The sequence below is a fragment of the Euleptes europaea genome, chromosome 11 (genome assembly GCF_029931775.1).
Source record: "Euleptes europaea isolate rEulEur1 chromosome 11, rEulEur1.hap1, whole genome shotgun sequence".
Classification (NCBI taxonomy): Eukaryota; Metazoa; Chordata; class Lepidosauria; order Squamata; family Sphaerodactylidae; genus Euleptes; species Euleptes europaea.
In genome coordinates this window covers 64,378,700-64,450,788 of record NC_079322.1, presented here as the reverse complement: position 1 = coordinate 64,450,788, position 72,089 = coordinate 64,378,700, and the positions used below count along the sequence as shown (strand labels likewise).

Genomic DNA, 72,089 nt, shown 5'->3' with positions numbered 1-72,089 from the left:
ATATAGAAGGTCTGTTCCAACTCTTATTGACATATATGCCTCATACAAATGTCTATGGATAATTTTTAACAGCATGGGGTAGCAGAGCATTGCACGAAGCGCTGGACTAGCGGCATCGTAGTGATTGTTTATTGTATACTTCTGACGGGGATGCTGGCTGTGTTGGAACAGGGTGGAGGTGAAAATTCTTTAATGAATAAACCGGGGACATATTGTGCTTTTAGCATAAAAATAATTAGCAATATTTTAGGTGCCGGCATGGCCTATTATTGTGTTCTGCGATGGAAGACAGGCAAGTTTTGAATCAGGCTTCCTACAGCAAAGTCAGACGCGATCAAATAGATCTCAGTTCAGTCATTTATTTTTCTCGTCGACATACTTGCTGCAGAAGGTTAAAGACAGGATTCTTTAAAATCATGGAGAGAGAAAATAAGAATAAGGCCTCTTTCCCCCTTTAATGAATACACGGTTGCGGGCTAAATAAAAACCCTGTGAGAAGCCCCATGGTTTCCTCTTATAACTTGAAATTCTAGGTCCAGCAATAGATCCTGGAGCATCCCAGTCGGTGTGACAAGAGCTAACCAAACCCTGGAAGCTTTAGGTGTGTCACCTGAACATTGCCTACTTCATTTTTTGTTGTTGTATACACTTAAATACAAAACAAATGGTACAGACGGCAGCTGAAATTTCACATATGCTGGTAGAGTCACACATAGGCCTAATTTATGGGATATGACAGCTGGGTCAGCAGGCAGCTTCCAGACCAGACTGGAGTCATGATCAGCCTCTCCACAAACCTCCAAGACCTCAGACAACAAAAACCAGACCTGTCAGTCAACAGTCCTTCCCTGCTCTTCTCGCTGTGAACATCCAGCAAGCGGTAGAAAGATCTGCAAAAGTAATGATGGCAGGCAGGTCAGCAGGAAGCTTGGAAGTAGGCTTTGGTCATCATCGTCCTGCAAACCCTTCTTGCGGATGCCAGCAAGGAAAAGTGCCCATAAAGAAACAGCCAGTCAACATTAGTGCCTTTAACGAAACAGTCAATCAACTTTGTTGAATGAACATTGTTATTGTGTTGAATTACAAGCTGCTGTGGGAATCTATTTGGCTGAAAAAATAGATGTGGACAGTACTTTGGATAGGTCTGCATAACAGCTGGTGGGAAAGCTGGATGGTATAGCCCAATCTCTACAGATCTTGGATGGGAGGCCACCAAGGAAGACTCTGCAAAGGAAGGCAATGGCAAACCACCTCTGCTTCTCACTTGCCTTGAAAGCCCCTTGCTGGGGTTACCATAAGTCGGTTGTGATTTGACTGCATGTCTACAGGCTGCTGAAGGGGTGAGAACTCCACTGACCTTCTTCCATGGTAGAACGCCCATCAGATCAACCCCAGGTCTGATTTTTCTGGCTGGTTTTGTCCGTACTAGGCTGTGTAAGGCAAACTCAGTGTTGCCAATGAGCTCTGCTTGAAGTGCCACCACTTCAGAAGAGACTGACTATCACAGGCCCAAAAAGTGCCTTAGCTGAAAGGTTATGGGATATCTTTCAGGAGCCAATTTATCCATGCTATTTCATCAATATCTGAAAAGGACCTGTTTCTGGTACCATGCTGGAAAGCCCTTTATCTGTAGGGTAACCAACCTCCAGGTACTAGAGATCACCAGCAGTTTTTCTTAATTAAGTTTTTATTTTCAAACAACATAAAACAAAACATACAACATACACACCTTATACATAATCAATGCTCCATAACCGCAACAAGACCTTCATCAACTACTATTTGGAGCAGATCTAAGTCATTCTGTACCTTCTTGCACTATTCTATTAACTCATCCATAGATCTTAAGAACAATTAAGACTTTTTAAAAAGTGGGAGATACCTGATCATATTCTCTAAAAAAAAAATCAGTTTTTGATCGTCAACCTTAAAGTTGTGAGATTCCTCAGTGGTCATTACTTTCGTCTCCTTGATGTTCAGCTGTAAACCTGCTTTGGCACTTTCTACTTTAACCTTCATCAGCAGTCATTTCTAGTCTTCACTATTTTCTGCCAGTAAGATGCAAAGATGCTAGTTATTATATTCTGAAATGTCACTAGGGTTTAAAAAAACAAACATTTTCAATATTTGTTAAATAAATCCTAGTAATCTTGCCACATAGAAACTATTTATAAGACTGCTTCAGCAATATAACACTCTAGAAATGTTGGAATCAGGTCTTAGTTTAAACAGGTAAGATTAAAAAATAGCCTACCTAATAAGAGACAATGTCTTCATTTTAGAAGCCAGTGCTATGCAATATAATGCTTACCTGTTATTTAAGTGCAAAATATTTTCAGCTTTCACATCTCTATATTTATTTGGCAAACAGCAGCATCTCCGAAGGAATCAAATGCCTCCCTGACAAGAGAGTAGTTCATTTCTGCTGGGAAACTGTCAGGCATCCTTCTCAGTCAATAAATAAACTGACTGCCGGCTTCATTTCCCAAGAGGGATGAGCTGCCCGGGCAGGCAGGCAGGTAGGCAGGTGGGGAAGGAGTAGGGAGGAAAAAGGAATCTGCTCCTAGAAAATTTTAATTTGAGAACTGAGAGAGAGAGAGAGAGAGAGAGAGAGAGAGAGAGAGAGAGAGAGAGAGAGAGAGAGAGAGAGAGAGAGAGAGAGAGAGAGAGAGAGGTATCATCGAGCATTTACTATATGAAAACACAGATGCCAAAGCAGAGGAGCTCTCTGTCAAAAGCATCTATGTAACTAGCCTGTCTTCAGATGAATATATCTTGACTAGCTTCATCATCTGGCTTTTAGACAACTGCCTAAATCAATCAGTTACATTGAAATAAAGGTACATACTGCCATTATAAGCTTCGGCAGAAGCACAGAGGACACAAACCTCGTAATTTGCATTTGGTTAATTTTATTTCTTAATTATTGTGTTTCCCCTTCTATCATATCAGCCTTGTTCACATTCATTAATCTTTATCCATTTCCATTGGCTTCAACTTGAAACTTATTTTATCGCTGTAACATATAATTAATTATATTCCATAGCACTGTTGTGGTACTTATCTTAAAATAAAAAATAGAAATTATCAGTTGCATTTTTTCAAGAAACTAATCTGTTTAAAATTGTGCCCCTCGGGCCAGTTCTGTGCCCCTCTGAGGTCTGCACCCTAGGCGACCGCCTAGTTTGCCTAACGGTAGCACCAGCCCTGTGCACACCCCTAAGCAGAAAGTGGGTAATGGAGAAAGTCGAGGGCATCTCTGGGCGGCAGTGGTTCCCAACAGCCAAAGGAGTTTTCAAAGCCAATTCAAAGGATGAGTTTCAGATGATGTTGGCTCTATTTGGGATTTGCCTTTATCCGAAGCCATATCCCAGTGGCCGTGTTTAATATTTCAAGAGTGGGGCTGTTCTTACCGACTCCCTGTCTGCAAAATGAAGGGGAAAAGTGCTGTAATTGTAACATGCAACTCTACATCATTCTCGTCTTCATCACTGCACCATCTATCATGATAATGATAGGGGTAGAAATGTCCAGCACTGTCAAAGGATGAAATACTCCAAACCACAGTCTTGTTTAGACAAGATTATACTACCAGTGCTGTTACTCTTTGGGGGAGGAGGGATTCCTCCTGTGCCACCGACCTGTGTTTAGGAATGAAATCGCAAAGTCGTTTATCAACGGTGGAGCTTGAAGCCTTAAAGCGAAGCTTCACATCTGCTTGCTGACCACTGATAGCAGCCGAAAGCCTTAACTGATAGTGCTGTCATAAACACTCCGGTCATAGGTGGTTCAGGACATTTTCAGACCACTACAGCAGCTTGCCAGAGCTATTGACACACATCATCCAGCCATCTGGTCTAAATAAATGAATAGGTTGTATACTGGGTTGGACCTTATGGATCTATTCCACTACAGTGGGGCATCCCAACTCATTGCCCTGATATTACCACTAGTTTGGAGCAGCATATTCTACTTATTGTTTTATGGCTTTCCTAGTCTACGTTTCTTCCAGCATGGAACTTGAGGCAGTATATGCAGGGGTGCCAGGAGATCTACAGGCAGACCTTCTTTTATTGTGTTTTGCATTATTGCGCTTCACAGATATTGTGTTTTTGAGCGAGTCTGTTGGCGCCATTTTTCCAACCAGCATATGAACACATGAAGCTGCCTTATACTGAATCAGACCCTTGGTCCATCAAAGTCAGTATTGTCTACTCAGACTGTCAGAAGCTCTCCAGGGTGTCAGGCAGAGGCTGTGGCTCACTGGTAGAGCATCTGCTTGGCATGCAGAATGCCCGTCTGAGTAGACAGTACTGACTGATGGACGAAGGTTCTGATTCAGTATAAGGCAGCTTCATGTGTTCATGTGTTCATATGCTCACTTCATGTCTCTGTGTCATATTTTGGTAATTCTCACAATATTTCAAACCTTTTCAGTATTATAACAGTACATTGGTTTTTTTAGACATAATACTGTTGCACACTTAATAGACTACAGTACAGTGTGAACACCGCTTTTATATGCACGGGGAAACCAAAATATTCATGGGACTCACTTAATTGCAATATTCATTTTATTGGAGTGGTCTGGAACCGAACCTGCAATAACTCCGAGGCATGCTTGTACTATCTAGGCACTGATCAGACCTGCATAGCAAAAGCAAGGTTATCATATTATGTGTCTTCTCACCATGTCCTCAGATGATATGTTAAAAAAGAGCTTCAGATAAGACACTGAAAACATGAAACACATATTTGTGCACATTAGTATGATATAGTTCAATGGTGACGTTTGGGTAGGGTTTCTAGGTCCCCCCGGCCACCGGCGGGGGATGGGGGGTAGGGTTGCCAGATCCAGGTTGGGAAACTCCTGGAGATTTGGGGATGGAGCCTGGGGAGTGGGGTATAATGCCTCAGTGGGGTACAACGCCACAGACTCCATGTTCCAAATCGGCCATTTTCTCCAGGGGAGCTGATCTCTGTAGTCTGGAGATGAGCAGTAATTCTGAGGGATCCCCAGGTCCCACCTGGTGGCTGCCATCCCTACATTTGAGACATGGAAGTTGGGTATCCATATCACACATCTATTTACTGTACCATCTGTTGAACATGCACTGATATGTTGCTCATTCTATCACAAAGTTAGATCAAAGCTTATTTCCCCCCAGCTTGGTAAATTCCCTGAAGAGTCAGTTGAGCTTTTGGCAAAGACGCAACTATTAGGAGAAGATCCTCAGCTTACGCTCCAAACTACCAAGTTCTGTGATGTTGCTATTAAAATACGCAGAACTTTATTAGAGAATGATCGTTAGAATATTTAACAATTTTATCAAATTTAAAGTGATAATTTTAATCAGGGGTTGTTTTTATTGATCTTACACCTTTATTTGTATGGGCAGTCTGTAATTCTGCAGTGCAAAACTATTGAGTCTGGAAATTTTGATGTGTTGGCATGTGATTAGTCAGTTGACCATATTAATAAATTTGATTTGATTTGATTTACTGTACTTCTCATGTTAAAGGTGAAGAGTTGCCTGAGTTACATTTGATCACAAAAAAAAGAAAAGAAAGATACCATTACGGTATCTTATTTTTTTGCTAGGTTGGCAAAGCAGAGAAGGAGCTATTGTCTGTACATCCATTTCTAATATTACCTCCAAAACTCCTGCAAGATTCAAGGGAAACTTGTGTTGGCAGCTGGGGCAGCATTCAGCTTGTTATATGAAGCTATCCAGCTATTGTTGCCTGGGGAAGACTGCACTAAGGTTTGCCCTTAGTGTGGGGATGGTGCATATATTCACACTGAATTCTACTGGAGTCCTTGCCTCATTGTAGAGAATGACTAGGCAGCCTGCCACATTGTTCCACGTGAAAAAAAAAATCTTTTAAAATATAATGTGCATTCTTCAAAAAAAATAAAAAAGAAAGAAAGGTGATGCAGAGGTCAGATAAATGTAAAACATTTCCACTGGGCAAAGCAGCAGCAGGAACAAAATCGGTATGAATTAATTTTCTTAGAGAGTTAATATAATTCAGAACAAAAAAAATTGTTCAGAGTCTCTCTTGCACATTTTAAATGTTGGAGTTCTTTCGAGCTGAAGATGGGAAAAATATATGTGTCTCTGTGTGTACAAGTTTGTTGTTTCTCTAGCTGTCAAGGGCATCCATATGTCAGTTTTCATTAAGAATAATTTCCCCAAGGATGCCTGGCTAAGGTTAACCTTCAGACCTTCTCTGACCCTCACCAAGCTCTCTTGCTTTCCATGTGTATGTGTGTCACTCCATTCATAAGGATACCTGTCAAGTCCCTAGAAAGATGTAGGATGAACATGTGATCACCACTCCAATCTACCTTTTCCCCCAATTTGTTCTCTTACGGAAACCTGGAGGCAATTTATATAGACATTCTATATGATTGTTAGTTCTAGGGGTTTTTTCTTCTCACCTTAGTGGGTGCTTCTATGGATGCTCTCACAGTTTTCTGGTATGGCTGAAGCGCATGCCAAGGAGGAAGTTATTGCTCAATGAAAAGTCCCATTCTTTGCCTGCAGAAGGTTCCAGATTCATTCCCTGACATTGCCAATTAAAGGATGTTAGTAGGTATGGGAAGACCCCTTTTTTGCAGACAATGCTAGAGAGCTGTTGCCAGTGAGAGTGGACAATGCTAAGCTAGATGCAGAAGGTGTACCCACCCATCCACATATGCCCATACAAATGTGCCTTAGCTAGTCTGTGCTCTCATCCATTCATTGTGGTTGGCTTCCAGCACAGGCCATAAATTGTTCAATTTATGCCAAAGTGGAATTTTGGATATGTTGGTCCTATCACATCCACCAGTGTGGGCTCGAAAGCATCTATTGTGAGTTGCCATTCCTGGAACAGCTGTCCCCTACACACAAATCCCTCACCACACATGCATACCAACTGGAGGATCAATGCAAGTATTCTTAAGACAACTAAACAAGAGATCTTTCCAAGAGATCTTAGCCTCCAACATGTCTTCAATACCAGGATACAGAATATGAGAACTACTAGTAATTAGATCAAGAGCCAGCATGGTGTAGCGGTTAAAAGTGACAGATTCTAATCTGGAGAACCGGGTTCAATTCCCCATTCCTCTACTCGAAGCCTGATGGGTGGCCTTGGGCCAGTCACAGTTCTCTCAGAACTCTCTCAGCCCATGTGTAAACAGGTAGTGGCAAACCACCTCTGAATGTCTCTTGCCTTGGAAACACTACGGGGGTCACCATAAATCAGCCGTGACTTGATGGCACTTTCCACCACCAGTAATTAGATCGCATATTCTGTAAGTACAAAGTCTCAGGTTCATCCCTGGCATTTCCAATTAAAAGGAGCTCAGGTTGCAGGTGTTAGGGAGGACTCCAGCTTATCTTTTTTAACTATACATTTTAATAATTTTAATGGAAGATATTATTATTTTATTTTATTTTCATTATTTTCATTGTTGTTAGCCTCCTTGCAGTTGCCCGCCAATCCAAGTGACCGGGCAACCCTATACTGTAGCTATAGATTTTAAAATAAAAGTCAATGCAATAAAAATGCCATACATCCACGGGGAAGCAGCCCAGATAAGCTCTGCCCCTGAACTTTCTCACTGCTTAGAGGATTGCCAATGTCCAGGTACTACAGAAATAAACAGCACCCAACTCAATATAATTCACAAAAAACCTACTTTATAGTAGGTTTTTTGTGAATTATATTGAGTTGGGTGCTGTTTATTTCTGTATTACCAATATTACAGCATCAGGGTGTATTTTGAATGTCCAGGTACTGGCAGAAGATTTCCAGCTATTACAACTAGGGTTGCCAACCTCCAAGTACTAGCTGGAGAACTCCTGCTATTACAACTGCTCTTCAGGCGACAGAGATCAGCCTACCTGGAGAAAATGGCCGCTTTGGCAATTGGACTCTATGGCATTGAAGTCCCTTCCCTCTCCAAACCCTGTCCTCTTTAGGCTCCATGACAAAAATGTCCAGGTATTTCCCAACCCAGAGCTGGCAACCCTAAGTGGGAACCTCTTTGTATTATATTTAGAGGGTTTTGCCAGTGTTAGACACTGCCTGAAGTTATTTTGTTTATTTGCAAGAAGCGCGCCAATTGCCCTATGAATTGCAATCCCCAGAGCCTTTTGCATTGCAAAGACGAGAAGACAGGCATTTGCACAGTCTGTTTGCTACTGAAGATGGTATTTAGATGGTGCACACTGTTTATTCACAAGCAGTCGTTCCAGAGGCCAAGCTAAGCTTATTCCTCCCCGCTGACTTGTCTGTGTTTTTCTTTGCTGGAAGTTGCTGTCGTATATAATTTAAAACATCACCAACTGGCCTGTTTTGTCATCACACCAAATCCAATGCAAATCCAGAAAGTCCTGCGTCCTAATTGTATGAGCTTCTACTCTGAATCAGCAATCCAAAGGGTCCAGGCTTAGGTCTGAATGCTGGTGGAGAAGCCCAGCCAACTGGAATAACATTCTTGGGGCAATTTGAATATTTTAATATTATTATTAAAATAAATTATCTTTATTTTAATGTTATTTACATTATTTATAGTCTGCCTTTCTCACTGGGACTTGAAGCAGATTACACAAAAGGAGTCAATGCAATCAAAAGGTTGGGACATTCAGTAAACAATACAATACCTTTAGGGTTGTAGAACCCATCCGATATCTGAAAACAGAATTGAAGCAAAGCATACGTCTTAAGATGACCTATTAAATGAGGCAAAAATGACATAGTGGTATCCTAGTTTCAGCAAGCTAAACACATCAGTATAGACCAGTTCCTTATTCAAGTAACTTTGCAAAACATTTATTACACTGCAACTCTATTGCTTTGTAGAAAAGCCCTCTTGAATAATTCAATTTTGCATAGTTTCATAGGGTTGCCAACCTTCAGGTACAGTACTTGCTGAAGATCTCCTGCTATTACAACTGATCTCCAGCCAATAGAGATCAGTTCACCTGGAGAAAATGGCCGTTTTGGCAACTGGACTCTATGGCATTGAAATCCCTCCCTCCTCAAACATTGGCCTCCCTAGGCTCCACCCAAAATACCTCCCGCCAGTAGCGAAGAGGGACCTGGCAACCCTATCATTTGGGGGGAAACCAGGAGAGTGAATTCCTTTCTGACCTCTTCATCCCATAAGGTGGGGGCACTTGTTGATTTTGCCCATTTGCAGGTTAGTACCTGCAGAAGACTTTGCTCAGATGAGTGAAGCTATCATCACGGTGCATAGGAGGAGAGGTGGTCTTGCAGATATGAGGGTCCATGGCCATCATCGTAAATGATAGCTAATACCTTAAATTAAACCTGGTAAATGATGAGCAGCCAGTGTAGAATGGGAGAAATATGCATGTTCTGACTAGCCCCCAATAATGGCTGAACCACGGTGTGTGCACCAATTATAGATCATTTGCAGTACAATTCTAAGTAGAGTTATGCCTTTCCAAGCCCATTGTCTCTGATGAACTCGGAAGGTATAACTCTGCTTAGGATTGCACTGTCCAACAGCAAATGGAGTTTGATTTCTGGACCAGAAAGGATTTTTGTTTTTTAGGGCAAAACCGCATGGTCGCTTTAGCCTCCTTTATTCCCTGTTTCAGTCAGGATTCAGCCAGGATCGAACGCGCATTCCGCGAAACACATGCGTTCGATCCTGGCTGCGTCCTTTATTCTCTGTTTCAGCCAGGATCGAACGCACATTCGGCGAAACACATGCGTTCGATCCTGGATGAATCCTGGCTGAAACAGGGAATAAAAGAGGCTAAAGTGACCATGTGTTTTTGCCCTTAATGAGATAGTGGATATATGTGGGAAGGAAGGTGGCATGGTGTATAGCTCAATCTCATCAGGTCTCAGAAACTAAGCAGGGTTGGTACTTGGAAGGGAGACCACTGAGGAAGACTCTGCAGAGGAAAGCAATGGCAAACCACCTCTGCTTCTCACTTGCCTTATTGCTGGTGTCCCAATAAGTCAGCTGCAACTTGATGGCACTTTACACACATGCAGTGAATATATCTGAGAGCTATGTCTCATTTGGGTCTGATGGTTGCCAGGTCCCTCTTCGCCACTGGTGGGAGGTTTTGGGGGCGGAGCCTGAGGAGGGCGTGGTTTGGGGAGGGGAGGGACTTCAATTCCATAGAGTCCAATTGCCAAAGCGGCCATTTTCTCCATGTGAACTGATCTCTATGGGCTGGAGATCAGTTGTAATAGCAATAGATCTCCAGCTAGTACCTGGATGTTGGCAACCCTATTGGAGAAGCAAAACGGGTCTAATGTTCAGCATACATAAACCTTAGAAGCTTGGTTACATTTAATTTACCTCAGTGGTTTTCATTCTCTCTTTCAGAGAGGGAATGAAGAGGGATTCCTTTGACTCCTTGGAAGTGTATAGGGGCTAGGGTTTATTTATTATTAATTGGTTTAAAAGATTTATACCCTGTCTCTCAACCAAAGATTTCTGAAGCAGCTTCTATATAAAAGAAACAGAAGTTAAAATCAATCAATAAATAATACCAATAAAGATAATAAACAGAAGTAAAAAAAAACACAATTGATTTCTAAAACCAACCACAGTATATCCACAGAAAACGCAATCTTCATGCACAATCAAAACCAGCTCCCAACCTGAATGAATAAAAAGGTTGTGACTTGGTAGTTAAAAACAAAAGACTAGATACCCAGTGGGCGGGTATAGGAGAAAAAGTGCCACATGAGAAAATGCCACTGAAGAAAAAACCCTGTTTTTGGTAGTTACCCAAAGCAACTCTGAAGATGGAGGTTCCCAGATGTCAGATAGGGTTCCTGACAACACTGGCTAAACAATATGATCCTTCCGTGCACTCCCCCCTCCCTCCTCGCTCACAATGCCAGGAACTCCACCAGCCCCACCTCTGATTGCCCTTAAGTACCCGGTACTTGATCTACTGAAGTCGTTACCAGGAGAAAGAAATCTTATTGTTTCCTTTGTATTGCTGTAACTCAACCCCATCCATTGTATCCGTTCTATAAATGTAGTAATTCCCAATGATTTGCATTCTAACCTTCTTCGTCTTACTGAAACCACTGATTCCCAGAATAAATCTCTGAATCACTGCTCTGTCTGGGTTCAAGTTCTATTGCCTGCAACACCGTGAGTTTGCTGAAACGCTGACACCAGATAAGGGAACAGGCTCCTATAGGAGCATGCAGACCTTAAAGCAAGAAGTCCTGCTATGAGGAAGTGATTAATGGCAGAGAAGCTTCCTTGAAAACAACTTGCCCAGCACCATTAATCTTCTCCTGAAGTATGCAGCCACAGGATATTTTAGTGTGTTCCTGGTCAAAGGCTGACCAAAAGTAGATTGTGATATTCTGCTAGAGCCTGGACTAGGCCACGGTAGATCTCCTAGAGCTACTGACTTAGAAGCTACTGGGAGTTTTCATTGCCCATTGTGCCATAACTTTAATATAGCTCTTGGGAGTGAAACTAATCTTCACCGCCCATCCTGATTTTCTGAAAGTTCCCAACTATGTGGGTGTTGCTGACACTGAAATAGCAACTAGTTTACTGGCTGTCCTAGTAAAGTAATAAAGAAGAATGCTGACTGTTTGTGTCTCTGTGTGTGTAAAGTGTCATCAAGTCACAGCTGACTTACAGCAACCCAATCAGGTTTTCAAGGCAAGAGACTAACAGAGGTGGTTTGCCATTGCCTGCCTCCATGTCACAACCCTGGTATTCCTTGGTGGTTTCCTGTTCAAGCACAGCCAGGACCAACCCTGCTTAGTTTCTGAGATCTGACATGATCAGTCTAGCCTGGACCATCAAGGTCAGGGAGAATGCTGACTAGGAATGCTCTAACATCCGCCAGTTTGGCTCTTATCTCATTCACTGGTCATGAACATAGAGCTGATGTGTCAGTGGTAAGTTTCATTGTCCATTGACCTTGTGGCTGTTGAAGCAGATTGCTTCATTGTATTCCATCCTCACCTTAAGCACAGTGCAATTGGTTTTTTGTGCATGTAGGTTCTCACACAGAAGAAGAAGAAGAAGAAGAAGAAGAAGAAGAAGAAGAAGAAGAAGAAGAAGAAGAAGAAGAAGAAGAAGAAGGAAGAGGAGGAGGAGGGGGGAGGGGGGGGAGGGGAGGGGGAGGAGGGGTTGGTTTTTATATGCCGACTTTCTCTACCACGTAAGACAGAATCAAACTGGCTTAAAATCACCTTCCCTTCCCCTCCCCACAACAGACACCCTGTGAGGTAAGTGAGGCTGAGAGACCTGTGACTAGCCCAAGGTCACCCAGCTGGCTTCGTGTGGAGGAGTGGGGAAACAAATCCAGTTCACCAGATTAGCCTCCGCTGCTCATGTGGAGGAGTGGGGAATCAAACCTGGTTCTTCAGATCAGACTCCACCGCTCCAAACCACCGCTCTTAACCACTACACCACGCTGGCTCTACATCAGCCTGGCTGAGTTTTAATACCTCCCACCCTTGCTCTGGAACTGCTCCACTCAGCCAGCAATTGTTTAAATAGACATGACTGTCAAAAATAAATGTTGTGTTTTAGTAAAACCCTACCCTTTGATGTTCATCTAAGTAGTCCTTAGGGATGCTCAAGACTGTCTTCGGTTTGAATTTGCAGTGTCTTTGTGCACGCGCAGCTTGGCAAAAAAAGAACTCACACAAACCTATTGGGCGGGCATTCGCCGCCATTTAACAAGAACCGAACAGTTCAGTTTGACTGTTGAACACTTTGTGGCAAAGGTCACAGCATCCCTAATGCTGACACAAATTACTCACAAAAAAGTAAGGATAATCACTTCTAAGTGATACCTATAAATTAGTTGGCTGTCTATGAACCAAGCTAGTAAAAGGTGTTTTTTTTTTTTAAATGAGTCAGGTTGGGGTTTCCCCAAACGGACTCACTTTTCCTGCAGACACACAGCAGCTATGGGGAATTTATTTTCCCAAGTGCTTCAAGGTCTGATTGGGATCCTAGCACCAGGCCCGGGGGGGGGGGGGGACATCCTGTCCATGCCATTTTCCTCAGCCAAAATGGTGCTGGGGGCATCTTTGCCCCTTTTGGGGGGGTTGCACATGCACAGAATACTTTACATGCAGTCTAGGTACTAGCTGGAGATCTTCTGCTATTACAATTGATCTCCAGGCAATAGCGATCAATTCACCTACGTGCCCAGGTCATTTGGCTTCCAGTTTGGATCATTCCTGAAACATAATTAAATTTCTGGAGTTAAGTGTACTCTGACTTATCAAAGCTTATGCTGGACCAATTTCGGCAGTTCTCAAAAGCTAAGCAGGGTTGACCCTGGTTAGCAACTGGATGGGAGACCACCAAAGAATGCCAGGGAAAGGCAATGGCAAACCACCTCTGTTAGTCTCTTGCCTTGAAAACCCTACTGGGTAGCCATAAGTCGGTTCTCACTGGACAGCACTTTACACATACACATGAGATCCAGTGTGGTGCAGTGGTTATCTGCCATGGAAATTTGCCGGGTGACCTTGGGCCAGTAACAACCTCTCAAGAGAACCTACCTCGAGGTTAAAGTAGAGGAGAGAAGAATGACGTAAGCCGCTTTGGCCCCCATTGAGGACAAAAGCAGGGTATAAATAAAGTCAATAACTATCCAACTCCCTAATAATTCTGGACATTTGCCATGCATGTATGGGAAAGTCAGCAGCCTCTGATTTCAAACCTATACCGCAAAAGACAAACACTATCCCGAAAATGGGCTGCAGCTCGGGTGTCCTTTTGTTGTCTGGAAGGGTGCTGAAGAAATGTAACAAGTTCCCTTCTTTCACAAGTCTCTGCCATAATGGGGTAGCGGCTGATTCGATGGGCCAGCTCTGGGACTGCGTTTGCAAGACTGTTTACAGATAGGATATCGATTACTCCACTCCACTTGGCGAGCTGTTCCAGGCTAGCCCAGCTTTGCAATAAACAGCCCTGCAAGAGCCGGCGTGGCAGTGAAGAAGGAATACATTATTTAACAGGGGCTAATCAATATAAAACGAGCATTCCCTTTGTTACAAGAGGTGCAATTGACGGAATGCTTCTTCCTTTTAATTTTTTATTATTTAGCATTGATTTCTGGGACTCGGTTCCCGGTGCTGCTTTCCTCCCATCAGCTGCTGTAAGGTGAGCCGGACCTGACCAGAAACCTAACTTATCCCAGGATCACAAACTGCTTCTTCTCAAAAAGGGAATAATTGGGATCAGGGCCCAACAATCCTGCTGGCTTTAAAATTAATAGGATGTTGGCCATTGACCTCTAACAGAAACAGAGGGCCCAGTTTACTCAGACTTTAAAAGGGAAGATTGTTTAAAATATAATTGAACGATTAGATCAATATGCTCTTTGGCTGTTGTTGAAATGAATTTGCCCATTACTTAAGTTTAGTAGCAGTGAGTTCTTTGATCTACTATTTCTATTTATGTATCACTGAGTATATAAATCATAAGAGGCAGCAGCATATACTTGTAGAGTTTCACTTTTTCTCATAGGAGGTGCTGGCAAAACTGTGAAATATGTAAGTAAATATAAAAAATGAAATGCTACAGATTGACATCCAGGTATACTCCATTTATTTCTCTTTATGCAAACCACTATGCATTTACACATGTAAACAGAGAAAATCTTAAAAAAAAAAAAAACAAAAAAAAACGCCCCTTGGTTATTTAGTATAGAGTGCCAGTGTAGATACTTTGGCACAAGTCCAAGCCTCAGAGGATCAAATGTGTTACCACTTTACCATTTTCCTGGGGCACTTTTAAGGTTGCCAACCTCCAGGTACTAGCTGGAGATCTCCTGCTATTGCAACTGATCTCCAGCTGATAGAGATCAGTTCACCTGGAGAAAATGGCCTCTTTGGCAATAGGACTCTATGGCATTGAAGGCCCTCCCCGAACCCCGCCCTCCTTAGACTCCGCCCCCAAAACCTCCCACAGGTGGTGAAGAGGGACCTGGCAACCCTAGGCACTTTGGAAGCACTGGATGGAGCTGGCGTGGATAGCCTCTAACACACTAGGCCCCAATGTAGTGCCCACTGATGTCTTTCCTGGCACCCACATGCACCTTTCTCAACACTCCTCTTTCCCATAGCAAAGGACCAACCTTGACTTTCCTCCACCTCATTGAAGCAGGAACTGCTTCAGAAGACTTCAGGAGGCATCAACTTTGGGTCCTCAGGGAACACCAGATTGAAAACAGCCACTCCCACCATAGAAGGACATTTGCTTGGAACCTTCCAGCATTTTGTGATTGCCCCCTCCCCATGGCGGCAAAATGCCAAAAGTACCCACAGGCTCACCAAGTTTGGCGAGCCCTGCTCTGAAGAAGCTTTCAACATTGTAGGCATATGATTCTGCGATTATATGTACGTCAGCATAAACCCCCTCTCTCTCGTCAAAGAACTGTTAAATAGGACAGAGGGAAACACTCACTATGTCTTGTGAACGTTTCCAACAGTGCCAAAAAAAAAAAAAAAAAAACAATCACTTTTGACGGGTTTTCAGTAATTATCTCAAAATTGTTTGCCTTGCTGGATAGCATTGCCCTGATTATGAATTAACTTTATTCATCATCAGTGACATATTAAGAACACTGCCAAATCCGATTTCCCGTGAAGCACTGTGATATCGTAGGGTTGATCCAGGCAGTTTTTTCAGTCAGTCTTTGCCATTCCCACTTTTTATTACAGCTCATGGGCAACATGGTTTTTGTTCGTATAGGTGGTAAAAGGAAATTCCCTTCTTCCTTCTCTACAAGTGGAAAAGCTAGTTCTTTCCAACCATGGGTTTGTATCAATTTTGTATCTGTGCATAAGTACCTTAACTATTTAACACCCTGTTCAGTCAATGTCTGAGGACAGAACACTATATACAGAGACAAAATCTCTACTATAGCCTTTCTACACTCACAGCCCATTCTTGAGCCTTTCGGCAGCCGGGGACGGTGTGGCTGAGGCACTGCCGCAGAGCCTCCAAAGAGGTTCCCCAGCCCCCAAAAGTCTGCAAAAAGCCTTTTTAAATTTAAAAAAGAAAAAATGGGGCATTTTTCCCCATTGCGAACAGCGAGGCTGTGCCAGGAAAAACCTGGTGCAGCACCACTGTTCCTGGAGGGGGCGTTCCTGGGCTGGAGGGGCTGTGAAAGATGACTAAAGTCATCTCTGCCCCCGGGAACACCCTGGGAATGCCCCTCCCCATGCTGACGTCACATGTCTCTTCCGGGATTTATGTTCTGGAGAGACTGTGCCACCAGGGGAGCAGCGTGCAGCTCTGCGGGCGCTCAGGCACCGATGGAACTGCCCCTGCTGCCAGAGTAAGTGCCTCTTATCATGGAACAAGAGGCACTTATCATGGAATAAGAGGCACTTATCATGGAATAAGAGGCACTTATCATGGAATAAGAGGCACTTATGCTGGCAGCGCCCTGACCTGGATGGCCCAGGCTAGCCTGATCTCGTCAGATCTCAGAAGCTAAGCAGGGTCAGCCCTGGTTAGTATTTGGATGGGAGACCACTAAGGCATACCAGGGTTGCTGTGCAGAGGAAGGCACTGGCAAACCACCTCTGTTAGTCTCTTGCATTGAAAACCCCAAAAGGGGTCGCCATAAGTCAGCTGCGACTTGAAGGCACTTTACACACACACACATGCTGGCAGCAGGGTTATGCCACCTCCTAAGCCCAATCCCCTCCAACTCAGGAATGAGCCCTAAACATTTAACTACTTTAACTCTTCCATCTCTCATGGCTTTCCCTCAAAGAATCCTGGGAAATGCAGTACCGTGAAGAGACAGACGACCTTTAACGGAGCATTCTTCACACAAAGTTACTGTTCCAAAAATTATATGATATGAGATCAGGTTCTTGTAATACAGGGATGGGGAACCTCAGGCCCGGGGGCCGTATGCGGCCCCCGAGGACATTTTCCGTGGCCCTCGGGAGCTCCGGGGCCATGTGTGTGTGTGTGTGTGTGGGAGGTGTGGAGGCTGGAACCTGGTTGCGTGGGGCCGGCATGCGCGCATGTGTGTGGGGGGGGGGAGAAAGGCTTTTCTTTCTTCCTCTTTTTCTGTCACTCTCCTTTCTCTACCTCTTTTTCTGTCTCTTTGTCTGTCTCCCTCCGTCCTTTTCTTTCTTTCTCCCCCTCCCTCCATTTCTTTCTCCCTTTCTCTTTTCCCCTCCCTCCCTTTTCCTCTTTCTCCTTTCCTCCCTCCCCTGCGGATCGGCTGCAGGCTGCGCCCCCCTGGCGCCTCATTTGCTCGGGCCCACTGCTTGCTGCCCTCCCGCCTGGGGGGGGAGGAGGAAGGGGGGAGCAGGGGTGCCCTCCAGGCCTTCTCTGCGTGGCCTCCCCTGAGGTTGCCAACCTCCAGGTGGTGGCTGGAGACCTGGCAACCCTAGCCTCCCCCCCCCCCGCTGGGAGATCTACACCTGGTTATGGCCCTCGAATGATGTTATAAATGTGCAAATGGCCCTTGGCAGGGAAAAGGTTCCCCACCCCTGTTGTAATACATGGTATGGTGCTCATAGAAGAGTGTGCATTGGAAACAATGTGCATGCATGGCTTGTTGTGCAACTTTTTTGTGTAATGGTATATATGAACAATATTTATGTGTCAGGTTTTGCTTTCCCATAGACTTCGGAATCTATCCGTGAGCACAAATTTACTGCCAACGATATCTTTTTGGTGCGCGAGGAAATAACATACATTATGCCATTAAATTGTAAACTAACCACGGAGAAAATTACATTATTCATCACACTCTTTGCTTATACAGAAGCTGGGGGGAAATAACAGACTTGAATTGACAATACTTACCCTGCCCTTATTTTTAAAAAAATGTAGAACACACATAGACAACACAAGCATAACATCACTCTCACATAATGATTTCCCAGCTATAATTTCTCTCCTCGAGCTGCTTTCATTTGGCAGGGCCAGGACTTTGGAAGCAAACCAGCATTAATCATAGGACAAAGCAGAGACTTTCCTTCTGCTTTTAAAACCCCAGACAGGAGCTGGCCATCCATCCTATTATAAATTTTCAACAGATTGTTTACTTCTGGAACAGCAGAAGGAAGCCGGACGATGGCTCTCTTTCTGTGAAAAGAAGAACCACAACTACTGCAAGGGAGAGGGGCTGTGGTTCAATAGTAGAATGCAGGCTTTGCCTTACAGTTGCCAGGTCCCTCCTCGCCACCGGTGGGAGGTTCTTGGGGCAGAGCCTGAGGAGGGCGAGGTTTGGGGAGGGGAGGGTCTGTGAAGAGCACCAGGAAGATCTCCACAAATTAGGTGAGTGGGCCACAATGTGGTAAATGAAATTCAGTGTTGGCAAGTATAAGGTGAAGCACATTGTAAAAAAATAATAATAATAATCCCAACTTCAAGTATAGGCTAATGGGGTCTGAACTTGCTGGGCCTGACCTCCACATCTCAGACGTGGAGTATCAGTTTCCAGGAAGTAAAGCTCTATTTTGGACTAATCTTATCTTCTTTTTTGAAAAAGTTACTACCTTGCTGGATCAGGGGAATGCAGTAGACATAGTTTATCTTGATTTCAGTAAGGTTTTGATAAGGTTCCTCATAATATTCTTGTTGACAAACTGGGAAAATGTGATTTAGATCCTGTTACTGCTAGGTGGATTTGTAATTGGTTGACAGATCACACCCCAAGAGTGCTTGTTAATGGTTCCTCATCAACTTGGAGAGGAGAGACTAGTGGAGTGCCTCAGGGATCATCTGTCCTGGGCCCTGTGTTGTTCAATATCTTTATAAATGATTTGGATGACGGAATAGAGGGGATGCTTATTAAATTTGCAGATGATACTAAATTGGGAGGGGTAGCAAATATGGTAGAAGACAGAGCCAAGATACAGAATGATCTTGGCAGGCTGGAGAATTGGGCTAAAACCAATAAAATGCATTTCAACAGAGATAAATGTAAAGTTCTGCATTTTGGTAGGAAAAATCAAATGCATAATTATAGGATGGAGGAGACTTGTCTTAGCAGTAGTGTGTGTGAAAAATAGACCAAACTCTAAAACTAGGAAAAGTAGACCAAACACTAAACATGAGTCAGCAGTGTGATGTGGTAGCTAAAAAGGCAAATGGGATCCTGGGCTGCCTGTATCAACAGACGTATAGTGTCCAGATCATGCGAAGTGATCGTATGGCTTTACTCTGCTCTGGTGAGACCTCACCTAGAGTATTGTGTTCAGTTTTGGGCACCACAATTTAAGAAGGATGTAGACACAAGCTGGAACATGTCCAGAGGAGGGCAACAAAGATGGTGAGGGGTCTGCAGACCAAGTCCTATGAGGAAAGGTTGAAGGAGCTGGGCATATTTAGCCTAAAGATGAGAAGACTGGGATATGATAACCATCTTCAAGTACTTGAAGGGCTGTAATATAGAAGAGGGTGCCGAGTTGTTTTCTGTTGCCCAGGAAGGCTGGACCAGAACCAACGTGTTGAAATTAAATCAAAAGAGTTTCCGTCTAGACATTAGGAAGAATTTTCTAACAGAGCGGTTCCTCAGTGGAACCGGCTTCCTCGGGAGGTGGTAAGTGCTCCTTCCCTGGAAGCAGAGGCTAGATGGCCATCTGTCAGCAATGCTGGTTCTATGACCTTAGGTTCTATGACCTTAGGCAGTTCATGAGAGGGAGGGCACCTTGGCCATCTTCTGGTTATGGAGTAGGGGTCACTGGTGGTGTGTGTGTGGGGTAGTTGTGAGTTTCCTGCATTGTGCAGGGGGCTGGACTAGATGACCATGGTGGTCCCTTCCAATTCTATGATTCCATGATTCTCTTATTCCTGTCCTCCATTTTATCCTCACAACAACCATATGAGGTAGGTTAGGCTGAGAGTGTGTGACAGGCCCAAGGTCACCCAGCAAGTGTCCATGGCAGAATGGGGATTTTAGCCTAGGTCTCTGAGAGCCTATAACTGCAAAAACTATACCACACTGGCTCCCAGTGGCTCTCACATATCCAATACACTTGTACATACATACACATTTAGGATGAAGACACCCATAGTAGTCTTATTGTGGCCACAGGGAGTTCTTTGCCCATTGTGTGAACTCGTGGAAGGGGAAGCAGAGGAATCAGCCAACAGAAGACAAGGGACAATCATGAGACCTATCTCTGTCCTTGAATTCACAAGTTCTTGGCCAAGCTTCTTTGAAAGGTTTCTGTGCCAATGCATCCTCTTGCCACTTCTGCTCTTCATCAAATTCTAGGCAGCCCAAGCCATCCAGTCTTTTGAGATCTATCCAGCCTTTCCAAATAACACTCCATTAAGAATCACAGGTGCTTTTAAGTAGACCTTGCCTCTCTTTCAAAGCAAACATATTGCCGGGTTGGTAGCTGCTGCTGCTCCACCTGCCAGCTGGCTGGTGGGGGGAAACCTGGAAAGACAGATGGGTCCCTGTTGACACGAAAGCTCTCTCAGACTGCCCATCCCTGCAGGCATTCTGAAACCTGGCCTGCCTTTCTTCATGCAGTCTGTTCTTGAAACCAGTACATTTAAGCTCACAGTCTTGGCTCAGCTTCTTCAAGAACTCGTTCTCAAACTTGCTGCAGTGGTCCAGGACAACCCAAGGTATGGTGAAGCAGAGGCAGCCAGCCAGCCAGCCAGTGGGTGGGCAAGCAGACCAAGAACCACTGGGACTGAGCAAGAAAAGTGAGAAAGGGAAAGTGGTGACCAATCAGCTGACTCCTTTTTACTTCACTACCCTCAGCTGGGCTCAGGCTCTACCTCCTCCTCCTCGAAATTTGTGGCCTCTCTGTTCCAGTATGTGATTTGCATATGTGTTATTTGTTAAGAGCTCCACTAAGGTAAAGGTAAAGGTCCCCTGTGCAAGCACCTGGTCATTCCTGACCCATGGGGTGATCTCACATCCTGATGTTTATTAGGCAGACTTTGTTTACGGGGCGGTTTGCCAGTGCCTTCCCCAGTCATCTTCCCTTTACCCCTAGCAAGCTGGGTCCTCATTTGACCGACCTCAGAAGGATGGAAGGCTGAGTCAACCTTGAGCCAGCTATTTGAAACCAACTTCCGTCGGGATCGAACTCAGGTCGTGAGCAGAGCTTGGACTGCAGTACTGCAGCTTACCACTCTGTGCCACGGGGCTCTTAGTAAGAGCTCCACTAGAACCCTTTATTTACATCTTTTTGACTCCTTCAGACATTCAGATTTCCCAAAACACTCCTGGTAACACCTAATCAATCAAACCAAATGCTATATCATCAATACCCTCTCATGCAAATTTGCTGGTGAAGACCCACCTATCCCTTTAGAGAGTGGTGAAGTGTGCTGTAGGGGTGGACTTTAATCTGAAGAACCTTGTTTCATTCCCCATTCCTCCACACGAACAGCAGACGCTAATCTGGTGAACTTGGTTGGTTTCCCCACTCCTCCACAGCTGGGTGACCTTGGGCTAGTCACAGTTCTCTCAGGACTCTCTCAGCCCCACCTACCTCACATGGTGTCTGTTGTGGGGAGAGAAAGGGAAAGAGAGTGTAAGCCAGTTTGATTCTCCTTTTTTTAAAAAAGGTAGAAGAAGTCGGTTTATAAAAACCAACTCTTCTTCCAGAAAATATTTCAGTATCACACAGTGAGGAAGGCTGACTATAGGCCAGGTCCCTCTTTGCAACCGGTGGGAGGTTTTGGGGGTGGAGCTTAAGAAGGGCAGGGTTTGGGTAGGGGAGGGACTTCAATGTCATAGAGTCCAATTGCCAAAGTGGCCATTTTCTCCAGGTGAACTGATCTCTATCGGCTGGAGATCAGATGTAATACCAGGAGATCTCCAGCTAGTACCTGGTGGTTGGCAACCCTACTATAGGCCTGTTAGTGGCTAACACAATGCCCGCTTAAAAATGGGTTAATATTAATTGTTTTTACCCTGTGTGTGCATTGAAAAAAGGGACTAAAAAAAAAAATCTACCAGGAAGTGACCGTGAAAAAATGAACAGGCCATTTCACCGTTGCAACAGCCCATAGCCAGGAATGTTGAGATTGATAGTTTCTCCAAAAATTAAAAGTATTTTAAGAGCTATTTGGTTAACAAAATAGATCAGGTTACCCACCCAGCCTCAAGCCCTTGGCTTCTGCTTCCTAACCACGGCTGGTAAATTATATGTTGTACGCGGCACTTATGACGGACTTGCTTCTAGTAGCCAATCCGTTATAGAGGACAAAAACAGATCTCCCCAACCAGGCTTATTAAATTCAAGACATTCCTATAAGAGACAGAAGTTTGACCGCATAAGGACATTTCTTGGCTTTTTAGACTATGGAGCACTAGCAGCGTTTTTGAAGGGAAAGATGGTCCAGAAAGTTACAGAAATATAGTTTTCAAAATATGCTCCCCATCATATCCAAGCTTGACCTGAACCAAAATAGGCAGTTAAGCCATGCAAACCAGTTGGTCTGCCTGACACATGGCTGCATACCAAATGTCTTTGGGACGTCTTGCAGATTTCAGTGTCTCTGCTTTTGCAGTGGAAAAAGAAAACAGGAGGAGGAAAGGAAAGTGTTTCAAGAGAAGGAAGGCTACTGTCACACAACACAAACATATTTTCACAGCATCTGGGTGATTCCTGGATCGGTTTTCACAGAGCCGTCTTAAGGGAGGGGGGTCTGCAGGAAAGCGGTAGGATGTTATCAGGCAGTCAGAGAATGAGTAACTTTATTTCAGACTTCAGAATACTCCGGCCCACAATTCTGTCTTTGCTGCTTTTACTTCCTGTTCACTAGGGTTGCCAGGTCCCTCTGTGACACTGTGACACTGATTTTGGGGTGGAGCCTGAGGAGGGCGGGGTTTGGGAAGGGGAGGGACTTCGATGCCATAGAGTCCAATTGGCAAAGTGGCCATTTTCTCCAGGTGAACTGATCTCTATCAGCTGGAAATCAGCTGTAATAGCAGGAGATCTCCAGCTACTGGTAGAGGTTGACAACCCTAACTCCAGATGATATTAAAAATGTTCACCAAATGAGCAGTGAGCAGAAGTGAGCTGAATCAGTGGGTCATTGAGCATGACTAATAAACACAGCTCCCCTTTATGACTTTTGTTCTACATCCCTTCTTATGTTCAGCCTGTCCTGGTTTTTGTTAGCATCCCATTTCCCCACTGCCTGTCCAGTTCTCTCTTATGGGAGAAAACAGGAGATAGGTCAGTGGCTCTGCTCCTGTGAAATCTATTTCAGGTTTTGGGAACAGGATGTGGAGCAAAATTCAGGAAGCCCCAAGAGATTTATTCCAGATTACACATATTTATAGAGAACCTTTTGTGGCTCCCCCCCCCTCCTCATAATATATATAGTAATGTTACCAATGCAGGACATCACATCTGTCCTTGTTTGTTTGCTTGTTTGTAGGCAAAGAAATCTGAGTTTATTTTGGTGCGGCAATTAACTGCATTGCAATGGGAAAATATCTGCATATTTATAAAAAAGATTAAGGCTGCAATCCTGGGGGAGGGGGCAAAGCTCTTTAGGAGCTGGCGTGACCCTGTGCCAGCATAAGTGCCCATCTAACCCAGCTGGGATAAGGGGCAGTGAAGTGCAGCGGCATGCGGTGCCATCGCTGCCTCCTGGCAGTGTTCCAGTGGTGCAAGTCCCTGCACTGGGGTGCTGGGAAATGTTCCTGGGGGCGGAGCTGCCTTTAGGCAGTTTCCTAACCCAGTGCACCCCAGGAATGCCCCTTCTCGCAGTGGCGTGGCTATGCCACCTTTTTTGGTGGCGTATCCCCGTTGATTACAATGGGGGATTTTGAGTAAGTGTTATTTTTATTTTTATTTTTTTAGTTTTATTTTGTGGCCAGGAATCCTCTGTGGCTGAGGTGTGGCTGCACCTCTCCTGACCGCCATCGAACTACCCCCCTTTGGATAGCGCTACACGTATTCTATAGAATTTTCAGTGTTCAAAGGGCTTCACGTATGTTATCAAAATAATCCTTACAACAGCCTAGTAAAGTATGCCTCTGTATTGTAGATGGGACACTGAGCCTGAGATAGAATGGCTTGCTGCTCAGAGTGGTAGCAGGAGAAAAATGAAATAATAGCCATTGGGCCAACAATTTGAAATCACTTCTAGGGACATCCCAGAACTGACATCCCCCCATTCTAGGAATCACCAGAAATTCTATGGTTTTACCATAAAGTTTCCATTGATTCCTAGAGAGGCGTGACAACACTTCCAGGAAGTTGTGCCATGCTGTTTTCAACAGTCACCCCCCCCCCACCCCATGTCCCTGTTCTCCAGGTTGCTGATGGTTGCCAGGCCATGCCTGGCAATCCTAGTAAACGGGGATGTATAGTGATAAGCAATGTGAAATCTCCGGCTTGGAAAGGACGTAAAAATAATACAAGCCTTGTGCCCTTGCCTTGTCCAACAGAACAGTGTCTTCTGTCTGCTTTCCAACATATCTGGACCAAACTCCCAGAAGCTGCTCTGGCTCCAGCCATTGAAATCAGGGATCCAGAAAAGAACGACTGTTCCGAGCCTCAGCTTATCCCTAACCGAACATGCACCAAGGAAACTGCTGAGAAGATGTAGTTGGTGATCTTTTTGTTTTACTGGACCAGCTAACCTTGGTGGTTAATATAATTATGGGTTTCTACAGGGCCACCAAAAGAAGGGGCTAGGGGGATAAACATCTAGGGGTCCTGGATCATATGGTTGACTTTCCTATGATGTTTTGGGTGGGGTTCCATTGTACTTGCTTGACTCTACAGATTGTATGAATTGGGGTACATATTTGTATTCCATCTCAAAAAAACCATCATCGGTAGCATATATTTTCTTGCTAATTTAGCGATAGGAGAGACCAATCTGGATTTACTCACCAAACCAAAAAATAACAGCCCACCAACTGTGTCCCGAAAATTGAAAAATCTGTGTTTAACTTTTCGGCAGCAGTACAATGGTTTCCCCAGCCATCAATAACGATAAATTAGGAGGCTTTTTTTTAAAAATGTGTAGGACTGTGGGTTGGAATCTTTTCTTACCAGCACAGAGCAGCTTTCCCCTTCCCACTTGGACGGCTGTGGCAAAGACGATTGATGCGAACGTCTAACTCGTGTAATCACTCTGTGTGAGGTCTGGAAATAGAAGAGGGGAAAGATTTTCTGAACATTCCCCCAATGTGAGAAGCACTGGTTTATAGCCAGAGCAGACAGTTGAAAAATTGTTTTTCTGTAAATACTTTGAAAACGGTCAATTAAAACACTATCAGGCTTCGGACTCTTTATTGCATAACAAGCCACCTGGGTGATGTTACAGTATCTTGGCCATAGATTTATTTTTTAAAAAAATTATCAGGACCAATATGTTATTAAAGCCTATTTCCCAGATTTTAAATTCAAAATCAGATAGTACAATAGGATTTTTTTTAGCCATACTGATTTACTTATTGCTTATATTTTTATCCCATCTTTCTTGAGTGGACTTGGGTCTCCTAGCACCACCAGACTACATATTGGCTGCATTTCAATGCTTATTTTTCAGTTAAATGTTCTTCTAAATCAGTGGAGCCTTTGGAAAGTCACAGACATATATTTCTTTTTATTTTAATTTATTTTGTATGGTATATCTCATCTGATCTGGTGACTCGAGGCAAGTTATGAAGCACAGAATTATATATGTTTTGATTTCTTTGTGTGAGTTTGGCCTTTCCCCCTCCCCCCTGCTCGCTCAGGCTGAAAAGGCTCTCATAGCTTGCAAAATTAAGCCAGTAAACAAATAGTTAATTGCCCTTGGCTAATGAGAAATGGAGTTCTCCAAGACTCGGCCTTGCTTTTGGCACTGGGCATGCCTTCATTCATTTCCAACTTGTTCAGAAACTATCATCCCTTCTAGTCTAATTTGACTGACAGAGCAATCCTGAGTTGGGGGGGGGGGTAGTCGTGGCATGCCCAAGGACAGCACAGCCAGGCTACCTCCTGATCAGTTTGCTGCTGGGCGCAGCAAGTTGAAAAAGTTAGTTTAGTGAAACCCCCATGAAACTCCTCCATAAAGTTGCAAAGGGCTATGCCCCCCTTTTACCAGCAAAAGGTAGCACTCCTGGGCCCAAACAGCCCCCAACCCCAGGAACACCTGTTTTGGCACTGCTTAGGATTGCCAGGTCCCTCTTCGCCATTGGCATGAGATTTTGGGGGTGGAGCCTAAGGAGGGCAGGGTTTAGGTAGGGGAGGGACTTCAATCCCATAGAGTTCAATTGCCAAAGCGGCCATTTTCTCCAGGTGAACTGATCTCTATCGGCTGGAGTTCAGGTGTAATAGCAGCTAGTACCTGGAGGTTGGCAACCCTAGCGCTGCTCCCCGGAACCAGTGTAAGTGTCCCTGCAGTGACATAAGTGCCAGTTTAGCTGGTGCAAGTGGCACTTATTATGCTGCCGCAGTGGTCACGCTGGCTCCTAAGAGCTTTCCCCCTGCCCCTTCAGGATTGCTCAGTGAGCCATATTTCTTTAATCTTCCAGGGTGGATTATGCTCTGTGTGATGCCACTATGGAAGGCAAATTGAAAGCCAGCGTAGAGCAGTAGTTAGAGTCTCAGAACTAGAGTTGCTGTTCTAGTTCTGGCTGGTGAGCTCTTGGCAATGCTCCCCATCCCCTGCCCTTGGTCATTGGAGCAGCAGAGAGTAAATGAGGGGGGCAGTGTCAGGATGTCACTTCCTATATCAGGTATTTATAGGGTTGTCAGGTCCCTCTTCGCCACCAACGGGAGATTTTTGGGGTGGAGCCTGAGGAGGGCAGGGTTTGGGGAGGGGAGGGACTTCAACGCCATAGAGTTCAATTGCCAAAGCGGCCATTTTTCTCCAGGTGATCTGATCTCTATCGGCTGGAGATCAGTTGAATTAGCAGGAGATCCCCTGCTACTACCTCGCAGTTGGCAACCCTAGGTATTTACCACAGAGATTTGAAAATTGCTAGAGTGTAGTGATGGCACTTCCTCTTCCAAAAAAGGAAGTGACATCTAGCTGTAGGGTTGCCATGTGCCTTGCACTCCAGTAGCTGGCAAGAGAAAGGAAAAAAAATAAAAATCGGCATCAGCTATGGTGTGAAGTTACTTTCAGGAAACCCCAGAAGTGATGTCATACTGCTCTAGGAATCACTGGAAACTCTGTGGTAAAACCACAGAATTTTCAGCAGATCCTAGAGAATACTGATGTCACTTGTGAGTTTTCCCCAGAAGTGATGTCACAGTATCACTGATGGCTGCCTCCTAACATCCCCTTCCCACCTGGCCAACCCTATTCACACCTCATACTTGGCCATATAGCACCTAAGTCTTGGCCCTCCCCAGTAAAGCCCCAGAACAAGTGTGGTGGCAGCCAGTTAAGGCCCTTGTCTGTTCCAGGGTTAAAGGGGGAAGGACAGGGTGGGGGAGCTGGATGGCTCCTTGGGAGAGATTCCCTGTCCACAGCAAAACAAGAGTTCAGAACACATAGTACTTCTCCATTTTTATACTGATGATGATAAGAGTAAATGTTCTACCACATGCAGAACTGGCCCATGTATAGGAAAGAACCCTCGGAAGGGGCTGTTGTGATTTACATCCTTAAGCATAATGTAAGCTTTTTCTTTTCTTTCCAAAATACACAACGTGCACATATATCTCCTGAGAACTATTTTGAATCCTTGCCCCGTATGCACACAATACACATTGCTTCGCTACAGTCAGGCAGACAGTCATTGTTCGAAAAATTTGTAACCTGTGAGAACAGTGTGCTCAGATTCTATTTCTTCATGTTGGATTATTATTTTCAGTTTTGGCAGAGATCTTTCACTTTCCAATGCTTTTCTTACGACAGTTAAATCAAGGGATTGGAACCCCATCTTTACATGTAAGGCCAAATCTCTTGCTTTTTTTTTAAATTTAGCAAAGTGCAGACTAAGGAAAAACACGATAGACATTTACAAAAAGATATACAGTATTGCGAGAACATATGAACAGAGTATTCTTCCCTCTCTCACACAATACTAGAACTCCGGGTCACCTAATGGAGTTGATAGCCAGTAGATTCATCACAGACCAAAAGAAGTACTTCTTCACACTGCAAAATTTGCATCTGGAATTAACCTTCACAAGATGGAATGATGGCCAAACCAAATGTGATGGTGGAATGGATTTGTGAACAGAGCTTCCCAGCTTTTAAACAGGAAATTTTTTTTTGTTTGGGATCTAAATTGAAATTGGGGCTGTGATGAGTGGGGAGGAAGAAGTTAACCCCCTTTCTCCAAGGTAGTACTGGGATTGTGTTCTTCTTTTGGGGGTTTTACTTTTGGAGCAACATGGCTATAAACAATTTCTTTCCCATTAAGTAAAGGTAAAGGTCCCCTGTGCAAGCACTGGGTCATTCCTGACCCGTGGGGTGACGTCACATCCCAACGTTTACTAGGCAGACTTTGTTTATGGGGTGGTTTGCCAGTGCCTTCCCCAGTCATCTTCCCTTTACCCTCAGCAAGCTGGGTACTCATTTTACCGACCTCAAAAGGATGGAAGGCTGAGTCAACCTCGAGCCGGCTACCTGAAACCGACTTCCGTTGGGATCGAACTCATGAGCAGAGCTTTTGACGGCAGTACTGCAGCTTACCACTCTGCTCCATGGGGCTCTTCCATTCTTTCCCACTACATGTATAATAACACCCCAAGTTGTGGCTTTCATTGGCAAAATAATAAAATGCTGTATTTTATGCCCCCCCCCATTGTACCCATGTAGGGTTATCAGCTGCAGGTTGGGAAATACCTGGAGATTTTGGGGGTGTAGCCTGAGGAGGGCTGGGTTTGGGGAGGGACTTTACTGGGGTATAATGCCGTAGAATCCACCTTCCAAAGTGGCCATTTTCTCAATTTTCTCTTTTGCCTGGAGATCAGTTGTAATAGCAGGAGGTCTCCATCTGCCACCTGAAGGTTGGCAACCCTAGCTCCATGTGTAGAGTTGCCAGGTCCCCCCTCCCAACCAACGGGAGGTTTTAGGGGGGGCTGGGGGGCCCGCAGGTGCAAGTGGGTGTGCGCACACGATGACAGCGCTTCTGGTTTTACTTCCGGAAGCACCACATCACCGTGGCTGCTTTAATACTCAAACCCCCCAAATCACATAAGCACGGCCACGCGCGCACGCGACTGCCAATCCAGAGCAGCTGGGTGAATTGGCGGGCAATTGGCAACCCTATCCATGTGTCCACTATTGCACTTTTTAAAATGCTGGGGAGATGTGTGTGTTTTTCCATTTTGTTTTTTTAAATAAAGTTTTATTGAGATATGCAGAACACTACAGAATATGTCAAAGCGCATAAAGCATACTAAAACACAATATACAAAAAGAAAAAAGTGGGGGGGAAAGAAAAAGTAAGACACAAAACATTACAAAAATTGATCAACCCTCCTCACACAGAACAGACCACCATATACCTTATTTCTCTTGCAAATAATTTTGATTTAATCTAGTTTTACTTTAATTATCATTTAACTATTTTCATCTTAGTCCACCATTTAATAAATTTAGGTTCTAAAACCTAAGGTCCTTTTTTTTATCCCTAAAATATTGATTTATATATACTGACCATACCTTTCAGTTTATATCAAAGTCGGAAACCCAACTATCTTCAATATATTTACTTAACTTGGCTATCTTGGCCAACTCCATAACTTTCTGATGCCATTCATGCAGTGTGGGTACTTCTTTTCTCCATTTTCTTGTCCATACAATTCTTGCTGCCATTGTCAAATATCTAAGTATATCTCCCAACTGTTTTTCTAATGTCCTATCTATGATACCCAGTAAATATGGATCACCTGCATTGATTTTGTAATTTCCAAAGGGGTGTATCCATATTGGTAATTTTGATAGAACCAGGGCTCCAAATATGTCTGAAGCCTTTACTTGATAGTTTACATAGCCTGACACTTAATCCAGCCCTTGTTGCTTTAATTAGTGCTCTTCCTTTTTCACTCACTAGAATGTCTTTGGATGGAAGGGTATACATGCCATTAGCTCACATGTCTGTTCCTTTTTGCAATTTGTCCGGTGTCCTCTGACTCATTTCCCCACCCCACCCCCAGATTGATGTGACTCCCTGTAACTGAGATGAGGAATTTGGCAGAGTGCAAGCTGGAAGCCTCTGTTTGTGCTTGAACAACTTCTTTTTCTTTGAGTGAGAAAATTCAGCTGCCAAGCTTGTGTCACCAGAGTGACAATTTGTAATAAGGTCATCCAGGTCTCAATGGATGTAGCTTTCCCCAAAAAAATATTGCAATTGCAATCCGCAAACTAAACCAGCATATTTGTCCCTAAACCAGATTTACTCCGTTAGATTCAGTCCCATTCAAACCTAACTGGTATAAATATTTTATATTAACTGCCACAAATATCCACAAAACTGCAAATTCTAAAAACAGTAACAATGGCAGATGCTTCCAATCATACCATTTTTAAAGAGTCACTGGCCACAATCCAGGCTGCTGTTAACTAACAATCTTCAGAGTACCAATCTCCATGTCAACCACTGTTGTTCCTGATGAATCTGAATGAGGTGGCAAACTCCTATTGTTCCAAACCTTCTGATGGTACTTCTAAAATCTTGCCAAGCTAAAACATTACTGGTACTCTTTATTGCCCCTCAATCGAAAATACCTTTCCTCTGGGATGTTTCCTATGAGTTACGTTTCTAGGTTCATCACAGTGATGGCCATGCTAAACACTAACAGTGGATTTCAATCCACACAATAAGAAATATTTGTCACAAAGATTTCTGTTCCATCTTGTACTGATGAGGCAGTATTCAAATCTAGGCAGTATTCAAGACCTAAGCAGGATAGGCCCCGGTTAGGACTTCCACCAAGGAAGTCCAGGGTTGCTATGCAGAGGCAGGTGATGACAAACCACCTCTATTTGTCTCTTGCCTTGAAAACCTCAGGGTCACCCTAACTTAGGTGCGACTTGATGGCACTTTCCACCACCTCCACCAAGCCAATAAAATCACTAGGGTTGCCAGGCTCCTCTTCTCAACCAGCGGGAGATTTGGGGGCGGAGCCTGAAGAGGGCAGGGTTTGGGGAGGGGAGGGACTTCAATGCCAGAGAGTTCAATTGCCAAAGCGGCCATTTTTCTCCAGGTGATCAGATCTCTATCGGCTGGAGATCAGTTGAATTAGCAGGAGATCTCCTGCTACTACCTGGCAGTTGGCAACCCTAAAAATCACCCAGACTCCAGAAGTCACAAAGCAACAGGGATGGAAGTCAGCTCTCAGCAAAAAAGCAAATAGACACTGACAGGGTAGTCACCAAAAACTTTATGGAAAAGAATGGTTTGTTATGATGTAATGTTATTTCCTGAGGAGGGCGAGATTTGGAGAGGAAAGGGACTTCAATGCCATAGAGTCCAATTACCAAAGCGGACATTTTCTCCAGGTGAACTGATCTCTATGGGCTAGAGATCACTTACAATAGCAGAAGATCTCAAGCTACCACCTGGAAGTTGGCAACCCTAACTGTAACAGATATAAGAAATCCCACCCCCCAATGGCTTCTGAGGGACTACAAGCTCATAGGGTGTTCAGAGCTGGGGTTTAACTTTATATTTGCTGTTGAATCACACATAACTAAACCAAAACAGAAGCAAGAAACACTGGCTCAGGAATTACCCTGCGCCCCGCTTTTTGTTTATTGGGTATACCACAAAAAGATTTGGATAAAGGTGACAGAGTCATATGTCAATATAGTTTTGCAGCAGCAAGGATTGTTATTGCTAAAAAATGGAAGCAAACAAATAAACCTTCAATTAAAGAGTGGAGAGAAAAATTATGGATGTATATGTGGATGGCCAAAATTACAGTATCTTTACATGGTAAAGACATGGATGAATTTAAAACTACATGGTTAAAGGCCGCTGCATATTGGGATAAATTGGCAAAAACAGAATTTAAAAGTATAGTTAACGAATTATAGTATACTGTGATTTCAACTAATGTAAAATAATGTGATTTTTCTTTATTGTCAAGACACTCCATCGGAAGTCCATGGGTGATTGGCACTATGGTGGGGGGTGGGAGCTTGAATTAGGGCGCAATATATATCTTTAGATGAATAATAATGTATTAATGTATTAATGGAACTGTACGCTCTATAATGGCATGTATTATTCTCTTTTTCTTTTTTATATATTTTGTATTTTTTTCTTTTTTTCTGATTTATTATAAAAAAACCAATAAAAAATTAAAAAAAAAAAAAGGAATTACCCTGCGCCACATTTTGCTGACCCGTGTTGGGGGTGGCTGGAGTGGGCGGCAGGGTAGAGTATCCAGCTCCTCAGGATCCGGGCGGGCACTCCTGGCAATGGCGGCGGCTGTCTGGGACGCCTGCTGCAGCTGTGCAGGCTTGCTAGCTAACTTTCCCGCCTGGCCGTTTGCTTCTTTGTAAGGGCCCTGATTCAAAGGGGGCCAATCAGAGAGGGCCAGCGGACCGTGGGCTTGTGGGCTTCACGTGGTCCACCAGTCAGCTATAAATGCAGCCCTTGCTCGCCTCACTTTTTCGGACCTCGCTTGCCTCCCTACTCAGTCAGCCTCCTGGCTTGTCCCACCCTCGCTCCCTTTACTTGGCAATGCAGTTTGTTCTATCTCGTTTTAGTTCATGTCAAGACTTATTGGCGGTCTTTGCATGGGGCTGGATCCAGTTTGGGGGAAAAGACGGCCTGCGTGCACCCTTTTCCCCACTCTGGGGATCCCAATAAGGGATTTTGGGGGAGGCCTGGCAGGAGACATTCCCAGATCAGGGGGCTGTCAGGGTGGCCTCCCTTCAAGTGGCAGGGGATTCACAGAGTGGCTCATGTCCATGTGATATCCTGCATACTGCCATCCCAGGCTACTCCCAGCAGGTGGGCTGGGAGTAGGAGGTCCTCACAGGCTACTCTCCAGCAGGTGGGCTGAGAGTAGGAGGTACATCATCGGCTGGCAGTCTGGCCAGCTGATGCCCGGGATCCAACCCCTGTGCTACACCAATGCCCTTATGCGGTAACCAACGAAAGTTGTGGCCATTTTTATCCCAACAATGTGTCTGTGCTCTTATTTGCATGCTACAGTTTTGTTGTGGGGTTAGGTTCAGTGTAGCCAGCTCCAGCCACTCCCCAATTAAACGCTGGGTCGGCAAGAAGAAGACTTGGTTTTTATATGCCGATTTTCTCTACCACTTAAGGCACAATCAAACCAGCTTACAATAGCCTTCCCCTCCCCACATCAGACATCCTGTGAGGTGGGTGAGGCTGAGAGAGCATGACTTGCCCAAGGTCACCCAGCTGGCTTCGTGTGTAGGAGTGGGGAAACAAATCCAGTTCACCAGATTATTAGGGTTGCCAACTGCCAGGTAGTAGCAGGAGATCTCCTGCTAATTCAACTGATCTCCAGCCGATGGAGGTCAGATCACCTGGAGAAAAATGGCCGCTTTGGCAATTGAACTCTATGGCATTGAAGTCCCTCCCCTCACCCAACCCTGCCCTCCTCAGGTTCCGCCCCCAAAATCTCCCGCTGGTGGCGAAGAGGGACCTGGCAACCCTACAGATTAGCCTCCGCCGCTCATGTGGAGGAGTGGGGAATCAAACCCGGTTCTCCAGATCAGACTCCACCACTCCAACAATTTCTTTCCTTGCCGAGTTCTAAAGCTACGTCCAAAGTATTCTCGAGATTTCAGTAGAACTACAGATGGACCCAACACATACTAGTTGTGATTGGAGGACAATAAATAACAGAGTGAAAAATATATTGTACAGCAACTTCCTTTCAGCAGTCAAGCAGAAAATAGCAGACTGGTACAGAATAGAAATAGTAAGTGGTAGGCCTCTGTGGGTTTGGAATCATAAGAGATCCCCCAAGAGGACAGGGCAAGGCACGCCATTCCAGACCCAACTCCAACTATATAATTATGTTTAGATTTGGCTTTTTACAGCCTGTAGTATTTTTCTTGGCTTCAGGAGTCATTGGGAGTTAGGACTTTCTTGAGCTGCCTGTTTACTGATGATATTCGGAGCTGCCAAAACCGATATATGGGCTGCACAGAGCTGTAGAACATTTATGGTTGCAAAAATGTTTGAAAAAAATCACCGGAGAGTGATTTGGCTTTAGCTGATGCAGCAAACTGTTGCTGAGAATCAATGGAAATTACCCCATTCGTTTAAGCCATTCAGAATGATACAAATAAATAACCATCAGGCTTCAGACCTAAAGCCTTAGCATATGCAGCAAACAATATACAGTGCAATCCTAAAAGGGGATGAATGGGCTTAAGGATCCAACTGATCCTTATGCTGGCGTACCTCAGAGATACATCGGCATAAGGGCCAGTTACACTGGCTCAGGCCCCCCAGAGCCCCTCCAACACTCTTGGGCTCTGCTGTGCACCAACTCAGACACAGGTAGGGATGCCAACCTCCAGGTGCTACCTGGAGATCTCCTGCAATTACAGCTGATCTCCAGCCAATAGAGATCAGTTCCCCTGGAGAAAATGGCCACTTTGGCAATTGGACTCTAGGGAATTGAAGCTCCCTCCCCTCCCCAAACCCCGCCCTCCTCAGGCTCCACCCCAAAAACCTCCCACCTGTAGTGAAGAGGGACCTTGCAACCCTAGACATAGGCCTCTGTGCCGGCTTCATTGTGGCCAAATCACAGAGCATGGCTGGAGTTAGTCCATTTTCAGCCCAGGAATGGCCCCTGGTGGAGGCGCAAAGTTGCACTAAGAAAAAAGGCAGTGCAGTCCACAGGCAGCCATAGAGTGGCAAAAAACAAGCCAGCCACCCCACCCCCCCACTTCTGAGGCCACATCCATGAGCAGTAGGGTTTCCAACCTCCAGTGTGGTGTAGTGGTTAAGAGCGGTGCTATTACAACTAATCTCCAGCTGATAAAGATCAGTTCACCTGGAGAAAATGGCTGCTTTGGCAATTGGACTCTATGGCATTGAAGTCCCTCCCCTCCCAAACCCTGCCCTCCTGACGCTCCGCCCCAAAAACCTCCTGCGAAGAGGGACCTGGCAACCCTACCAAGCAGCTCTGGATGCCAACTAAGGGCACAAACAATCAATTCCCACCCCTGTGGCACCCTGTGAGGAACGGTGGCAGTTGTTGGTGCATGGCCATGTTGTGGAACATCACGCAGACTGCAAAGTGCTTGGCCACTGCCAGGGGCTTTGTGGCCTGGCACCCTTCCCCCACAACGCCTCCAAGGAATGTGGTGGCATGGTTGCTCAGCAAGCTGATGCAGTTGCCATCACTGAAAGCCACCAAAAAGAGACACTTTTCCTGCCGGCCACCACATAACGAAACCCTACAGGGAGTGGACTAGCAGCACAATAGTTATGCCACAGCCAGCCACCATGTCACAGATGCACCTCAGGATTGCTCTGATAAACTTAATCAAGAATAATGTTATGTTTTATGTAGATGCTAGATATAAGTCAGCATAATTAAGTGATAATCAAATTGTTTGAATCATTACAATTACATAACCAATTAAACCTATATGTTTTGTATAATGCTTAGAATATTTCAGATAAGATATCACAAATTGGTTACAGCTAAAATATTTAGAATTTATTAATATATAGGATTAGAGTTGAATACAGAAAGATAGAATATCCAAGGTATGAAGCGCATAGTGGGCGGTGTTAAGGTACGTAGAGGTAGATTAGAGTAAATGAATGTATGAAAGTGATTTTAATGTGTCCGGTTAAAAGTATCTATTGCAGTAAACTCAGTTAGATTATCATTGTTTCATATTGTTATATTATTATTCTGTATCTTTCTGTTAGTATTATATTCTGTATTTTAAATATATTTGGTTTCTATTATTTATTATCAATGAAAAAGAAAAGAAAATGAAAAAAAGAAGGATTGCTCTGATAATGGATCTGAAGCCATAGAAGCAACAGTGTCCTAATTCTTTCTGCTGTTTATAAAAAGCCAGGAAGAAGAAGAAGAAGAAGAGTTGGTTTTTATATGCCGACTTTCTCTACCACTTAAGGGAGACTCAAACTGGCTTACAATCACCTTCCCTTCCCCTCCCCACAACAGATACCCTATGAGCTAGGTGGGGTTGGGAGAACATGACTTGCTCAAGGTCACCCAGCTGGCTTCGTGTGTAGGAGTGGGGAAACAAATCCAGTTCACCAGATTAGCCTCCACCGCTCATATGGAGGAGTGGGGAATCAAACCCGGTTCTCCAGATCAGAGTCCACCGCTCCAAACCACCGCTCTTCACCACCACACCACGCTGGGAAGTAGATGGGATAAATACAGGAGATGACAGCTGATTCTCTTCTAAAGTGGCACCTCACCATTTTCTTTTCACAGATTTCTTATGATCAGGCAGGGTATCTGCAGAGCAAATGTTCATTTATGTTCTCAGCTGCCACTACAAATATCCTCTGCTTCAATCGAAGTTTTCTTGAAAGGTATGAAGCCAGAATTCACCCATGTCCATGTTTCGTCCCTTCCATGCTTTGGCTCGCTCAGTGATTAGACTGGATTGTTGGCCACTTTCATAAAGCAAGTTTCCCGTTCCAGATTCCTGAGCAGACGGATCATTTTCTGCTTTGAATGGCTTTCCAGTGATCCAGAAGTCTTAGGCTACCTGTCTTTTAGTTTTGTATCTTAGGGTTTCAAACTCCAGGTGGCGACTGGAGTTCTCCCAGAATATCAACTTATCTCCTGCCTGGAGGAAATGGCAGCTTCTGAAGGTGGACTGTATGGGATCACATCCCTGCTGATCTCCCTCCCCTCCCCTAACTCTGCACTTCCCAGGTGCCCCCACTAAATTTCCTGAATTACCATGTTGGAGTTGTCAACCATATCTATTGTGGATTCATTCCATCAAGCATCCCATCAAGCATCTTGACACATACCTTTTATCATCCCCTGTTCCACGGGAGGAGCCATGCTTCAGTCGTAGAGCATCTGTTTGGCATGCAGAACGGCCCAGGTTCAATCCCTGGCATCTCCAGTTAAAGGGACTAGGCAAGTAGGTGATGTGAAAGACCTCAGCCTGATACCCTGGAGAGCCGCTGCCGGTCTGAGTAGACAATACTGACTTTGATGGACCAAGGGTCTGTCTGACTCAGTATAAGGCAGCTTCATGTGCTTGAAAAATTGTTAGGATTCCTTCTTTTTGGAGACGGGGTCTAGATTACCTTTAGGTGACTTCCAGCCTTTCAGTTCTACATTCCTATGAATGTGCAGCCTGCCTTTTTTATCCTACTCTGCATCGCATCACATTACACTCTTTAAGACTCTTGCAAATTTGTCACTGTCTTGGTCCAGAAGTAAAACATGAAGAGGTTTCTATGGAGCCTGGTGTCTATAGAGCCAAAAATATAAGGGCTTTAAAATAGGATGGGACTCCTTCCAAGATATTACACAAGTATCCCTTCATTGTAACACTATAAAGTTTTCTAAGCCCAGTGTGGCAAAAGAACTCTGACTTCCATTCTGTGGAGCGCTATGTAATAGTCTGCAAAGTCCTTGAAAATTGGCTCAGGCAAAAACCAGATGCCTTATAATACTGAATTTGACCATCCCTCATTTCTCATTAATGTAATTAAAAAGTTGTGTCAGAGTTTCCACGGAGGAGCCCCGTTTTTTGCAGGACGTGTGTGTGTGGGGGGGGGGGGGCGATTCTGTATAGCTCTCAGACATGTTCCTGGGAGAGAACAGAATCTAAATGACCTTAAACTAAGAGCATTGTTAATTTTTATTTGTCAGAAGTTAAAATGAAATGAAGTGCAATTGGTTTTAATGGGTGTAAACTATAAAAAGTCCCTTATTTGTTCATTCACTTATTCTCACCTTTCCATGCTTGATGGCAACACCCATGGCCTGCAGTGGAAGCGTAAAGTAGCCACTGATTCATATGTCTATTTTATATGATGATATGTGAGCAGAATGAATGAGCTTTAAGCATGTAATAAAGTGGATGTGATAAGGTTACCATTTTGCATTTAAGGCTGGTGATGTTTCCATTTCTGTGCACTTAAATCATAGTTGCACTGCATCATGGGTTTTATCATATACAGTTGCTTACCAAACTCTGGTACTCGTCCATGGCAAAAAAGAAATATGTATGAAAATGATGCTAATTGTCTGGGGTAACCCCAAATTTAGCCCAGGATTCAATTTTAGGTGGAATCAGGGAGTAATTCTAATCCTTGAGCGCTTGAGGAGTCCCTGCTGCTGAACTACCAAGAGTAAATTCAAAGGCAGTTTTTGGATCAGTCAGGAAGGAAAGTGAGTAATGCATCAGAAAGGACACAAAAATCTAGCTGTGTGCATGTAGCAGCCTTTGGAGATTGTGGCTTTACTGGGTCTACTTTAGAGTAAAACATGACACTGTGGATTGGATCTCCTCCTGTGTAAGCTGGAGTGGCATCTGCTTACACAAGGGACCTTTGGATCCTGTAGATGCAGTTTCTATACATGACATTAATTATTTTTGGCCATTGTTTCCTTTAAAAATGATGTTTCACGAAATGTGATTTCTACTAACCTCCTCCCCCCCCCCCCCCAAAATTAAATTAACAAATTGTGGGTTGAACAGAAAAGTTTTAAGAAGCTCAAAGGGGGAGAAAAAAGATTATCAAAAGAACATTTTTATGGAATGAAGCCATGAAAAACATTCTATGAAAAGGCTGTTTCTGTCACCATGGAAAGTAGTTTGCTTGTGGCTCCCTTTAAAATCCAGTGTGACAGCTGAAAATTAATATTCAAAGGAAATGTGCCTCCAAATGTGTGAGTTTCACAATTGACATTTGTACAGGAAATGTATTATACACTTTGCAAGTTGTCAATACATGGCTTCTACTGATTGACAATGTTGGAAAAAGAATCACTCCATTCCCATTATCATGACAAAGAATAATGTGGACAAATTAATTGTTAAAAGTAATGTGGATGGTATATGGTCTCTACTAACAAGCACCTAGAATCCCACCATAAAAACAGTAAAAAAAATTTGCTTGCACAATAGAAAATATAAGATCAAATCTGTAAAATAGTGGCTGAAGATTCAGAACCTGAAAGCCAGTAGCAAGTAGCCCAGTTTCGTTTCAAGAAAATGTATCATTATGAAAATCAGACACTTGAAAACTTCTCATCATCTTATTTGGTGGTGTTCTCTTGTATACAAGCCCTCCCACATTACCACCAATGTGGTCTTCTGGAAAATCCATCTGGGCCTATTTATAACTTTTAAGCCCTTCTCTGGCTAATTTTACTCTTATGCCCACTCTATTGAATTACAAAAGCTGAAACAGCTTAAAAAAGGACTCTTCAATACTTACTTCAGAGAAGCCAGGTTCTATTAAAACACAAAAAAGGTTACTATTTTTGATTTTAGAAAATTCAGATAGCTTGGCAGTAGGGCTGTGCATATCAGGTTTAAAAAGGTAAAGGTAAAGGTCCCCTGTGCAAGCACCGGGTCATTCCTGACCCATGGGGTGATGTCACATCCCAACATTTACTAGGCAGACTTTGTTTACGGGGTAATTTGCCAGTGCTTTCCCCAGTCATCTTCCCTTTACCCCCAGCAAGCTGGGTACTCATTTCACCAACCTCGGAAGGATGGAAGGCTGAGTCAACCTTCAGCCGGCTACCTGAAACCAACTTCCGTTGGGATCAAACTCAGGTCGTGAGCAGAGTTTGGAAGGCAGTACTGCAGCTTACCACTCTGCGCCACGGGGCTCCTGACCTGAAAATAACCCCCCAAAAAGGGCACTTTGGCTTTTATTTTATTTTTGGTTTATTTGGGGCCAAATATTGAAATAGAGAATAAAGCCTAAGCCAGATAGCCAAATCAGCTGAATAGGTACCGTATTTTTCGCTCCATAAGACACACTTTTTCCGTGCGTCTTATGGAGAGAATGCCGGCTGGGCACGTGCGCATCCGGACGGCGCGAGCCAGCGTTCCCCGCCCCGACGGCCAGCTGGGAGGCGGGCGGGGCAGCACAGAGCAAGCCGGCGCACGCACCCAGCCTGCTCTGTGCGGCACCGCCCGCCTCCCAGCTGGCCGTCGGGGCGGGGAACACCGGCTCGCGCTGTCCGGATGCGCACGCGCCCAGCCGGCTCTGTGCGCCCCGCCAGCTGGGAGGCGGGTGGGGCGCACAGAGCCGGCTGGGTGCGTGCGCGTCGGGGCGGTGCGAGTTGACGTTCCCCGCCCCAACGGCCAGCTGGGAGGTGGGCGGGGCCGCACAGAGCTGGCTGGGTGCGTGCGCTGGCTCGCTCTGTATGGCCCTGCCTGCCTCCCAGCTGGCTGTCAGGGCGGGGAACACCGGCTCACGCCGTCCCGACGCGCACGCACCCAGCCAGCATTCACTCCATAAGACAAGTTTTTAGAGGAGGAAAACAAGATTTTTTCTTATTTTCCTCCTCTAAAAACTAGGTGCATCTTATGGAAAGGTGCATCCTATGGAGCGAAAAATACAGTATTCAGCTGATTTGGCCTTCAGTTTTCCCAAGGAATTTCTCTATGGGATTTTTTTTAAGGAGCTCTGGGAAGCATTTTAGAGGTAGAGTTGCCAAATTTTCAGGGTCGCTGCAAGGGACTCTCCTTGCATGAACATCAAAGTTAGGTAAAGTTTGGGACAGGGGGTCCGATTTTATGGCCCCCAAAAAATTTGCCCCCTTTTGCATAGAAAACCAAACTTTACCAAATTTCGAGGTTCATGCAAAGAGAGTCCCTTGCAGCTACCCTGAAAATTTGGTAATTCTGCTTCTAAAAATGCCCCCACAGGAGCTTCGAAAAAAATTCCCATAGAGTAAAAGGGACTGGGGAAGGCACTGGCAAACCACCCCGTAAACAAAGTCTGCCTAGTAAACATCGGGATGTGATGCCACCCCATGGGTCAGGAATGACCCGGTGCTTGCACAGGGGACCTTTACCTTGACCTTTTAAAAGGGACCCAATTCTTTTCCAGGAAAACCTTTAAAAAGCCGGAATACCCATTTTCTGATATGGTATTTGGCTTATTTCAGGTTTCCACCCAAAAAATTGGGTCCAATAAACCCAAACCCGAAATTTACCGGTGTTTTTTTTTTTTTTTTTGCTTAGGGAACCAACTTTAGCCTCCTATCAGAGGGGGATCCCAGCCAGCCCCATTGAGTCAGGAGGCATAGCCAACAGCAAAAGTTTTCTTTGTTCTTATTGTTGGGTTGAGTGACTCAGCATGCCTGGACATTTGGAGCGGGGGTGCTACATCACTCTAAGCGTGTATAAGTGTTGTCTCCTTGCATGGGATGTCCTTCTCTTTATCTTAACCTGGGAGCTGCCCTCTGGCCCCTCCTCTCTCTCATTGTCCGTTGTTCTTCCCACTCTCCACATGGCTTTTCATGGAGTCACGTATAACTACTGGCCTCTCCTGTAGAAACAATACTTCATACTTCCATACACATGATGCCAGATAAGTTGGCCATTTGTGATGGGGAAAGTACTATTTAGATTAGGATTCTCTCTCCTTTCTACTGCAACCCGAATGTGGACAGAGTCTACTTAAATAAATGTAAGTTTCACTTTTTACAATATACATCTTAGGAGATTTATATACTGAACTCAATATCACGTTACTATGACTGGGCAAACTCTCCTATATTAACTGAATATCCTAATCCTTATAGATGTTGTGGATAATCCTTCACATAGGTTCTACCACAGAGAAGCTTCACAGCTAAGCATGGTCAAGAACCATATTACAAAAGTTGATGGACCATATATGAAGCTCCTGGTACATTTTTCATTATAAGTAGCTGTCACTACATAGCTCGGTTGCTCTCTCCAAAACTTTTATGCTATCCTTCAGTGGTTCAGCCCCTCTCAGCTCCACACAGTCTATGGAGGAGAACAATTGTGGAGGAACCTGCAGTGTGCCACACACAAATGCATGGGAAAAGGCCTGGGGCCATAACGCAGATGAAGTGAAACCATCTAGAGTTCAGGACACAGTTTCACTTCATCTGTATTATGGCCACAGAGAGAGAGAGAGAGAGAGAGAGAGACTCATATATATACGGTTGCCAGCCTCCAGGTAGTTAGAAATAAACAGCAGCACGGGGGCTCTTAAATTAGTAGTACCATATATTGTGAAAGAAATATATATGACTAATATAATAACAACCAAGACTGAATGTCCAAGGTAGGTATATTACAAGCATACACCAGGTAAGATTCCCAAATCACAAATGTTACAAATTAAACATAAATGAAGAAGGTTACTTCACCTGAGAGATTGAAATAAACAATACAGGTTGCTTCACCCAAGAAAAAATGACAATACAGGTTGCTTCACCAGGGGAGAACAATAGTAATATGGGGTTAAAAAACCTTACAACAGATCAATGAATACAGACAAAGTATAACCCAAAGTATTCATTGATCTGTTGTAAGGTTTTTTAACCCCATATTACTATTGTTCTCCCCTGGTGAAGCAACCTGTATTGTCATTTTTTCTTGGGTGAAGCAACCTGTATTGTTTATTTCAATCTCTCAGGTGAAGTAACCTTCTTCATTTATGTTTAATTTGTAACATTTGTGATTTGGGAATCTTACCTGGTGTATGCTTGTAATATACCTACCTTGGACATTCAGTCTTGGTTGTTATTATATTAGTCATATATATTTCTTTCACAATATATGGTACTACTAATTTAAGAGCCCCCGTGCTGCTGTTTATTTCTAGCTTATACTATTTCAGCATAGGTGATTGTTTGTGTTAGCCTCCAGGTAGTAGCTGGAGATCTGCTATTACAACTGATCTCCAGCCAATAGAGATCAGTTCACCTGGAGAAAATGGCAGCTTTGGTAATTGAACTCTATGGCATTGAAGTCCCTCCCCTTCCTAAACCCTGCCCTCCTCAGGCTCCACCCCAACTCCTCCCACCGGTGGAAAAGAGGGACCTGGCAACCCTAGGACTTCAGTGTCACAGAGTAGGGCTGTCGATTCGGTTTGTCCCAAACCGAAAAACAGCCGAATTTCCCCCGATTCGGCAGTTTTTAGTTCTGATGGAACCGAACTCAAAAAAGGCGGGAAAATGGGGAACCGAATTCAGCGAGTTCGGGGTGTTGGCGAATAAATTCTGCAAATTCGGGGTTCGACGCAGCAGCATAACCGTCAGTTATTAAGCAGCATTCTCCCGCGGGCAATCGGTGACCAAGCTGGGTCTTCTTTTGGCCAATCAGTCGCGATTGAGTGCATGAGCCCAGCTGCTGCATGGCCCGGGGAGAGAAAGAGAGAGTATCTGTTTGTGTGAGAGAGAGATCCCCCTTCAGGGGGGTGCGTGTGCACATTCGACCCATTCCGTGGCTGCAGGGGGCACATTTTTGGGGGTAGAGCCCCCAACCTTTCAGCATAGCTTCAGAGGACCCTTCTTGCAAGAACCCCCAAGTTTTGTAAAGATTGGATCGGGGGGGAATATGGGGCTGGGAAGGGGTCCCCCCACCCTTAATGTGCATCTCTGACAATGGGGGTTTGCAATTAGCAGAGCTTGCCTCCCACGCCCAAAGCTCCCAGCCCCGACAAACACCTGAGCTGCGGGGAGCAAGGGTGGGGCAGGTGCGAAGAAGATGGAACAGAAGACATCCACAGTAAGACCCATTTTGGGGCTTTTCTCTATAATTTTTCTCCTGTGTGTGTGTGTGGGGGGGGAAAGCAGAGTCTGTGTGTGTGTGGGGAGGGAGCAGTTTCTGTGGGGGGGGGAAGCCAAAGGGGGCTTTTGCCCATTCTGCCTGGGGGTGTGTGCCCCCTCGAGTCTCTCTCTCCCTGGTTTGAGGGGGGGCTTCAGTTATGTGTCCTCAGGTTTTCCCTCATTCATAAGATCGGTTAGGTCTATTTTGATGCTTGCTCAAAACTGGTTTTCAAATTGTGACTTAAAGAATACATTTGCCTGGTCCCGAGTCTGATGCAAAAGGGGAAATTCTACCCCCTCCTGCTCCTTATGCATAGCTATGCATAGCTAGCGTGCCTCTGTCCTTTTCCATGGTTTGCAAACTCCCAGGCATCGCGTGTTGCTTTGCATGGTTGCAAACGTGTTGCTTTGCATGGTTTGCATGGTTTGCAAACTTCTTCGCACCTGCCCTGCCCTTGCTCCCCCCAGCTCAGCTGTTTGTCGGGGCTGGGAGCTTTGGGAGTGGGTGGCAAGCTCTGCTAATTGCAAACCCCATTGTCAGAGATGCACATTAAGGAGGGGGGACCCCTTTCGAGGCCCATACCTCAGCCCCCCCGACAAAACTTGGGGGTTCTTGCAAGAAGGGTCCCCTCAAGCTACGCTGAAAGTTTGGGACCTCTACCCCCTCTACCCCAAAAAATACCCCCCAGAGCCGCGGAAAGTCGCGATTGTGTTTTTAATGGCTTTATTCAGCCAAATTTTCCCCCGAACTTTGGATCTCATGCCGAATTGCACGCGAAGCGGGGGAGTTCGGACTTCGGCATTTCTCTTCACCCCCGGCAGAAGGTTTTTGGGGTGGAGCCTGAGGACGGCGTGGTTTGGAGAGGGGAGGGACTTCAATGTCAAAGTGTCCCATTGCCAAAGTGGCCATTTTCTCCAGATGAATTGATCTCTATCGGCTGGAGATAGCTGGAATAGCAGGGGATCTCCAGCTAGTACCTGGAAGTTGGCAACCCTACTAATACGTGTGTGTGGGGGGGTCATAATATAGATGAAACACTCTCTCTCTCTCTCTCTCTCTCTCTCTCTCTCTCTCTCTCTCTCTCTCTCTCTCTCTCTCTCTCTCTCTCTCTCTCTCTCTCTCTATATATATATATATATATATATATATATATATATATATATATAGTTTCACTTCATCTATATTATGACACACACATACCCCACACACTTACACATATTATATATATAATCTTATCAAGTGGTTTATCGTTTTTTTTCAATGGTGCAAATAGGTAATTTTAGACTCTGGATTAATGGCTGTATTCCTTCGCCTTATAATTGTAATGTGTTCTTCAAATAGGAAACTTTGGGCGTTCCTTTGCTGAGCCTGTTTGCTGGGACCCTGGACTTCCTTCCGAAGGTTCAGTCCTGAGGGCAGCATTCTTTATTACGAGGGTTTTTTATTATATATAATTTTTATGACAAATATTTTAGCTGCTGTCTTATTATGTCTTGCCTTGCTGGCATTTTCAACTAGAAGTCCCCCTGCTGAGTCTCATATTGCTTGGTGATATGGCCAATTAACAAATAAATACGCTGCCAAAGCTGCAAGAACCCTACTGTTTCCACCAATTGTATTAATTTCTTCATTAATTTACTATTCTATTTACCCACAGAGAAAGACAGAGATAAAGTGAGGTGTGGAGCACTGCACACTTAAAATGATTTTATATATTTCAAACTTTAGACTCCAGAAGGAAGTGACACCCACCTGACAAGGGCATACATCCCTATTTCAAGTCGTTGCTCCATTTTCTTTCCAGTAGAGTTTTCATTACAGGCAGGGATAGCTCCAGATCACACGGCACCTCAATCATCAGTGCCCCTCCCCGGGTTTGTTTGTCATTCGAGTAGCATAGTTTTTATCTGGTAGTCCATTTCATGACACTGATGCAGCATTTGCATGCATGACTCATCCCTGCTATATCAGACGGTACATTGGCACATGAGGATCTCTAAATCTGTGTTTATTCTCACCATATTTAAGTTAAAAAAAAGATTCTTTGCCATCTCTACGCCGATACACAGTTTCTCAGATTTTGAGGATGACTGAAAGGCTCTAAGAAATTAAATCATGGAATCGAGAAGGGCACTTTCACACTGCCCAAATAATGCACTTTCAATCCACTTTCAGTGCACCTTCACGATCGTTTGCAAGTGGATTTTGCCAGTTCACACAGTAAAATCCACCTTCAAAGTGCATTGAAAGTGGATTGAAAGTGCATTATTTGGGCTGTGTGAAAGTGCCCTATAGAGTTGGAAGGGGCCATACAGGCCATCTAGTCCAACCCCCTGCTTAATGCAGGATCAGCCTAAAGCATCCCTAACAAGTGTTTGTCCAGTGAAGGCTGCCATAGAGGGGGAGCTCACCACCTCCCTAGGCAGCTGATTGCACTGCTGAATTACTCTCACTGTTAAAAAAAAAAAAATTCCTAATGTCCAGCTGGTACCTTTCTGCCTGTAATTTATACCCATTATTGCTAGGGTTGCCAACTGCCAGGTAATGGCCGAAGATCTCCTGCTAATTCAACTGATCTCCAGCCGATAGAGATCAGTTCACCTGGAGAAAATGGCCGCTTCGGCCATTGAACTCTATGGCATTGAAGTCCCTCCCCTCCCAAATCTTGCCCTCCTCAGGCTCCGCCCCAAAAATCTCCCGCCATAGCGAAGAGGTACCTGGCAACCCTAATTATTGCGAGTCCTTTCCTCTGCTGCCAACAGGAACAGTTCTCTGCTCTCCTCTAAGTGACAGCCCTTCAAATACTTAAAGAGAGCAATCATATTCCCCCTCAGCCTCTTTTTTCCAGACTACCCATTCCCAAGTCCCTCAGCCTTTCCTTGTAGGGATTGGTCTCCAGGCCCCTGATCATCCTCGTTGCTCTCCTCTGCACCTGCTTGATTCTGTCCACATCCTTTTTGAAGTGAGGCCTCCAGAACTGCACACAGTACTCCAGGTGTGGCCTGACCAATACACTGTACAGCCAGATTTTTTACACTATTTTACTATGACATCTTGCAATTTGGATGTTATGCCTCTATTGATGCATATGAAGAACGTATTAGCCATTTTGCCGCTGCATCACAATGACTGCTCATATTCATTTACAATTTACCTGTACTCCTAAATCTTGTTCCCACACAGCGCTGCTGAGAGGTGTATCCCCCATTCAGTATGCATTCTTCTCATTTTTGTTACTCAGATGTAGAACTTGGCACTTATCCTTGTTGAATTGCATCTTGTTCACATCCGCCCACTTTTCCAGTGTGCTCAGATCATGTTGAATTCTCCAGGTACTAGCTGGAGATCTCCTGCTATTGCAACTGATCTCCAGCTGGTAGAGATCAGTTCACCTGGAGAAAATGGCCACTTTGGCAATTGGACACTTTGACATTGAAGTCCCTCCCCTCTCCAAACCACGCCCTCCTCAGGCTCCACCCCAAAAACCTTCTGCCGGGGGTGAAGAGAGACCTGGCAACCCTACCCACAATGTGTCCCCTGAGCGTGGTACCCGCCAACCCTACTACAACAGTTGGTTTGTCGGGGTTTCCTGCCCTTAAATTGCAGGACAGAAAGTGAAGGACATGTTTTTGCATCTTCTTGGCCTTCTGAAGAAGAAGAAGAAGAAGAAGAAGAAGAAGAAGAGTTGGTTTTTATATGCCGACTTTCTCTACCATTTAAGGGAGACTCAAACCAGCCTACAATCACTAGGGTTGGCAGGTCCCTCTTTGCCACCGGCAGGAGATTTTGGGGGCGGAGCCTGAGGAGGGCGGGGTTTGGGGAGGGGAGGGACTTCAATGCCTTAGAGTTCAATTGCCAAAGCAGCCATTTTTCTCCAGGTGATCTCATCTCTATCAGCTGGAGATCAGTTGAATTAGCAGGAGATCTCCTGCTACTACCTGGCAGTTGGCAACCCTAACAATCACCTTCCCTTCCCCTCCCCACAACAGACACCCTGTGAGGTAGGTTGGGCTGAGAGAGCTCTAACAGAGCTATAACTTGCCCAAGGTCACCCAGCTGGCTTCATGTGAAGGAGTGGGGAAACAAATCCAGTTCACCAGATTAGCCGCTGCCACTTATGTGGAGGAGTGGGGAATCAAACCCTGTTCTCCAGATCAGATTCCACCGCTCCAAACCACCGTTCTTAACCACAACACCACGCTGGCTCTCTGCTTGTTAAAGATCCATTACTTCTTCCAAAAACAGATCTGGCAAACTTAAGCCCATTTCTACTGAAGCTGACTTGAGCCATGGACAATACTTACATATTTTCTTTCCCCCCAAAAGGCAACGTTTCCAATATTTGATTAATGTATCTAATTTTTTTTAAGTAGCTGAACTTTCTAAGGCAATCTTCTTCCATTTTCATGCAAGAATTCCCTGATGCCTCCAGTCCATTCAAAGCCAGAAGTATCACTTTACACAATTTTTTCATTGTTCTCAGGGGAAGTCTATGGAAATTTTACAGCAATACGTTACAAATGGGGAGCTGGAACGGTGCCAATCTGGATCCTTCTCATGCCCTTACTGTATTTCCCCTCCCTCTTCAGCACTTAGCACATTCCACAGCATATAAAATATTTATCTGGCTAGCCTATTATATATGTTCTGGAGGAACCAAAAAGAGTCAAAGGAAGCCTCTCACAATGTTATCTAAAGAACAAAATGGGCACACTTCTTTTACCTTTGAAGAAGAGCTTAACAGGTTTTTTTGGGGGGTGGGACTTCCCAGTTTTATTTATTTCAGTTCCCTGCTGCCCTTTTGTTTTGGTTTCCTTCAACTTTTTCTTCCTCACCTATTGACTAATATGACTGGGGAGGGGCCATGGCTCAGTGGCAGAGCATCTGCTTGGCATGCAGAAGGTCCTAGGTTCAATCCCTGGCATCTCCAGTTAAAGGGACTAGGCAAGTAGGTGATGTGAAAGACCTCAGCCTGAGACCCTGGAGAGCCACTGCCAGTCTGAGTAGACAATACTGACTTTGATGGACCAAGGGTTTGATTCAGTATAAGTCAGCTTCATGTGTTCACGTGTTCTTGTGAACTTACTCCGACTGCAAGCAGTGAGAGCCAAACGCAAGTGGATAGAGGAAGATGATGGTTAAAATGAATAGAAGTCTAATTTAGTGGCTTTTTTCTTTATTTGTTTGTTATTTGGGGGGGGCAGTAGATGCCAAATGTGACATTTGTTCTCTCGTACATAGAGCCCCATGGGACAGACTGGTAAGGCGCAGTACTGCAGTCAAAGCTCTGCTCATGACCTGAGATCGATCCCAGTGGAAGTCAGTTTCAGGTTGCTGGCTCAAGGTTGTCTCAGCCTTCCATCCTTCCAAGTAGGGTTGCCAGCTCTGAGTTGGGAAACACCTGGAGATTTTGAGGGTGGATCCAGAGGAGGGTGTGGTTTGGGGAAGGGAGGGACTTCAATGCCCTAGAGTTCACCTTCCAAAGCGGCAATGTTCTCCATGTGAACTGATCTCTGTCGCTTGGAGATCAGTTGTAATAGCAGGAGATTTCCAGCCACTGCCTGCAGGTTGGCAACCCTACTTCCAAGATCGGTAAAATGGGTACCAAATTTGCTGGGGATAAAGTGTAGATGACTGGGGAAGGCAATGGCAAACCAGCTTATAAACAAAGCCTGCCTAGTAGATGGCATGATGTGACATCACCCCATAGGTCAGAAGTGACTGTGTAAGAGACCTAAGCCAAAGCCAAACTTTTTTTGGTCTAGCCTAGAATTGGAGGGGAGGCGAGGCAGCATGGTAGACCTGATCTTGTCAGATCTTGGAAGCTAAGCATTGTCTGTACTTGGATGGGAGACCACCAAGGAAGATTCTGCAGAGGAAAGCAATGGCAAATCACCTCTGCTCCTCACTTGCCTTGCAAGTCGCTTGCTGGGGTCACCAGAAGTTGGTTGTGACTTGACAGCACTTACATATGTGTGTAGAATAGGAGACTTCCAGGTATTTCCAATCATAAAAGCATGTGGTATAAAGAGGAAAAGCAATCGGCCAAACTAACAGATTCCCTACATGGGAAGGATTTAGAAGAATTTAAAAATACATGGTCAAAGGCCTTCGCATACTGGGACAAACTGGTGAAAATGAATTTTACTAATATAGTGAACAAGTTATAGATATAATTTAGAAATATGAAAATATTGTTATACTGTTTAATTTTAAACTGTCGAGACACTTCTCTGGATGTCTATCACTATGGTGGAGGGACACTTGTTATAGTGGGTGGTGGGATTTAAGGGTACTTTGAATATTTTTAATTTACTATATAATGAAGTTTTAAAATTTTGTAAGTATCCGTTTCTATTTTTCTTTTTTCTGTTTTGTTGTATGTTATAAATAAATAAAAATTATTGCAAGAAAAAAGAGGAAAAGCAATCAATTGAAGCTACATTCCAGTCGATAGAGGTCAGTTCACCTGGAGAAAAGGGCCGCTTTGGCTTTTGGACTCTATGGCATTGAAGTCCCTCCCCTCCCCAAACTCCGCCCTCCTCAGGTTCCACCCCCAAAATCTCCAGGTATTTCCCAACCCGGAGCTGGCAACCCAATTGGTTACCTATGCTTTGACAGAGGTAAACACTCACAGAGAGAGACACATGAATTCTGGGCTAGTTTTATTGATGTATATCTCACCTTTATGCCCATAGGGCTCTCCAGAAAGCTCACAACAACGAGGCTCTTTCATCTTATTTTGAATCATGGCCACAATCCAAACTCTGCAGTGCTCCCCTCTACACACACCTATGGAATGAAGCATGAACGGCAGCTGCCTCCTTTTCCTTCTGTCACAGAATGTGTTCCCCATGAGGAGGAGGAGGAGGAGGAGGAGGAGGAGGAGGAGGAGGAGGAGGAGGAGGAGGAGGAGGAGAAGAAGAAGAAGAAGAAGAAGAAGAAGAAGAAGAAGAAGAAGAAGAAGAAGAAGAAAAGAGGAGGAGGAGGAGGAGGAGGAGGAGGGGTTGGTTTTTATGTGCCGACTTTCTCTACCACTTAAGGAAGAATCAACCTGGTTTACAATCACCTTCCCTTCCCCTCCCCACAACAGCCATCCCGTGTCACCCTAAGAGAGCTGTGACTGGCCCAAGGTCACCCAGCTGGCTTCATGTGGAGGAGTGGGGAAGCCAACCCGATCCACCAAATTAGCGTCCGCCGCTCACGTGGAGGAGTGGAGAATCAAACCCTGTTCTCCAGATTGGAGTCCACTGCTCAAAACCACTTCTGTTAACCACTACACCACACTGGCTATCATGACAGAGCATTCCCTGGCACTGAAGGCAATTCAGGCGCACAAAATCCTGTGCACACCTCAGAGCCCCAGTATGCACACTGGAAGCGCTTCTAGTGAGTGAATTGCAGCTGACTTTAAAATGATTCGTAGAAGCCATTCATGAACAATAACATGTTTGTGACACATTAATTTTAAAGGTTAACAGCCAGCAGTGTAGCCCGGGGTTCTGTGTTCCTTTTGTAACAGTTGATCGCTAACACTTAAGGCTGTTCTGGGAGCTAAATTTCCGGTGTTGCTTATAAAACTGCAAGGGTTGCTGCTGTCATGAGCGAATGGAGGGGGATCCTCGGACAAAATCCTGCCTGTGTCCAGGTTCAGTAGGCAGAGAAGGAAAGAGCTGATCTCCAGGAACATTGTTCTCCGTGTCAATAGAAGGCAATGTTTACCCCGTCGCATCAATCTTTCAGGCCTGTCGTGGGATTTCTGTGGGGGCTTAGACTTGATTATCGGTGGTTAAGCAGGGTTGTTTGTATTTATTTTCTTTTGACCTCAGCGAGTGTTTAAAGTCTCGGAGCTGACTCGCAGGCATTCATTGCTCGTGATCCTTCGGTAGGAAGGTGTGAACTTCTAACCTCCCACCTTTCCCGCATAGGGCCCTATTCATAAAAAAAAAGCAACCCATAAAGCTCACACACAAGCAAATGCAATACATAATTTGGCCTATATGGCCAGGAGCAATTACATTTTATTCCCCGCTCGAGAGAACAACTTGTCAAGTATGAAGGAGGGGGGGGGAACCCTGCAGGCAATTAGCGCAGACTTATTTATGAAATGCCTTCTTTCAAAAATAAATCTGATCATTCCTGCATTTGGTGAGGAATGTGAGAAGGACATACTTTGTGGGATCGTTCAGGCTGAAGCCCTCCCCTCCCCTGCTCCAGAGCAGTCGGGCTACTCTGGGAGGGGGTTGCCTTTACATCCTTGAGGCCACAGTCCAAAAATCACTGAGACCCGAAGGCACCATTTATATTTGCTGCAGAGGAGAGGTACAGAGCGATTTCTATGTCGGGGGTCAGAATGCACTGAAAGAATTATAACCGCTCTGTCCTACATCCACCGCAAAGGCCATGAACTTCACAGCAAACATGGCCAGCAGGCAAACAGGGTGTGCTCAACATAGGGTTTCCAGATTGCTTAGATTGGCGGGTAATTGCCCGCCAATCCAGTGCCTGGCTTGGAAGTGGGGATAGTGTGCGCACCCTGACGCAATTGTGTCACTTCCAGTATACACTCGGAAGCGGCGCATCGCTCAAAGCGGTAAAAGGCCCATTGCGAGGCGGCGCCTCCAGGTGTAAACCGAAAATGACGTGATCGCGTCGGCGTGGCTGCGCACATGCGATCCCTGCCTCAGCTCTGACCCAAAAAACCTTCCACTGGAGCTGAGGGGGGACCTGGCAACCCCAGTTCTACAGCCACAGTCACTCGTGCTTTGTGTGGTGTGTTGGTACTGTTGCTTTAAGGACAACTCCCAGAGGCTCTCTAGAATGGAGATGCTCAGGTCTTGTGACCATAACTAGAGGAGGAGTTTAGAGTTACTGAGGTAGGGTTGCCAGGTCCCCCCTTCCAATTGGCAGGAAGTTTTAGGGGGCGTGGCTGGGGTGGCACACAATGACATCACTTCCGGTTTTACTTCTGGAAGCGCTGCATTGCTGGGTTTGGGTGCAAAAGCAGCTGCGGCAAAGCGGTGCTTCCAGAAGTAAAATCGGAAGTGACATCATCGCATGTGCGCATGCACACGATCACCACTCCAGAGCGGCACCTGGCAACCCTATAGTGAGGCCTAGTTTTGGCCTGTTTAGTTGGTTGGCTGTTGTTCGTATAACAGTTTGTATAACTACTATTGCCTTCAGCACTGATCCGTTCCCCTCCCTAAAGGCAATGCACTCTGTGCCCAGATTTAGGGTTGTTAACCTCCAAGTGGGGCCTCCACCTGGAGATTGGCAACTTTACTGTCTAATCCCATGCTAAGGTTGCCAGGCTTGTGCCTTAGGGTTGCCAACTGCCAGGTAGTAGCTGGAGATCTCCTGCTAATACAACTGATCTCCAGCCGATAGAGATCAGATCACCTGGAGAAAAATGGCCGCTTTGGCAATTGAACTCTATGGCCTTGAAGTCCCTCCCCTCCCCAAACCCCGCCCCCCTCAGGCTCCACCCCAAAAATCTCCCACTGGTGGCGAAAAGGGACCTGGCAACCCTACTGTGTCTGGCAATTCTGGGAGATTTGATGGGCAGTTTTACCATAGAGTTTTCCCCTATATCCTAGAGTGAGGTGACATCATTTGTTGAGTGAGGTGACATCATTTGTTGAGTGAGGTGACATCATTTGTTGAGTGAGGTGACATCATTTGTAGAGTGAGGTGACATCATTTGTTGATGACATCATCAACAAATCACACAGTTCCACCAACAGCACTTTGGGGGGGGGGTATATTCCCCCTGCCAGCCTACCAATTGGTAACAGGGTTTGGGCAATTGCTGGTGTTTTGATTGTGGGATCCTGCATGTTGGGGGGAGTGTTGGGGTCACTGGGGATGTGGGAGGGTAGTTGTTAATTTCCTGCATTGTGAAGGGGGTTGGACTAGATGACCCTGGTGGCCCCTTCCAATTCTATGATTCTATGATTCTAGTGGGATGTCTCCCACCATAGCAGGAGAACTGGCAACCCCAACCTATGCCCAAGGCAGCTTCCAACAATTAACAATTAAAGTAATGAAAAAAACATTAAAATGTCAATAAATTAAAGCAATTATAAAAGCTGAAATGACAAGAATATATGCCATAAATTAAAGGCAGTTCCGTAGGCCCTCCAGAAAGCTGCTATTGAAGTTTCTTCCTGGACTTCCTACAGAAGACAAAAGCAATCCAGTTGCTCTCCAGGCACCCCTTCCTTGCCAAGCCTAGATGCCAAGCCAGGGGAAATCCATTCCAAAGGACTGGTGCCACCATCAACAAATCATATGCAAATATAAGACAGGAAATGGAATCATGTAGAACTGGGTTAAGCAGAAAGACACTAAGATAAACACTGATTGAAAAAGCTGGTTGGCTCCAGCCCTATGGATTATATCTGCTTAAATATGTCCTTGGGAGGGAAGGTGGCATGGTATAGCCCAACCTTGTCAGATCTTGTAAACTAAGTAGTGTCGGTCGGGAGACCACCAAGGAAGACTGCGGAGGAAGGCACTGGCAAATCATCTCTGCTTCTCACTCGCCTTGCTGGGGTCACCATAAGTTAGCATGACTTGATGGCACTTACATACATACCTAAAGATGTAATTGAATGAGGATATCCTTTTAGTATTCAATATTTTTTATGTTGCCGGACAGAAAAATTATTTGGGATCACTGACATCCGCTCGTGTATTTTATTTATATTCTAACAGCTGTAGAGCAGGCTTCATTCACCTTAACCTGGTTCTATTGAACATCTAATATTAAAGTTGGAAACCAGCCCGGCTTTTGCCGGGGGAGGGCAGGGCATAAACTGAATAAAAATAAATACGTGTTTGCTTTCTAAAACCGATAAAAGTCATATTTCTGTGCTTGTTTTAAAAGAATTATGGGGGCATGACCTTAACATAAAAATGACTAACGAGACCAGGATTTCAGTTTTTATTAAGCCACTATTTAAAACAAGGAACAAGGAAATTTCCTAAAAGATCATTGACAGGTAGCTTATGACACCAGTAATTTTACCCGAACTGGAGCCAGAAAGGGGGAAATTGGCTTATGACAGGGTTCCAGAAATGAATAACTCAAGATCTTGTAGTCTGTGTATACCAGCATGGATCTCAGTAATGATACCCCAAAATAAAATCATGAGGAAAAAGAAAGTGATTGTAAACACACACAAATAACTTTATAGTGTATAAAATAAAAAGTCTTTTGTTCTTGAGAAAGATATGCAGTAGAGCTGGGGGCGATTGCACTCAATCTGCTTTAATTCCAGCAACACCCTTTCTCATCCCAAGGACTCTCCAGTGTCATGGCAGAACCCAGGTGCATTTCTGAGACTCCCCAAGTTTCAGATCCCCTGGCACTTAGGCTCTAAAAGAGGGTACAATCAGAGCAATCCTAAGGGGGGGGCACTTCTGGGGCAGCTGGGAACAGCGCCACCACCCCGCCTCCTGAGTGGTTTGCTGCACCAAATGTAGCAAGCCGAAAATGAAAATCCCCAAGCCCTGTGAAACTGCTCTATGCTACGCCGCCATTTCTGCCGGCGCAAGTTGGCGCTGGCAAAAATGGGCATTCCTGGGGTGAAAGGGCTTAGGGAGCTGCGTGAAGTCAGCCTTGTCCCTGGGAACGCCCCCATTGGTGCTGGCACGAGCCCTTGCTTCAAAGAAACACTGCTGATGAGGCTGCACCGGCACCCGTGCCTCGCGCAGCTTTCTACCGCTCACGTTAGCGGCCTTGCAGTGGCATAGGTGCCCATTTGGACAGTGCAAATGGCACTGCAGGGATCACACCGCCTCCAAACCCCTTTCACCCCCCTTCAGGATTGCAAAATAAAAGAGGGACCCTACTATCTAAGGGGTCTTGGCTGGAGGAGGGGGCAGGGGTCCTTAATGAAAATCCTGACAATGTTAGGCCTATTTCAAAGGTGAATTGTTTGGGGGAAGATAATATCTCTACATACAATACCTCTATAATATACTATCTCTATATCATAACTGGTGCATATCTCATAATAAGGACAGGACAAATGTTGACTTGACCCTCTTTTTAGTGTAGATTCTGTGAGGTGACCGGTAAAGTATTCCTGAGTCATGTGTACATAATTCTAAAATATGGGGATAATTCTAAAATATGGGGATCCTACAGCCCAATCTCCTCTAAACGGCACTTCTGCTTTTGCCAGCCTTGACTTTAAATGCCACAACGGCTCAGGAGTTTCAGATGGGACTAAACTGATTTAATAGTGAAGATACTAAGCTAATTAGTTGGGGAGAATGGCTTTCTGATAGTTCAGAGACATTACATGCTGCAGTCTTCCTTGGAATGTTCCAGCAAGATGGGTGTTCCTTGTGTAAAAGAAAATCCCTAGGAAAATCACGAAAAATGAGCATCTTAGTCATTTGAATTATGTCTCATGTACACACAATGCATGTATGTGTATGCACAATGGCAGGGAATTTACTTCAGTTCACAATTGACTCCATTGTTAGCTGTTAATTTCAGCTTCACTAACCATGTGAAACAAGTACTCAAATCGTAGATTTTAAAAAACAAAATCCCAAGTTTGATTGAAATTCGGCAGATTTTGAAACTTCCCAAGATTCCACTTCATTTTTAAGATGACTTTTTCCTTTCTACCAGAGATATCCCCCAACATAACTTTTAGATGCTATGCAACCAGCATAGGAAAGATTGAAAAGACCCTTTTAATTAGAACAACTTTTAAAAATAGGACAGGAAATTGTCCTTATCTGAATTTTAAATTTCCCCACCTAGGTGTCGAGTGAGGTTCAAGGTTTTCTTCTGTTCTCCCCCTCTGACAGCTATCAGAATTGATTGAGCTACTGGGTGAAAGAATGACGTATGGCTTCATGCAGCCATCACCAAGGGCGAAAGCCACAGAATAGCTCCATAAATCATGATAAGGTTCTGCAGAGGCTGATTGGCCAAGTTGCCACAACTAATGTTCCTCAAGCTGAAGTTTCTGATGAATGGTATCCTTAACAATCAGTGCTTTGTGCTGATAATGCTTAATATCAGCTTATATTTCACTTTTATTAGGTGCTGGTTTCAGAAGACTTCGTACAAAGCATACACAATCCAAAAAAGTGGCTCTGTTGGAGGGAGGGGGTTGCATTGCCTTAAAATTTTCCAAGTAAGTTCAGTGGCAATATTTTCAGCTAACTGGATACAAAGTAGAGAAAGCTGATCATGTTTGAAGTCCCCCTGAAATTACTTAAGATAACACGCATGTCTCATTGATATGATGGGACCTTAGCGCAAGGGCAGGATTGCACCATTAGTGTGCTAATCGTGTGCACAATGTCAGTAATGTTAATTTTGCTTTCTTTTAATATGTACCAATTATCCTTTCAATAACTGGTTTTGGGAAGAGGACAATGGAAGGGCCACTTGCTCCCACATCTGATACCTTTTTTATTTCATGCTTCTTCCATGGAGTTCGGTAGGTTGACATGGTTTTCTCCTTCTCATTTTATCCTGAAGAGGTTTAGCATGCAGCGAGTGACCTGGTCCAAGGTCATTGAGTGAGCTACATGGCAAATTCAGGATTGGAAACTAAGTCTCCTTTTTCCAGTTTGAACCCATCCAGTGTGGTATAGCCGGTGTGGTGTAATGATTAAGAGTGGCGGACTCTAATCTGGAGAACAGGGTTTGATTCCCCACTCCTCCACATGAGCGGCAGAGGCTAATCGGTGAACCAGGTTGGTTTCCCCACTCCTATACATGAAGCCAGCTGGGTGACCTTGGGCTAGTCACGGTTCTCTCAGAACTCTTTCAGCCTCACCTCCCTCACAAGGTGTCTGTTGTGGGGAGAGGAAGGGAAGACGATTGATTGTAAGCCGGTTTGATTCTCCTTAAAACGTAGAGAAAATTGGTATATAAAAACCAACTCCAACTCCTCCTCCTCCTCCTCCTCCTCCTCTTCTTCTTCTTCTTCTTCTTCTTCTTCTTCTTCTTCTTCTTCTTCTTCTTCTTCTTCTTCTTCTTCTGTAAGGTCCATTTTAGAGGCCCTACCCTGGATGACCCTGCCTTCAAAAGGCATGCAGGTGGTGACTACAGCCATTTTCTCTAGGGGAACTGATCTCTATCAGCTGGAGATCAGTTGTAATAGCAGGAGATATCCAGCTAGTACCTGGAGGTTGGCAACCCTACCAAGGATGCAATCATACAAGGTGCTGTAATTGCAAGCGAACAAGCGTTGTGCATAAGGTAAGTTCTGAACAAACATTGCTTCATCCCTGCGGGCTGCATCTAAGCAGCACTCGCAACATATTATTTTTTACTAAGAACTCCCATTTGGGGATTTCGCATTTCCTTCCTCGTTTAAATGCATTTCCTTTTAACCGGTCACTCCGCACACACTGCCTGAAATTCAAACGGCGAGCAGATATAATTTGTTAAATGAGCACATTCTTTGAAAGAAAGAAAGAAAGAAAGAAAGAAAGAAAGAAAGAAAGAAAGAAAGAAAGAAAGAAACCAGAATTTCTAAACCGTAGATAGAAAAGGGAATGACAAGTGAAGAAAGAAAGAAAAGAAAGCCCTGACCTGCTGAATGAATGTCAAGTGCTTTTACATCTCTGGGCGATGCCGGTAAGCGAGCTCAGCAGCTCCCAGTGCCAATGGCTGCCCTGGCGACGTCAAACGAACATACAAATGGGAGCAGAAACCTTGGCCGGTTAAGTCCTCTGGAAAAGGAATCCCGCTGTGTTGCCACAGGGTGAGTGAAAGTTATGTGCTCTGAGATGTGCTTTGTTCCCTTCGCTAGCAAAAGTATGCCGTTTACATAACCAAGCAAAAGCTAAAATGCATGGGGGGGCATGGAAACAGAGTCCTTGGTTATCTTGAAGGCTCCACAATGTCAGAATGTGTTAACAAGTACCTATTATAAATGTTGCCATTCACTCCTCTAAACGCTTCTGAGGCAGAGGGTGAGGGCTAGTCTACGTATCGAAGCCCCAAACTCTGCCCTTACAAGAAGAGGAAGTAGAGTTGGTTTATATACCCCAGTTTTCTCTACTGAAAGGAGTCTCAGAGAAGCTTGCAATCACCTTCCCTTCCCCCCTCACAACAGGCACCTTGCGAGGTAGGTGGGGCTGAGAGAGTTCTGAGAGAACTGTGACTAGCCCAAGGTCACCCAGCAGGCTTTATGTGGAGGAGCGGGGAATCAAACCCGGTTCTCCAGATTAATGAATGCTACTCTTAACCACTACACCATGCCGGCATTGCCATCAAATCTCCAGGAACTTCCCAAGCTGGAGTTGGCAATCCTGCTACAGTGGTAATTTTCCCTGGAGGAAATGGCAGCTTCAGAGGGCAGACTAACTCTATGACATCGGACAGGGGACTTTCATATATATTGTATTTTAGTCTTTGTATATAGTTGGCAATATTTTTGCCCTTTGTCATATAATACACTTTTGCATTTTGTTATACCCACTGTACATTTTGTTATACTCATTGTGTATATTGGTTTCTGTGTACTATTCTGTACTACGTTCTGTTACACACAGAAGTGTCATTTTTTGGATAGTATCTGGAGGTTGACAACCCTACAACTATACTATGGATCAGGATTGGGCAATGATAGATAATGGTGATTTCTCTACCAGTTGTCCACACACTCAAGCCATGCTCACCAGCCCCCTGACACAGGCCAAGTCCCATCCCATTCATCTCCTAGCTCAGCCAACTCTAGTCCCCGCCATGATTAGGGTTGCCAACCTGCAGGTACTAGCTGGAGATCTCCTGCTATTACAATTGATCTCCAGTCAATAGAGATCAGTTCACCAGAAGAAAATGGCTGCTTTGGCAATTGGACTCTATGGCATTGAAGTCTCCCCCCTCCCCAAACCCTGCCCTTCTTAGGCTCCGCTCCAAAAACCTCCCACCGGTGGTGGAGAGGGACCTGGCAACCCTACATTGGGGAGATGGGTGGGGTATAAATGAAGTAAATAAATAAATTATGAGTATCTGGAGGGCATCTTAAGAGCTGGACAAGGTTGCTCCTTGGTTTTCATCCATTGTTAATGAATGTATTGATTAAGTAAATAAACTCACTATGATGCTTATATCCATGTTTCCTATTCTATGGGAATAATATGGCTACGAATACTGATTTATAAGTTTCTAACATATGTAAAACTTTAACATTATCTGATAAAGTGTTTGCTGTGATTTGAAGGTTTGCACATTTCTGTTCAAACAGATTTTTATTCCTTGACCTTAAAAAAAAAATATTCTGCTAAACCAACATGTCGGAAGGCCACGTTCACTTGCTGTGGGCTATTTTCCCCCAACAGTGCACAACAGAACACAAACATGCTATTTCGGAATGAACTCTATTGACATGTGGCAAGCATACTCCAGCTGATCTCGTGGATGACTGATGGACTTTGTGAAATGTCTAGAGAACTGGGGTGAAAAACAGCTGGGAAGCTAGGAGAGCAGATTACAAATCCAGGAAAGCCGTGTGGAAATTATACAATCTTCAGGCAGGAGTCTCCCCTAGTTCTTGGTTTTCATTCTGCTCCCCACAAATGTATGTGTGTAGTGCCATCAACTCACAGCTGATTCATGGTGACCCCAGCAAGGGGCTTTCAAGGGAAATGAGAAGCAGAAGTGGTTTGCTTTCCTCTGCAGAGCCTTCCTTGGTGGTCTCTCATCCAAGTGCCAGCATGGTGTAGTGCTTAAGAGCAGTGGTTTGGAGAGGTGGACTCTAATCTGGAGAGCCCCTCCACACAAGCGACGGATGATAAGCTGGTGAACTGGATTTGATTCCCCACTCCTCCACATGCAGCCTGCTGGGTGACCTTGGGCTAGTCACAGCTCGCAGAACTCTCTCAGCGCCCCTTACCTCACAGTGTGTCTGTTGTGGGGAGGGGGGGGAAGGTGATAGTAAGCTGGGTTGATTCTTTCTTAGGTGGTAGAGAAAGTCGGCATATAAAAACCAACTACTACTACTACTACTCCTCCAAACCTGCTTAGCTTCCCAGATCTGATATTGGGCTATACTATGCCACCTTCCCTCCAGGGGAAGCCAATTTAAATAGAAAGCCAATTAAAAAAAAAATCCAGAGAGCACAGGGAGTAGACAATAAACTACTGAAACACCCAGCTTACTTTTACAGAGTGAAATCAACCCAAGACTTTTTGCACTAGCAAGATTTGAGTAAGCTGCCAGCCTGCCAGGATATTTACCTGTGTCTGGACTGCTGAAATAGTCATAACACAGTTTTCAGGTCGACATCTTCCCCCATCACCACAACCATCTACAAGAAGCATTGAATCCCTCAGGGGGGATCTGGGTTTGTGGACCCGCGGGGGTGGGAACAGGGCAGGCAGGAGGCTGGGTCCTGGCTTACCGGCTGCCATGGCTGTGCTGGGTCGGTGGGGCGATGGCACCCCCCTTTTGGGGGTGGGGGTGAACCCGTGTTCTACGTGGGGTGGCCGGGGGGGCAATGGCGGCCGCCTGCTCCCGGCCGCCCCCGCGGCTGTTGCCCCGCCCCCCCGGGTGGACTTGGCGGGCCCTTTCAGGGCTGTCACGGGGCTGACCCGGCTCCAATGAGATTGGGGCCGGCCGGCGCGCCAGGAGGGGATAAAATGCAGCCCCGCCCCTGGCCTCGGCAGTTCTTCCCCACCACGCCGCTTGGTGTAGTTCTCAGGCAATCGCAAAGTTTTCCGAGCAGCTGCTCGTTTTCCTTGCTTGCTTAGCATGGAGGCGACTTTAGTTTGGTTGGGAATTTGCCCTCCCCCCGACTGGGGTGGGGGGAGCCAAGGATTGCCAGGCCTGCGGCGCTCAGCTGGGTAGGTACCCCCACAAAGGTAAGTGGCTTCCTTCCCATGGGTGTGGGAGGAGGGAGCAGAGAGGCTTGCCCCCCCCCGGTTGTCTTTGGGGTTTAATGCATGGCCAATTTGTCTCGCCTTTGTGCCTTAAAAGCAGCGAATTCCCGTGGTCTAAACGCATGACCGTCCAAGGGCTGCGCATCGGACCCACCATAGGTGAAAATTAAGCACACAAAAAATGGGTTAAGCAATCCCTGTTTTCTAGCGATCGTTTCGGTGCTAAACCGCTACTTTTTTTTATTTCGCTACATTACCGGAACGCCGGCGTTAAATACCATCTATAAATCATCTTGTATATGTTCTCTCGTAGTGATTGTGGAAGTATTGATTTCATGTCTTTTGACCAAAGTCTTTCCTATCTGTTCAAAGGAATATTGTGACCCAATGTTTGTGCCCAAATGATCATCGTAGGTTTAATTTGGTCTTGTTCTGTATATATTGTCAACAACAATTTGTACATCTTTGAGATTAAATGATCATTGTTATCTAATATCGTTCGTTGTAGAGTTGATTTATCTTTGGTAAAACCTATCTTCATATCCTCTTTATATACAGACTGTATTTGATGATACTGAAACCAAGTCAAATGTTCATTTAATTCTTCATGTTCCTTTAGGGCACATGCATCTTCACTACAGTCCACATGGCCTGCACAATCCGACGTTTAAACTGGGATGTGCTGATCGGTGGTTTTACCTCAGTTTTCATGGGGGCAACACCTTCCTGTACCATAATCATATGGAAGCATTGATGCTATGCCATGTGGCTTGCCTTTTATGGTGTATCACCCCACGGCTACGTGCTCTGGATAGGTAATCTAGACCCATTCACAGGACTTCAGAGGCTCACCCAACAAAGCAAGAGCCGGCTATTACGTGGCAATTTCGGCAGGTGGGGATGGATATCTCCTGTTGCCAGTTGTCCCAGACTTTGGTTTATGCATGAGTTCACAAACTGGCAGTCTGTATGACTGAGTCATTAGATAGCGGTGGCCACGCATCTTACTTGTCTTCATATTCAGTGCAACTACTGGATGAAGTTAGAGGAGCTGGCGTTGCTTCCCATGCATTTGTTATCGGTCTGAGCTACAAGGGCACACAGCCATGCCATATGGTTAGTGCCCTTATGACCAACACTTTCGGAACGTTATTTGTGGGGTTATCAATGACAGGGTTAGTTACCCCCCACCCATAGGTGGGGTAGCATGCCAACAGTAGCTGCAAGCAGGTTTTACAACTGGAGCCATGTGGCTGGGTGACTGATACGTGGGGACCTCCAGTTACCAGCCAAGGTACAGTGAGCCTTGGGGGCCGCCCTTCCCAAGGTAAGGACTGGCAGCCTGGTATACTCCATGGTGACAACTCGCCATGTTGGGGCGAGGGGAAAATACAACTTTCAGGGGACCCTGCACAGTTGAATGACAATAATATGGGAGCCTTTGGACCTGGGGCCATTTCTCAGCTCTTTAGTCTTGTTAGCCAGCAGGCTGGTGCCTGAAGGGGCATCAGGTCCCACAACAGGACCATCAAAGTAGGACAGGAATGGGCTCCCTTTCCATCATGTTTTTCTCATGCATTAACCTGTTTTGTGCTTACAACAGATGGAGGAGAGGTGCTGGATTGCCCCCCCTTTTTGTTGGAGAGGCAGCTGATTTGACACTGCCTGTTCTCTTGCTGAGCAAAGATTACCTGGAATTCCTTCCTGTCAATGAAGCTCCCGGACAATTACTTTGCCTTGTCATGGATGCAGGACAGACAAGCATCCTGGAGGGGCCTTTTGGAGCTGGGTGCCAGCTGCTGTTGATGCTGCCTGTTGGCTTTCTTCCTGTGAATGTTATCCCGAGGAGAGCTAGGCATGGCTCAACTTCATTCCTAGGGTCGATGCCCAGTTGTTTCACAACACCAACCCGGGTCATGCCACCTTTTGCATCAAGGCCATTGGTAATCATAAGTCCATGGTTTAGAGGACTGCATTTGGCTGCCATGCAGTGTCTGCCCCCCCCTTTTTAGTGGCAGCTCATCGGCTGAGTTGCGGCATGGACCCGTGGGCCCAGATTGTGCGATGGAGGGGAGTATGCAGCTTGTCTGACTAGCCTAGCCCCCCGTGCCTGAGTGTTCATCCTGTGGCCCTTGCTTAAATGCCCAGGGTAGTGCCAATTGCCGATTTGGGGGCAGGAAGGAATTTTCCTCTAGGCCAGATTGGCCAATGGTCCTGGAAGTTTTTCGCCTTCCTCTGGGCATAGAGCAGGGGTCACCATTTGGGCAAAAGTTCCCTGCAGTGTGCACAGGGTGGGACAGGATGACCCTTCAGTCCTTTGCTCTGCGCTCTACTGCTTTGCTACATCAGCAGTGGTATGGTCACAAGGATGGGTTCAGGTAAGGGCAGTGGTGCCTATGGGCCAGCCCTCCCAGGGTTGTAAGTGGGTTGGGATTGGAGCCCCACTAACATACGGCAAATTGACAGCAGTTTGCGTATGGGGGAGACTGAACTTGTTCCCCCAACTACGGAGTTTGGCCTTTCTCCAGGGAGAGATCTGTAGAACGTAAGGGATACTCCAGGACACAGGAAGGCAAAATCTAAGTGGTTCTGCTGGATTTGCAGCCCCTCGGAGGAAGGGAGTTTTGATTTTCGGGCACAGTATAGTGCCCTGGAACGGGGAATGTACTGCATCAGCTGGTTAACTGGACTTCTCATATTTGGGTGTACGTGCCTTGGCACCTACGCTTTGACAGGGGTCAAAGCTTCATGGACCCCCAGACGCTCTGGTCATCCAGTGGTGTGAGAGGCCCCAAGGGCCTAGGCGGAGCTGGCTGACACCGGGGTCGGCATGCGCTGGAAGTCCTTGGCGCTGCCGGTGCGGCGCAGCGGGTGGCAACATGGAGCACCAGATATCCTGGTAATCAGATGGATGAGAACAACCTGGCGAGACGGAGGGGCCGCGATCTGCAGGAGGTGGCAGGGTGGACCTGGGGATCCTGGCCGCGCGGCTGCCCAGGACGACCCTGGTGTGGTCGGACATGCTGGAGCGGAGGTGCTGCTCGGGTGCGCAGTACCCTAAAAAGGTGGGCCGGGCCAGGCGGAAGGTCACGATGGTTGTGGGTAAGGCGGTGATGGCCATGGGAGGAGCCATGATCCATCACCCAGACCTGTCTTATCGGAGGAGGGCCTTGTTCCGCCCGGACGGGGTGCACCTGTCGTCATGGGGCATGGACATATGGCTGCAGGACATACGGTCATTGGCTCTGCCAGTGGTTGCAGCATTAAGCGTTGGCAGGAGACGCCCGGAGAGGCGGGGGTAGGCATCTCCGGTCGCCTCTTGTGGCGGTTTGGGCATAGAACCCGATCCAGTTTGGGGGAAAGACGGCCTGCATGCCCCACTTCCCACTCTGGGGACCCTAATAAGGGGTTTTGGGGGGAGGCCAGTAATGGTGAAGCCTGGCTCGGGGGCTGTGGTTTGGCCTCCTCCCAAGTGGCAGTGGACCACACAGTTGGCTTCCACCCACGTGGGGACCCGGCATACTGCCATCTTAGGCTGTGCCCAGCAGACGGGTTGGGTGCAGGGTGCTATCAGCTGACAGATGGGTCAGCTGATCCCTGGATCCTGCCCCTCATGCTTGCCAATTGCCTAACGCTGTAATCAATAAAGTTGTGGCCTTTTTCACTCCAGCTACGGTGTACTAGTCATTATTGGATAGGACCATGCGGGGTCAGTCACCAGGGTATGGGTTTTTCCCTGGGGGTAACAAGTGCCCCCACCAATTCCCCCCCCCCCCGGTAGGGCTGGGGCTGCAACAAATTGTTGCTGGAGCATGGGGAGTAATTTGAGGATTCAAGACACCAGAAAATACCTTAAGGTATGGAACCAGTATAGGAGGGAAGGCAGCATGGTACAGCCCGATCTCGTCAGATCTTGGAAGCTAAGCAGGGTCAGCCCTGGTTAGTATTTGGATGGGAGACCACCAAGGAATACCAGGGTTGCTATGCAGAGGAAGGCACTGGCAAACCACCTCTGTTAGTCTCTTGCCATGAAAACCCCATAAGGGGTCGCCATAAGTTGGCTGCGACTTGATGGCACTTTACACACACACAAGGAACCAGTATACAAAGATTAGAAATGAGTCTTTAGTTTTTGGCTGGTTTTGGAAAACTTCCCCTTATTGGTTACAAGAATCAGAACAAAGTGAATTATGGCTGGGGTTGCCAGCTATGGGTTGGGAAATACCTGGAGATTTTTGGGGCAGAGCCTGAGGAGGGCGCGGTTTTGTGGGGGAGGGAAGAGACTTCAATACCATAGTGTCCAACTGGCAAAGTGGCCATTTTCTCCAGGTGAGCTGATCTCTATCGGCTGGAAATCATTTGTAATAGCAGGAGATCTCTGGCTACTACCTGGAGGTTGGCAATCATACCCCAATGGGGCCCCAAAGCAGCTTACATCATTCTCCTGTCCTCCATTTTATCCCCACAACAACCCTGTGAGGTAGGTTAGGCTGAGAGTATGTGACTGGCCCAAAGTCACCCAGCAAGCTTCCATGGCAGAGTGGAGATCTAATCTTGGGTCTCCCACATCTTAGTCTGACACTCTAACCTCTACACCACATTGGCTCTCTCATAAGTGGGTTAAAACGGAGACAGTTAATAATATACTGTTCTATTCCTGGTAATCAAATATACTTTGACTGGGGATAGCCAGGATTATTCAGCCTGGAAGCTCACCCAGTGATCTTAGATTGATTGTTATCTCTCAGCCTAACCTACCCCAGAGGAGAAAATGGAGGAATTTAAAGTCTGAGCTCCTTGGAGAAAGGATAAGCTAAAATGTGGGTGATTATTACAGTGTAACGGTTTCTGGATACCAAGGATGCATTTAGCTTGCATGGATAACAGCTGTGGATTGAGTTGCCCTCCATGAATGTGCTTAACCTTTTTATTCCACCATCCCAGAGTTCATCGACATTATACATCACTACAAATTGTAAAACAAAGCAATGGGACAGGAGGGTAATGATTGTGTATGTTTTCTCAGAGGTGTCTCTCTTATATTTGGCTACCATAATTGGGTTTTTCTCTCCATTCCAGTACAAGATCTTTCATAAACAGCTGCTTCAACAACCAGGGAGGGAAACGTATGAGGATTTGGATAGTTATTTATAAACCAAATCAATCAAAAAACTCTTTAGTTCCAAATAACAGTACACATTTCATAACAGAAAAAAGTCGCAACTGGCATACTTACATGGAATTGTATTCTGCCAAAACAAATGAGACTCGTTCTCAATTAATGCTAAGTATGCATTTTAGGGAAATAAGAAATCAAGATGACATTTCCAAGTAACTTCTGGTAGGGCTGTGAATGAGGAGATGCCATTACTGGCACAACTAGCCTTTAAACCCCTGGAAATAAGGAAAGAAGAAGAGGAAGAAGAAGAAGGGTTGGTTTTTATACCCTGCTTTTCTCTACTGTAATGAGTCTCAAAGCAGCTTACAATTGCTTTCTCTCCCCCCCACACACACACACAACAGGCACCTTGTGAGGTAGGTGTTAAGTCTGCATGGGGGAACACACGAGGTCAGAGACAGAGTTCCAACAGCAACCGCTTTATTAGGTGAACGAGGACAGAACTAACTTACAGTGACCAGACCCCTGCTTATATGCCACTCCCCCCCAGTCCGTGATTGGGGGGAAAAACCCCAGTAGCCAATGGAAACATACAGTTCAGGAGCTTTGGGGAACACCAAACTGCCCAGGGTTTCCCCTGATGCAATTACAAGGATCGTTATTTCCTTGATTCAATCACACACACCCAGGCATACATAACAGTAGGTGAGGCTGAGAGAATTCTGAGAGAACTGTGACTAGCCCAAGGTCACCCAGCAGGAGGAGTGGGGTATCAAATCTAGTTCTCCACATTCTAGTCTGTGGCTGATGTCTAGGGTTGCCAGGTACCTTACCTCTTCTGACGGGAGGCTCTTCTTGTTAAGTGTGTGTGCGCTCGCGTGCGCACACCGATGCACCGACGCGTGCGCGTCACTTCCGGTTCTAAACATCACAAAGGGCCTTTACCTCTTAGTTTAAAGCGGCCCTTTACCACTCAAACTAAGAGGTAAAAGGCCCCTAGCGAGGCGGAACTTCCGGATCTAAACTGAAAGTGGATCTATACCATGAGCGCGTGCACATCTGCCCGCCGACCCTCAGGTGGTCGGTGGGCAGAGGGGGAAATTGCCGGGGGGTTGCCCGCCACCAGCGGGCACCTGGCAACCCAGCAGGGAATGAAACCTGGTTTTCCAGATTAGAGTCCACCGCACTACACCACACTGGCTCTTAGGACTTATTCACAGTTGCAAAGTTCTTGTAGCTGCCATGAGGACTCTGCAGAAGGCTGTTTCAGAGATGGTAATAATGCTTAACATAAGAACATAAGAAAAGCCATGCTGGATCAGACCAAGGTTCATCGAGTCCAGCAGTCTGTTCACACAGTGGCCAACCAGGTGCCTCTAGGAAGCCCCCAAACAAGACGACTGCAGCAGCATCGTGTTCCACAGCACCTAATATAATAGGCATGCTCCTCTGATCCTGGAGAGAATAGGTATGCATCATGACTTGTATCCATTTTTACTAGTAGCTTTGATATAATTAACGAGCTGTCAATTGTGGGTGGGGTCAAGATGGACCCTCCCTATCCCTCCATTCCTGTTAGCTTCTTCACAGTGACTGTAAGGGAACATGCCCTTCCGATCTAGACGCTCATTGCCGATGCAAATTCAGTGTAAACTTTCCTTAACTCCCCCAAGTAAAATCAAGGCCTTTGGAAACCTGCAAAGGATGTTCTTTGCACTCCGATAAGGTCAGGATTTTGTGCCTTGCAAGTTGTGAACTTCCAGGATCAGGCCCACTCAAAGCTGGTATTGTCAGGATAGAGCCGGGGGCAGACTGACTCGGGAGGATATGTGAACTGACTCTTTAATGTTCTGTGGGTTTGAAATTAAAGATAGACTAGGAGGGGGGCAAAAGGCTTGCCGCTGGAGCACATTGACTCTCGGTGGGAGGTCAGAGTGGGGGGGGGGAGCTCATAGAGCAGATGGCAAAAGGCTTTGCAGGAAATAGCAGCCTTTTTCTGTGTTAACTCACCACCCAGCCTTGAATAATAATTGTCGCACTTGGAAAATACGAACACTGATAAAGTGGGTTTCAAAAAAAAAAATACTGTTCCCCAAACGTCCATAGTATGGACGGGCTCCAGAGAAGGACGCTGATAGGTGCCGGTAATTCCAGTCCAAAGGCATGACCATTAACTGGTAATCCAGAAAGGCCAGCAGCTTGACTTTTCTTACTATTGCAAAAGCTTCTACGGCTTTAATGCACTGTTTTTATTTACAGATTTCCAGGTTATGCTACGGGTTCTTCCAAAATGGGATGAAACTGCCATTATCTGCCCCCCCAACCATGCTAATTAATTTCAATAGAAATATTACACTTACAACTAGGGTCGCCAACCTCCAGGTACTAGCTGGAGATCGCCTGCTATTACAACTGATCTCCAGCTGATAGAGATCAGTTCCCCTGGAGAAAATGGCTGCTTTGGCAATTGGACTCTATGGCATTGAAGTCCCTCCCCTCCCCAAACCCTGCCCTCATCAGACTCCACCCCCAAAACCTCCCACCGGTGGTGAAGAGGGACTTGGCAACCCTACAAGGTGTCTGTTGTAGGGCTGTAGATTCGGTTCAATCTGAACCGAAAAACCGCCGAATTTCCCCTATTCGGTGGTTTCCGGTTCGGATGGAACCGAACTCAAAAAAAGGCGGGAAAAGGACGCGCCGAATTCGGCGAGTTTGGGCGAACGCCGAATAAATTCAGCAGGATTGGCGTTCCCACCCTGCCCGGTTTCCTGGGAGGAAACTTCGGATACTGGGAGGAGCTTCGTATACTCTTTTCTGTGTTGCACAATGTCCCTCTGTGCAATAGGGATGCATGCAAATATTATAACTTCACACTGAAATGACTGAGCACCCCTGCTCTCAGAGAGCTTCATGTGCTCTTGAGAGATTTGTGGAGCTTTGAACAGTAGCCAAACAATGAAGTAGCTATCATAATGGAACACTGATACATTAACATCCATTAAATATATATGTCTGGTGTATATAGGGTTGCCAACCTACAGGTGGTGCGTGCAAAAATGATCAACAATAGGCTCAGTTCTATACATATATTCAAAGGAAGAAAGTCAATACAAAAAGTAGTACAAGCAATATCTACAAGTGAGTGATAGTGAGCGATATATTCACCTACAGGTGGTGGCTGGAGATCTCCTGCTATTACAACTGATCTCCAGGCAACTCCAAGAGATCAGTTCCCCTGGAGAAAATGGTCACGTTGGCAATTGGACTCTGTCCCTCCCTTCTCCAAACCCTGGCCTCCTCAGACTCCATCCCAAAAAATGTCCAGATATTCCATAACCAGAAGCTGGCAACCCTAGGTGTATATCTTCTTTCCTGTGCCATCACACAAGCCACTGTGACTTGTTAAAAACAGACACTTGGTGGTAAGAAACACATCGGCTGGAGATCAGTTGTAATAGCAGGAGATCTCCAGCCAGTACCTTATAGGTAAGGCTGAGAGAGCTCAAAGAGAGCTGTGACTAGCCCAAGGTCACCCAGCTGGCTTCATGTGTCAGAGTGGGAAAACCAACCCGGTTCTCCAGATTAGAGTCCACCGCTCTTCACCACTACACCATGCTGGCTGGAGCTAAGTTGTGATAAGCCTTGCCATACACAACTGCCTCACCGAAATTAATTTTTTTTGTAATCGGCAAGGGTTTCCCTCATGGAAAGCCAGCGGTAACTTAGTGCATCCAAATTTGGAATTGTTTTCTACTGGTGACATTCAAATCAAGAACACTAAGCAGAAGCAGATGCTCCCTTTCAACTTAAAACAAATGCAAGTCATAAAGTTAATCATACATAACCAATGTTGGGCTCCTTGTTACATATTTGAGAATTAAAACATTAGAGCGTTCATGTTAGCTAAATCCCTCTTGAACCGTCTTCAGAAATATATGCACCAAAGATATTGTTGCTCCTTATTTGTTCAGACCACCCAGCACAGCACAGCTATATCTTTTCACACTGTGTGAATCGAAATCTGTATCTTCTATGATGTGCGTTTCCAAATAATGTTTGAGCAAATGAGGCCTTGCCCAATGGCAAATATGTACTCCTGAGCTCCGGGTGGTCTGGCTTCTGAAAGACTGTTGGCTAGGTGTGGATATCCAGGGCCGTTCCATAACTTCATTTATTATTGAGTGTGGCGGTAGAGGGTGCACTATGCAAATCTGTGATCGCCAGCAAGGCAGGACTGCAAACATATTAGAGAGGCAGGACTATGTAGGCAAGATAGTCAGCAGACCCACAAAGCTACAAAAGCTAGAGATGCCAGCCTCCAACCTGGAGATCCCCTGGAATTACAGCTCATCTCCAGAGTACAGAGATCAGTTCTCCCGGAGAAAATGGCCACTTTGGCAATTGGACTATATGGCATTGAAGTCCCTCCCCTCTCCAAACCCTGCTGTCCTCAGGCTCCACACCCCCCCCCAAATCTCCAGGTATTTCCTAACCTGGAGCTGGCCACCCTACAGGCCCCACATGTCCCCATGTGCCAAGTACAGTCCTCAGGCTGCCCCATGCTAGCTGTTCCCTCAGTTAGGATAGCCTGCTTGGCAACAACCAGAGTGTGTGCCTTTTCCACCATAGCTCCCATCATGAGGATGGGGGTGAGGCATTGTCTCTAAAGGGGTTTAAGAAGTGCTGCAATGTTACTCTAGATAACAGGAATGCCAGCCTCCAGGTGGGACCTGGGGAGCCCCTGGAATAACAGCTCATCTCCGGACAACGGAGATCCATCCCATGGAGAAAATGGATGGAGGATGGGCTCTATGGCATTGTACCCTACTGAGGTCCCACCCCTCCCTAGACTCCATCCCCAAATCTCCAGGAGTTTTCCAGACTGAATCTGGCAACCCTTACCCCTCATCCCCTACCAGTGGCCAGAGGGGACCTGGCAACCCTAGCAAGTATATACCATAACCAGAGAGTGGGTTTGGGTGGCTCCTACAGAGAAGATGGCCAGTGGAGTACGTTGGTTGGATTAGTGAACTAAAATCCAAATTTAAAATCCAAACCCTGTTGTGCTGTGAGGTTCACTGGATGTCTTGGGAACACCTATAGGGTCAGCAGCCTCCAGGTGGTGACTGGAGATCTCCTGATATTACAACTGATCTCCGGGCGACAAAGATCAGTTCACCTGGAGAAAATGGCTGCTCTGGCAATTGGACTCCGTGACATTGAAGTCCCTCCCCTCCCCAAACCCCGCCCTCATCAGACTCCACCTCCAAAATCTCCAGGTATTTCCCAACCTGAAGCTGGCAACCCTACCTTTTATCTATCAAAGCCTGTGGGAATCACATGATCATATATAGTAGATCCAGTTCCCACAGTCTGCACATCACTCTGTACCCAATGTTAGTCTTCTTATACCTACCTGTAAGGCTGATCAGGAAAGTAGC

General features: G+C 45.5%; 1 pseudogene; it reads right to left on the bottom strand.

Annotated features, from left to right (window-relative positions):
• Positions 1-20,114: 20,114 nt before the first annotated feature.
• Positions 20,115-64,662, bottom strand: LOC130484220 (core-binding factor subunit beta-like; annotated as a pseudogene).
• Positions 64,663-72,089: the final 7,427 nt, after the last annotated feature.